This window comes from Glandiceps talaboti, chromosome 4 (genome assembly GCF_964340395.1).
Source record: "Glandiceps talaboti chromosome 4, keGlaTala1.1, whole genome shotgun sequence".
In the NCBI taxonomy this organism is placed as follows: domain Eukaryota; kingdom Metazoa; phylum Hemichordata; class Enteropneusta; family Spengelidae; genus Glandiceps; species Glandiceps talaboti.
Genome location: NC_135552.1, coordinates 6060308 through 6132396, shown reverse-complemented (window position 1 = coordinate 6132396; position 72089 = coordinate 6060308). Strand labels below are relative to the sequence as shown.

General features: G+C 36.5%; 4 protein-coding genes across 6 annotated transcripts in view; 3 read left to right on the top strand and 1 right to left on the bottom strand.

The window, feature by feature from the left end:
* Nucleotides 1-533, top strand: part of LOC144433763 (gamma-aminobutyric acid type B receptor subunit 2-like) — a 23545-nt gene extending 23012 nt beyond the window's left edge. The window contains exon 15 of the mRNA XM_078122126.1: nucleotides 498-533. Within this exon, the coding sequence (XP_077978252.1) occupies nucleotides 498-533 (36 nt within the window). The remainder of the gene's footprint in view (nucleotides 1-497) is intronic.
* A 6986-nt stretch (nucleotides 534-7519) lies between these two features.
* On the top strand, nucleotides 7520-13859 carry LOC144433730 (uncharacterized). Its single transcript, XM_078122085.1, has 2 exons — nucleotides 7520-7643; nucleotides 12048-13859. The coding sequence occupies exon 2, from the start codon at nucleotides 12595-12597 to the stop codon at nucleotides 13681-13683; it is 1089 nt and encodes a 362-aa protein (XP_077978211.1). The 5' UTR covers nucleotides 7520-7643; nucleotides 12048-12594; the 3' UTR covers nucleotides 13684-13859.
* An 11894-nt stretch (nucleotides 13860-25753) lies between these two features.
* On the top strand, nucleotides 25754-30715 carry LOC144433731 (avidin-related protein 4/5-like). 3 transcript variants are annotated; one of them, XM_078122086.1, is made up of 6 exons: nucleotides 25754-25874; nucleotides 27405-27463; nucleotides 27857-27924; nucleotides 28199-28330; nucleotides 28569-28761; nucleotides 29491-30715. In XM_078122086.1, the coding sequence occupies exons 2-6, from the start codon at nucleotides 27435-27437 to the stop codon at nucleotides 29591-29593; spliced, it is 525 nt and encodes a 174-aa protein (XP_077978212.1). In that variant the 5' UTR covers nucleotides 25754-25874; nucleotides 27405-27434; the 3' UTR covers nucleotides 29594-30715. The 3 variants fall into 3 exon arrangements, with proteins under 3 accessions (XP_077978212.1, XP_077978214.1, XP_077978213.1); XM_078122087.1 differs by lacking the exon at nucleotides 25754-25874 and adding an exon at nucleotides 26788-26806; XM_078122088.1 differs by lacking the exons at nucleotides 25754-25874; nucleotides 27857-27924 and adding an exon at nucleotides 26769-26806.
* LOC144433762 (2-hydroxyacylsphingosine 1-beta-galactosyltransferase-like) lies at nucleotides 30587-47351 on the bottom strand. The gene is made up of 9 exons (XM_078122125.1): nucleotides 46629-47351; nucleotides 43276-43316; nucleotides 41884-42784; nucleotides 38147-38366; nucleotides 37623-37842; nucleotides 33259-33426; nucleotides 32174-32226; nucleotides 31407-31530; nucleotides 30587-30617 (listed from the first exon to the last, which is right to left on the bottom strand). Exons 1-9 carry the CDS (start codon nucleotides 47349-47351, stop codon nucleotides 30587-30589), a joined length of 2481 nt encoding a protein of 826 aa, XP_077978251.1.
* Nucleotides 47352-72089: the final 24738 nt, after the last annotated feature.

The window sequence follows — 72089 nt, the reverse complement described above, 5'->3', positions numbered from 1 at the left end:
ATGTATTTTTTCACAATGCTGTTGAGTTTTGTTCACCTAGTGACTACGCTCGCCATAGGCTACGTGCTATCCATGTCTCTTTATGACGTCATAAAATCCCGTGGTCTAGGTGGGACCGGAAATACCCGAAAACTCTCGAAGTAAATCCGAAGGGAAGTGACTGAAAAAGGGTCATTTTAAGGTGTTTGCAGACGCTTTTGAAAAGTTTGAAAACCAGAATGCATTTCACAAACATGTTGTCTAGCAAATTAGCGATAGTGAATGTGAGCATTTTGAATCACCTTTAAGCAAATTGAGGTTACGTGGTACGATAAGGCAATCACTGGAGACTATGTGACCATGCGTTATACATTAGAATAGTTTAATAAAGATATGTAAGTATCTTTAACTCTCACGTCAGTAGAAAATCATAACCTCTGCTTGTGCAAGATCGATAGTTATCAATTTGACATATTGACAATTTTATTCCATTATTTCATTTCTTTGCTTGCTTGCAGAAATTACAAATGTTGGCCGCATTGAAGAGCGAATGAAAACACGTCTCAATTTCACCCTTCTAAGAAAACACACAATAACAACAATCTGTGGAAGAACAAAGTTACCCTTGTGTTGTGTATTGGCAGGGGTCTAGTGCAGTGGCAAACCAATTCAATCATTCATGTATATAACACGTGAAACAGTTGTGTTAATGTTATAACCATAATTGAATACTTGTTAACTGAACAATAATATTTACACGACTATGTGTCTATGTTCAACATTTTTATTCGTCTTCATAAATGTATTCAGTGTACATATTCTGTGCTCAGGTATAACTTAATGATGATAACCTATTTTTATTAAGGCTCTTGAGTGGATTTGTAGATTAACGAATAACGCTCATATATATACCAATATTGAGAAAAGTGCTTCTCTCATACCACCTTAAATACTTATAATAAATAATAATGTTGGTTTTTTATAATAGCACTTTCCCACTCTGCTCAAAGCGCTTCACAATTATTACCACTGGCACGGATCTATAGCGACACAACGTCCCACTCCGTGGTATTCACAATGTAACCTCTATCCTCCCAGGTCCCCAATTATACAGCTGGGTTGACTGAGTCAAAATCATGGTTCAAATCTTGCCCAAGGACTTTAGGCAATCAGAAACAAATGGCAGCGGCATGGCTCGAACCTACAACGTGCAGGGGTAATCGTCAGTTTCTTAGTGTCAGTTATATGTTTTTTTTGCCGTTTCCTCAGTTTCTATAAATCAATAGTATTAACGTTTACAGAAAATATATTTACATATATTTGTCTGAAGTTTCTGCTTGACATTGTGAACCTTTTGGTTTCATGTTTTTTTGTGTGTTGTCTATGACCTGTGACCGGGTAATGTGTTGGCATCCTACGTTTATATAGAGGTGAAAAGTCATGTCATGTGTAGAATGAAAGAATTTACGAACACGTACACTTCCAGTGAAGGTTTTGTACACTAAAAATGCCAGAATTATCAAACAATAATCATTGAAATGTGACTCATCGTTAAAGAATGTGTCGGTTTCGATACGTCATCGATCACTTACAAACTGTTCATAGTTGATACTTGCTGACTCAGAAAGATACGCCTTTATAGGAATTTTCGAATTCTCTTTATCGAAGCATGGATTGGCATTTTGCCACATACAGTAACGGTGGTGACATTACGCACCCACTTTTGTATCCCCACTTTTCAATATCAGAGACTTTGACAACATTAAGACAAATTTAAAGGCGATGTAGCATGTATTGCTCTGCCTGATTGACTTGTCGATTACTACAGCGAAAACCAAAAACCCTGCAGCAAAACGTCGCCTGGCTCGACAAAAATCTCATTGACATTGCTACATTTTACCGTCTGAATAGACAAAAATCTTATCAACAGCGTTTTGTCATTTGTCTGCCGTGACAAACAAATTTACCAATATTGTTACACTTTCTTTGTGTGACCTACCATTATCTTAGGAGATCATCGGCAAATGTATACGTCCCTGATAAACAAACCAAAGTTTGGTGCATTCTTTGATATTTTTTGAGAGCGCGTCAGTTGACTAAAATATGTATTAGCATTCAGTTATTGTCGTGCTAGATGATATAACATGTGGAAATATTAGTTAGATTTGTGTCGAGAAGAATTACAATATCAAAGTGATTTTTTGTCTAGCAATGTTAGCGAGCTTTTTGTCGAGCCAAACGACGTTTTGTTTCAGGGTTTATGATTTTCGTTGTATTTTGTTCTATACTCCCTAAAGGTCATTCTGAAAAGTTCTTGAAAATGTTACGTGACCTCTTGTCTAGAAACTACATTTCTTGTATTACGATATAGACTTGTTCAAGTCTACGGACTATTTTTGATCTTTGTTTAAATACATATTTGAAAAACAAATGTATTCTCTTAATGTTCGCGTGAAATAGTCATCCGAGTGAGTGGCGTGATCGCTTATAGCCCTTGGGTGACAAGTAACGGGGGAAAATTGACCACATTTTCTTCCCAAAATTTGAAATGAATAATAACATTAAAACATTTGAAGATTATTAGACAAAACAAATCTCCAAAGGGACTGGCGCGAGGCTAATTGCGATAGGCAAAGGCAGGGGGTGGGGAGGATCCGGTGACATGATACGGTTTGACACGAGAACATTAGAGCATGACCCCGCTTCATGTACTACATTACTGGTGAATAACTTCCGTTGTTCAACGAATTTTAAGCGTATTTGTAGGTCTTTTCTCAGGATATGTTCCAAATTTGTTGTGAAGCTATAAACCATCATGTCAAACTGCCTGAACAATAACAAAAACGTCCGGCTGTGAAATTATGTTTGTGTGAAGGCAGCAGGCCGGTCCGACAGGAGTATTTGACAAACAGTGTCTACCCTCATGTTATCAAGTGCGAACTTTCTTTTCAGACAATGACCTGTGCCATGACCTTCAGGGTCAATTATCGAAATCAAGCCAATTCTTACATATCGCATACACCTTCTAGAATTCATCTGATGCTAATTTCCTTTAAAACGTTTATTGTAGAACACAGAAAAGCACTTATTTGGTAAAAATCAATATTTTACTTCATAACTCAAATCTACAATACCTAGCGAGACCCCATTGGGGTGTTCACCCCATATCATAAAGTGTAAGATTTCTTTTAAGGCCCTGTTAGTTGAACTTGGTTTTCAGGATCAATTATCAATATCGTGCATATTGCAGACACTGTGGTATTCCAGTGTGATACTTGTAGCATACATCAAAAGATATTAGTGATTTTATCAACTTCTGGTCTCAGTCTCCATTCTTCCTTTTCACATTAACATTCATTTGTGTGTATTCTATGCACATTCAAACTTTCGCTTGGATTCTATGGTTACAATGCTAGTAGCGGACATCCTTAAAGTCATGATTGTAAGTGACAGGAAAAGTAATCTAACAATACCAGACCAGAACTGAAAGTTGGCAAATTAAAAATACCACCAATGGTGTTGTAGCACAACTGTACAGTTTTTAAAAATGTTTATCCATATGGCAGTCCATGCTAACAATAAGTGAATGCTGAATGACTATCCAGTTGCCTATCCAACCATGTTGCTATCTTTATATGCTATCATTTGGCTGTTACTATGGGCGTGGTCTTGTTGTTAGATATATTTGCATACATTTTTGTATGTTTTTGTTCACTTGTGTATGAATTCCTGATATTATCTTTGCAATACACATGGTCATTTGGCTGTTGCTATGGGCGTGGTCTTGTTGCTAGGCATATTTACATACATTTTTTGAATGTTTATTCAATTGTCTATTAATCCCCGTTGTTATCTTTGCAATATACATGATCATTTGGCTGTTGCTATGGACGTGGTCTTGTCGCTGGGCACATTAGCATACATTTTTTGAATGTTCATTCATTTGCCTTTCTATTCCTGTTGTTATCTTTGCAATACACCTGATTATTGGGTTGTTGCTATTGGCGTGGTCTTGTTGCCAGGCATATTTGCATACATTTTTTGCAATGTTTATTCAATTGTCTATTAATCCCTGTTGTTATCTTTGTGAAATACATGACCGTTTGGCTGTTGCTATGGGCATGGTCATGGTTGCTAGGGTATTTGCATACATCCTTTTGAATGTTTACTCAACTGCCTACTAGATGATGTTGTTATTTTACCAAAATATACTGCCATTTGGTTGTTGCTAAGGGCGTGGTCATGGTCGCTATGGCCAATTTTGTCAAAATGTGCAGAATAACACTTTCAGAAACATCTCACCCAGTTTCAGACTCGTTCACCAAGTACTTTTTGAGACATAAATTTTTGACCAAAATCTTCGTCCATACATCCCTAGATGCATTCCCATTAAATTTCAGTCCAATTTGCTCAGTAGTTTTGGAATTATAGATTTTTAACCAAAAATACACATTTTAGCCCTAATTTGCATATCAGTGATGGAATCATCGTGTCATGAACAAATCTTACTTTACACCCCCTTAAGAATGTTCCCACCAAATTTCGCACCAATCTGCCCAGTAGTTTCTGAGTTTAAGTTTTTTGACCAAAAATCACATTTTTGACCCAAATCACACACCTGTGATGCGATCATTTTGATTTGAACAATTTCCCAACTAGACACCAAAGGTAATGGACCCATCAAATATCATGGCAATCGGTTCAGCGGTTTTTGACTTTAAGTTGTTTACACACACACACACACACACACACACACACACACACACACACACACACACACACACACACACACACACACACAGAAGCCGGGCGATCCCTATAGCACTATTGAACAAGTTCAGTTGTGCTAAAAAACTGAATACTAACCAGTACTGTCAGTGTCTGCATGTTGTTCATTTAAGGACTGATTACACGTTCTCTGTGATCGATGGAAAGCACACTGTGAGAGCAATTGACTCACACCCATTTTCTTAGTACAGAGAAAATGTAGCATTTAGTGATAGGCTTGCACGAATGAAATACTGGTGAAATATATTCATAAAGGAGGACGTGAAATTCATATTCGCATTTTAGTGGGTTCTCACCTAAGCGTATACGAAAGACATATGCAGACGAAATATATTGATATGCAAAAACAAACTTAAGCACGAATACACGACAATATTTAACGTCTTCAGCGCAAGTGGACCACGGTGACGTGGAATTGGCCATATTTGTTCACAAATATTTGTTTTTTGTTTATCGTTTACTTTTTCCTTTAAAAATAACTTTTCCCTACAAGGTGACATAGTAATGATTTGAAAAGTTGGTTTAGTTTCCTAAATCAATTTTACCTTCTTCCTTTGCTGTTTTTTTTTTTTTTTTTTTTTTTTTTAAACAGTTTTACTATGACTATCTTGTTAATTACTTATCACGTCAGGACAGTCATTTCCCGCTTTACTTCGAACCGTGAGAAATTTAATTTATTAGGTGAAAACCTACTAGCGTATCCAGAACGAGGTTTTCAATTGCGTCGTTCACTCAGTACTCGCCGTTTCACCACAGTACAGGGTGCAGCGAGCAAGTAATTGATTGATCGATCGAGTTATTGATATTTAATCTGGCTACCCTTATTTTACTGATTTTCGCGAGGGACGCAAATCAACAATTGTTTCGCGTGTTAGTTTAAGTTGATCATTCAGCCGACACGGGGCAAAAGCCTTATTCTAAATGTGCATCTACCCACACGTCGAACTGATACTAACTAAAGAGAAAGTAAGTTTGCACTGAAACTATACAGTGTTACATAGATTCTCACTAAAATGAACGTTACACTGAATAAAAGTATACTTCAGATTGATAAATTTATTCGTTTAAAAAATTACGCATTACTTGTTATTAGCGACAAACTACACCATTGATATGCAAATTAGGGTTCAAAATGAGTTTTTGTCAAAAGCATAAATCTTAAAACTTACTAGGTGGATACGGCTGAAATTTAATTGGGATAATTTCCTCTATGGTTTCGATGAGTAATATGGTCTTCTAGCTTAGTCTTTATCCATGACCGAAACTTAACAAAACAAAAGTAGGTTTGCATTGTAGTGTAATGATTAGAGGCTATATACAGATGTAACAACAAGGCTGGTTAGACAAAGTTGGTGAACATTCAAAACATAGTATTTAATTAGTCTGGAAAATCCATGCCCATAGAAACAGTCATTTATAATGAAGAAATAATTTCAGTTACAATTTAAATCAATGAATGTATCTTTTTATTTGTTTGATCTTTATCATTATATTTCTAAGGGAACGTTTAGGTCGACGTGTCAATTTATGTTTACGTCCACATTTACATATGAGTACCTCATTAAATCGTCGTTCACCGTCTGTATACTGAAACCCCACTGTACGAGTGACACACGATCGATTGAGCTATGAAGAAACAAACCATAATGGCATGTTTTACCTCTTGGGAGTACACTTGTTTTAATACAAAGAGACAGATTCGATGCAATCCCAAATGGAACAAGTTTTGTATTTCAGGAAAAATATTCCTGATAAAATATAGAGTTTTGGAACGTCTCAATCGCAACATGTTCTTCAGCACAAAACAAGTAAAATCATTATTGTCATGTAAACTACATAACAACAGTTTCTGTTTTCGCCACTGCACCGTAAATGGGCTATTCAACAGATAAAGTCACGAGATTCACAAACGCAATGTCGGATATGGCCTACACATATTTTTCGAGGTTTGTTTATTTTGTATTGTTTTTTTTTCTGAAACGTCGAAAGTGGTGAAGGCGAAATAGGTGTGCCCTAAGCTTAGCCATCAGTGGGTGATGATGCTTCAGATAACCTTACTTTCAGAGTCAGAGAAAACTCGAGCTAAAATCAAAAGTTTCCCATATTTTCACAAGTTTCGAGTAGCTTATCTCTTTCCCTAATCTACATAACTAAATGACTTACACTTTATAGAAACCATTAAACAACAATTCCAATGTTAGGGTTAGGTGAAATAACGATATGTGGTGGATATTAAAGGGGCATAAGCTGAGTTTACACGTTTTTGGGGCGAGATTTACGCTGCGTATTTAAAAGTCACTTGTAGTATTTTACTTACTGGAGCAAACGTAACTATCATTTGCCAATGACTTAACTCAAACCTGGAAAGAAGATATGACATAAAAAACGATCCGATGACATATTTTTTTTATACGAATCAAACATGTCGAGGAATCCATACTATTACTAGACAATCAACTGTTCTAAAAAATACAAAAGAAATCGCCAGCTAATGTTGAAAGTGTTGTTTTTGTAGAGACATCTCCCCGTATTATACAGTATATATACAAACTTAATCATTTTACACCACAATGCCACAATACACTACAACACGTACATTTGTATAAGGAAGGAGTTGGTTTCAAAACACCCACTCTCATATGCTTGCTGTTAACATATGGATCAAAGTTGAAGGGTGCAACATTTAACAATCACTTTGCACACGATACTGATTCAATTTCCTCGCACAAACACGTCACGTGGTACTTGTTGATGAAAAGGAGCAAGTGGAGTCGTGATATTCAGTCAGAGCGTACAGCCAAGTCACTGCTGGGGTGTTTTTTCAAACGAGGATAGTTGCAGACATTTGATTGAGAGACGAGAGAGACTAGTAGCTGGTAAGTACATGGATACATTATACGATACCAATGTTTACGAGGACTTTGTGAAAACGAGTCGTTTGCAAAATATTGAATCATAGCTAATTTATTCGGTTCTCTTTGAGTATTTATAATATAATGAGAGAGATCCCCCTGTATGTACTGGGAATGAAGGGTGTGTCTATGGCAAGCCGAGTAGGCCAAAAAGAATTTTTAGAATTAGAATTTTATTTTCCGAATGTTTTGTATTAGTTGTACGATTTTATTTTATATGTCCATTTTTACCTCCCGTAAGAGGGAGGGGTTATGCTATGCTTCTGTGTGTGTGTGTGTGTGTGTGTGTGTGTGTGTGTGTGTGTGTGTGTGTGTGCGCGCGCGCGTACGTGTGTGTGGACAAGATATGTCAAAAAATACTGCATCGATTCTATTTAAATTTGCTACACATTTTTCAAATAGTAATGAAAGGAACTGATTAGATTTTGGTAAACATCCAATGAACATTTAATTAGTTATTTGGCTATATTTTTGGAACGCATACTTCAAATTAAATATAATTGGTACATACGTTAACGATAACAAAGTGCATACAGTTTGTTGATGTAGTGTATAGCTTTAATGAAGAATTTTCATAATTAATGATTTTCGATAATTAAGCTTTATCTTAATTAATTTTCCAATTAAAGGGTATATCATGTATAATAGCTATAGCTCAGAATTTTGCATTGGAACAATGTGTGTAGGACCAAAAATCTATGGTTTTGCTCTTACGGGAGGCATTCAGTTTAAATCTGGTTTTGTATTAGTTGTACGATTTTTACCTCCCGTAAGGGGGTGGGGGTATTGAAATTGCGATGTCTGTCTGTCTGTCCGTCCATCTGTATGTATGTGTGTGTGTGTGTGTGTCTCGCTTTGTCATCATTTTCTTAAAAATGGCTCTCAATTATAATGAAATTTACTACACATCTTTCATATGCTAATGGCAAGAACTGATTAGATTTTGGTAAACATCCAATGAATATTAATTAGTTATTTGCATAATTAATGATTTTGAGTAAATAGGCTATGTCTTTGGAATGCATACTTCAAATTCAATATAATTTGGTTCATACATTAACCATAAAAAGCGCTTATGTCCTATAAGGTTTGTCGATTTAGCTTAAAGATTTTATGAATAACTTGCATAATTAATTAATTTCAATAATTAGGATATATATTTTAAAAATGCATACTTCAATTTCAATATAATTTAGTACATACGTTAACCATAACTACGTGCATATGTCCTATAAAGCTTGTTGAATATAGATTACAGTTTTAATGAATAATTTGCATAATTAATGACATTCAGTAATTGCGCTTTATCTTAAGAATGGAAGCTTCAAATTTCATAGAATTTGGTGCATATACCAATCATAACAATGCGTACATGTTTGTTGACATAGTCTTTACTTTTAATTAGTAAATTGAATAAATAATGATCTTCAGTAATTAAGCTATATCTTTGGGATGCACGTTCAATTCCATATAATTTGGCACATACATCAACCATGACAAAGCACAATCCTCTAAAGCCTGTTGATATAGGTTTCAATTTTATGACTAATTTACATAATTAATTATTTTCGGTAATTAAGCTATTTCTTAAGAATGCAAACTTCTAAATTTCAGATAATTTTTATATGTATTAATGGTCGATGGTAAAGAAGTGCATGTGTCATGTCATTTAAAGCTTGATGTTGTAACTTATAATCTATTTGGTTAATTTGCATAATCAATGTTTTTTAAAATAATTACGCAATGTGTTAACTTGCAAGCTTCAAATTTCATTTATTCATATAATTAATTTCCCAATTAAGTGGTACATCATGTATAATAGCTATCGTTTAGAATTTTGCATTCCAACAATGTGTGTTGGCCCAAAAGTCTATGGTTTTCCTCTTATACGTATGGGAGGCATTCTGTTTAAATCTGGTTTAATTATATTTTTGTGATTTCTAAATGTATATTTTTGACTTATAAATATATTTCAACTTTTAAAAAAAATTCACTTTCAGTTTTGCTATTTCTTTTTGTTTTGTTTCCGGCTTTGCACCACTTGATTTCCATAGTAGGGGTGTGGAGTAACAATGACCGTCGACTTCCGTTAGACCTAACATGCACATTTGATTTGAATACATACAAATGCATACAATAAAACTCCTACTGGCAGATGATAGAGTTCTGAGTGCTCTTCGTCTAAATGTTCAACTCATTGCAATAAACAGTATGTCTTATTCTACCCCAGTCAAAAGAGGGCAAATGATCGAAGTTAGGGACTGGTGAATTTCACTGAAAGGGGCGGGGATCGGTGTATTTTGGATTTTCCAGCGGGCCAGCAAAAGGACTCTGAAACTGGGGCATCTGTAAAAGCCCAAATAGGATGATCCCATGATTATTTTTTTTTTCAAACACGTTGACACTCCTCCCAGAATCTTTCGTATGCTGATACATTGTGTATCACTGCGACTAAGAGAAAAGACTGTTTGACTGTATGACACATCTCCAGTACTTTGCAAGATAGCATTATCAACTCTCTTATGAGGGGGGGGGGGGTGTCGTATAAGGTATATGTTTAGATATATTACCTACCATACCTTTTTTACAGTAAATTTCACGTTAATACTGTTTAGGATAACTGAGTACTTCCCCCCACCCCCATCACCCGGCCGAAGATAATGGCCAGTCCCTCAATACGTGCAATCTGTTGACATGGGTAAAAAAGGCACTAAATAGTAGATTGAACGTTTATCACAATGAGTTGAATGATTGGATGAAAAGCATTTAGAACATAGGAATGTCTAGCATATGCCAGTAGGAGCACCATTGTATGTTGGTGTATATATTCAAATCAACTGTGCACACGGGTGAGTACAGAGACGTGTTAGGGCTACCGGAAGTTGGTCATTTAGTTACTTCACACCCCTACTATGGAAATCGAGTGGTCCAAAGCCGGAAGCGAAGAAACAAACAGAAAGCCGAAATAAAATATTTCCAAAAACATTCTTTTTTAAATTGCAAAAATAAAAATGAAATAAAAAAAAAGTTAAAATATATTTAAAGTATATTTACAAAGTGAAAATTCCTATAGAAAATTAAAAAAACATACTACTAATAGAAAACCAGCAAACTGAATGCCTTTCGTAAGTTTAATGAATTTTCACATCAGTTGATAAATGATCTTTGTTGATACACGTATACTGTAAATTCTTAAATTATATGTACAATGTCGGAATAGACAGCGTTATGTAAAAACATCAATTCAGCCTTAGAATTTTTTTTACGATCCCCAAAGACATCAAACTTTTTCTGAATTAATTTAAAAACTGTCAAAACTGTATATGGCAACCTATTCAATTGGTGTCAATATCAAATCACCAGCTGCCATCCCCCGTCCTCAGTTGCACTCACGTATGATGTGCGCCACCTCAGACGAGGTGGTTGCACATGCAGTAGCACTGTTTCCAATTGAAAGAGACTGTGCACATGGTGCAACGTCTTCTCTTAACAAAAAATAACAGAACCATGTTCATTGGCTGAAATTTGTGAACTTCATTGCTGTCAATGATGATTTGTGAGTGTTACTCAATTCAAACTATGGGAATCTGTCTGCAATCATGTCATTGTATCTGCAGAAAGTTTCTGATAAAGTCACTGGGCCTACAATTACACCATATTTGCAAGCAAAGTGGCAATATTTTCTGACATATATTACCTGGTCAACATGTGCTTCACTTCTTTGTCAAAATTAGAGACAGACAAAACTTTCTGATTGCAAGGATTTCAGACAACATTGTGTTGCGAAATAACAACAAACCAAACGAGTAAATAAACTAGCCTGTGTGTATTCATGTAATATTTGCTAAATTTCGTAACATATTCATGGAATTGTCAGAATTTCAAAAGTATGCTAATAGTTTTTATGAGTAGCCCTATTATTCAGCTAACTGTAATCATGTAATGTATAAGCAAAAGGAAACATTTTGATTTTTGATAAAAGTTAAGTTTGACAAAATAATTGTACATGTAGAACACCTCATTTTATTTTTCCAATCACACATACATATGTAAGATAGACATAACATACGTTACATACATACGGAACATTAATAACATACACACATGACGTACGTAGGTAACATACATACGTGACATACAAAACATACATACGTAGCGTACGTAACATACATTAGCGACATACCTTAAATACATACGCATGTAACATACATAACAAACATTCGTATGTAACATACATACATGCGATACACACATACGATACATATATACATACGATACACACATACATACATACATACATACACACACACACACACACACTCACTCACTCACTCACTCACTCACTCACTTTTCTTTTCTTTCTTGCAGACTTCTGCTGCTTAGGCGTTTAAAGTATTCTAAATGGGCCAGCAACACAACACTCACGTTGCAAACAACTCGGGTGAAAAAATTCAAATTCAACTGACAGACAATGACAATCGCAATACTACTCAAATTCTGAATGACAAGGAATCCGTCTGTATTCCAACTGGCCACGGACGAAATACAATTTCGGTGATAACAAAAGATAGTCAAGGGCATTGGCAAGGTTATGCATCGGCAACGTACACTGATGACTCCGACCGTAGCTTCATCATAGAGAAACAAGAAAACGACATCGAAATATACCGAACCAAGTACGGTGCAATTTGGCAAAAGGAAACCGGTCTCCGTTTGACATAGACGAGGGTATTTATGAAGTTATGTGACGTGACTAAACATTTTACAAGAAGTTAAGATTATTATGGTTTATTTCGAAAATAGTATAATATTTAGCTAACTAATTAGCCAACATAATATAACGGGTTTAGTCTCATCGTTACTAAAGATTCATTAGATAACTAGTATATGATTCTGTATACGTAAGCTTTTAAATATGGCTACCAACGATGATCTATATGTACTTGAAGCAACAGATGGAACAGTGGCGTATGTTGATGCCACCGAAATTGATGATAAACATATTACCGAGGCTTTGGGAAGTGGGAGTGTTCAGGCAGGTGTCAGGCGTTTCGTTGATGAGTCAAAGGTAATGCGAGTTTACAGAAAAATGGGTATCGAAGAATTTGAGATGGTTAAAGAACGCACCGGAATGGTAGAACATAGACGTAATCCAAATACCAATGAGATGTGGATATCTGAATCCATCGACCACACCAAATCATATCAAAACAGAGGTGTTGAGAGGGCCGGTACTACGGAAGTGGCTGCTGAATTCAAAGTTGGTCGTAAAGACTATCAGGTAAAAGTGAAAGACCATACAATACCACAGCCAGGCTCCGGGGCCGTAAATAAAAAACGAATGAAAGCAAACGAACGTCCGTACAACATCTCAAACAAAGAACGTATACCACATCAGTCGTGGGACAACGTTGGATTAAAAGGGAGAGAGAACATAGGTCACTTCAATGATACTGTTATATCAGTGAAGAAGGTGGATGTTCACTCATTAAAAAACACGAACAAGTTCACCAGATGGGTTGGCCACAATAAGCTTGGTATCGGTCTTGCAGCTGTTGGTATCGCCCTAGATGCAGCAAGTATCGCTATTGCTGTGCAGAATGACGATGGAAAGTTTGGTCCTCATACAACCTTGGCTTTATCTGGTACTGTAGGAGGGACAGGTGGATCCATTATTGGTGGGGAGATAGGTGCTGCATTGGGATCAGTATTTCCGGGCGTTGGTACAGCCATTGGTGCCCTTATTGGATCTCTCCTCGGTGGAATCATTGGGTCATATGCTGCTGAGGCATTTGCAGGTATATGGGTTTCACTACGGCATGTAGCTCCTGGACCTGGGCCCCCTCCACTCGCGTTCAGTACAATACCCAGTGGTCCACCACCGTTAGAGTCAAAGAGTGATGTCCATGGATCTAAGCAACTGGAATTCGATTCCAAGGCTAAAGGAGCGATAGGGTTAAATTTTAAATCGAATGTACACGGATACCCAGGCCTTCGTTTTTGATCATGCGACTTGTTTATGAATATTGGCTGATTGTTAATAACGAGTATTGACAGGTTACACATTTAGGTGAAATTTAATTCTTGAATTAATTATTACTGATGGATTGCGGCATCAATTATAATGAGGACAATGATGATATTTTCCAACAGATTCAACAGTTTCTGTATTGTCTTTGGTATGGTGGAAATGTACATTTCGAATGAAATGATTTCTACTTATGTATTCATTGATGTTCTGAATCAGTAAAAGTATAATGGTCTATTAAGTAAAACAACACCTCAGCTTGCTTAATGATCAGCCTGTATATATATATATATAAACACACACAGAAGTAACTGATCGGTTCATCGATGATCTCGCTGCCTTCTCAACAGCTACCGAGAAAGACCTACATGTTTTTCAAAACCAACTCAACAACCGCCACCCGAAAATTAAATTCACCGCAGAAATAAGCTCAACCTACGTTGCATTCCTCGACGTCAATATACACCTAGACTATAATAAATTAGAAACTGATCTCTACAGTAAACCCATCGCTTCCCATCGTTATCTACCGCCTACAAGTTGTCATCCACGGCATACCTTTAAATCCATCGTCTACTCAGGTGCTCTCAGAATCCGTCGCATTTGTAGCAAACCAGAATGGTGCGATAAACGACTTTCAGAATTTCCCATCTTCCTCACGAACAGTGGTTTTTCTGAAAAATGCATCAATTCACAGTTTGCTCGTGCCTCCATCCCTAATCGCACCAAATTGCTACAATACCAACATAAAACTCCAACGAATAGAGTGCCCTGGGTTACAATGTACGACCCTCGCTAACCAGATCTTCAGAAAATCAGTGCCGAAAATCAAATTATACTACAGTCTTCAACTCGTATGCAACAAGTCATGCGACAATTGGCGACATTCTTTATCAAAACCGGTTAAAACACGCAAAGTCATAGCAAGTTACTTGCAATTGGGGTTGCAAACCTTGCAAAACGCCAAGATGCGCCTGCTGCTCAATAATTCAAGACACCAAAGTTTTCACATCGACAGTCACGGGAAAAAGCTATCACATCAAGGATGACGTCAATTGTAAGTCATGTAATGTAATATATGCCATAACCTGCCGTACCTGCAACATACAATACATCGGTCAAACTACTCAACATTTCCACAAACGAATCAATGGACACTGCTCGAACATAAGAACTAAAATATGTTGTACCTCATTTCTGGATGCCAGGACACATCCGACAACGCGTTTACAGCTACAATCATTTGCCATATACCAAAACCAGACATTAATACAATAAAACAAACGGAAAGCATCTGGATACACAGAACAAGATCGATGTACCCACAAGGACTTAATGATTACGAACCAACAGGAATTCCAGACTAGTCTATACCAGTATTATACTGCACTCTCTTTTAGTCACGTGTTTATCAAGTTCTCTTTTGTTTACAACATACATGCGCAGTTACTCTTGGTTTGTCATGTAGTTATTGTAACAGCTGAGCCTGATGAAGGTGTGCAAGTCACATTGAAACGTTGCTTATCGCTTCACATCTTGGGATTGATAGTAAGGCCGACTTTTGAACTGTTTCATCTCTTCTAGTCATTACTTTGGTGTGTATATATATATATATATTATATATATATATATATATATATATATATATATGTGTGTGTGTGTGTGTGTGTGTGTGTGTGTGTGTGTGTGTGAGTGTGTGTGTGTGTGTGTGTGTGTGTGTGTGTGTGTGTAACCTGTCAATACTTGTCTTCTGGCGAACTCTAATGCTATTTCAGCTGTATTTATCCAAGGAGAGGGAAACTGAAACGAGTAATTCAATCTGTATTGATTGTAAAGAGTACAGTCCAACTACAAATTCGACCAGCCAGCTGATTGGAGATATGGACTCCTGATGATTACTAGATAGGCATTAATTGACGGCTATGAAAATGAATGAAAAATACGGATTTGGATTAGTCTTTCTTTATTCACCCTTTGACTGCGAAACTTTAAGATATGTTTGGAAATTTAGACATCAGAGTAAATGTTGTCTATGATCTCTAAATCTAAACAAACAATTTTCAAAATGTGATTTATTTAATGAGGATTTACCGATAACATTACTTTAGGGTCCAAACCTAAAATATCTTTTTTAAGTAAACAGTAAACACCAACTGTGAAAGCAGATCAGCAGTTCTATTTACTCCAGTTAATAAGATGTTTCATGCATCTTTATATTTCAAATTGAAAGTTATAATCAGAAGAGGTATTTTACTATAAAGTATATACTTCATGTTGATAAAAAAAAAATTCATTTTTATTTTCGCTATAAAAAGGAAAAAAATTCAATATTTCAATTCAATTGGATTGATTGGCTATTTCGATAAAATTGTTTTCAGTTAAATAATATTTTACAAGTTGTTTATATTTGATGAATCACTTTGTAACATGAAGTACTTGGTATAGGTAAATATATCTCATTATTGCCTTGTAGTGAATGTCACATGCTATGGATTATTGATGCAAAGAGATCAGAATTTGATAATGTTGGTACTATTCGAGTTTTATATTCTCTAGGTAGCTGAAAAGTCGAAGAGGGGACTTACTTTCACTGTAGAAAGATACGTACACGTACACGAGAAAGTGATGTGTTACAAAACACTTAAAACCTGGCCTTATTCGGGCACTAGGAGACGTCATGCTAACACCACGTGCTGTTATTTAGCAACTATTGTTATACCCTTGCAATTGGCTTTCATCCTTGCGAAATAGTTACTGGATTACATATAGTACAGCCCTCGTGGTTATAGACGTTTACTAGTGTCCTGACAGCCAGGCAGTACGTGTATAGAATGTACTCCAGGTCATATATTGGACCATTTATTTGGACGAAACGTTTTAAAACCATTTTTTAATTGACATTCTTAGCTTTAAGTAGTGTTATCATTGATATATCAGTAAATTTACTGTTTTTGCTTTTCTAATCGTTGGATAAGCTTTCATACAAACTTTACCAGAAAAATCTCTAATACATTGACTACGTAATCATTAAATTGACAATGATATGGGGGTAACGATTGTAGATGGGGAGAGGGGTGGGGGAGATGATTTATCACTATCATAATAATTTAGGAACATTAGGCAATTTTTACATAAAATGTTAAACTAACTTCCAGTAAACAAGTGAATCTTCTAAGCAAAATATAGCTTTGCTATACCATGTGAACCAAAAATCATACATCGTTATCGATTCTTATGTTTTGGTGACACTTGATGCTATAATTTGTACAACTCGGAAACCATTCGAATTTAGTCAGAACCCCGTCTACCTTATATCATCTGTTGTTACACTAAATCTTTACCAAAGACAACAACAACAACAACAACAACAACAACAACAACAACAGCGACGACGACGACGACGACGACGACGACGACGATGACAACAACAAAAACAACAACAACAGCGACAACAAAGCAGATCAACAAATTTCATTTACTCCAGATAAACTTAAATAAGTTTGATGTTTGATTATATTAACTTTTACTTTGAAATGATTAGTAGTCCTGATCATTTTCTTTAAACATTTAAAATTCAATGATAGCGTAGTTACATTTCGCATTTTCAATTTAGATAGTATAATGAATTTTTTCCGTATAATCTTGATAATACTTTTCATCATTCATAATTGTACAATTTAAAGGGTAACAAAGAGGAGTCTCATTTTGTTATAGCTGCTGTGGTTATTGATGCCAAGCGAGTCTTGAAAAGCCAGTTTCACCACTCACCACACGACCTCTCAGAAAATAAAAAAAATGAATTTAATCAAATTAGCCATGAACTGACCTCTGTACATTGGGGTAGTGAAATCTGGGATCAACACACCACGAGCATAGCCATCAGTATCCAATGTTCAACTTTACAGGCGAAATAGAAAGAAATAATAGACAAAGTGATAGCTAAGGAGATTGACCAAAACACTGAATTCCTTATCCCAGTTTTTGCTTCAGTTTAATATGGGTATTTCTTTTATTTTTCGAGACGTCGCGAAATGTAGATATTGGTGAAAATGACTTTTCAGACTCGCAGGACATCTACTGACACGGCTATGACAAAACCTGGCCCAAAATTGTTCCCCTGTTTTTAGCTGAACATAATGTTTGATTTGAAAGTGTTTGGTGAAGCCAGTCTTTTATAATTATTTTTTTAAGTGTTTTTTATCGATTAATATTTCCTTGTGTTTAAACATTTATCAGTATTTACTCTAGTGTGTTATATATCATTTATTGGAATTACTTAGATAACACTCATTTTCAGAAATCTTTCTTTAAAATTCTTCATTACAGCGTTTTCCCATACACATTTTGAACCGTATAAAATCACCGGTAATCTCAATAAACAGGTGTTAATTAGTATTCACTTCCAGAAATCACGCCTGATTTGAATTTTACCGGTTTCACCTCTCCAATTTATGGAGAGGTGAAACCCACCTACTTACTATATTATCAAACCCCCTTTAATATAAAGATTACATGGGATTAACAAAGTCTTTAAACCTGGCGACCACTTGAACTTTCTTTTCTGTTTTGTGTATTTCCAAAAATATAGCACGACGACCAAGCTATCACGAGTCAGACCAAATCCATGGTAGACCTTAAGTCCAATTTTGTATGGGATAAAGTTGACATGTTTTTTTTTTTGTTAGCTTGATATTACACTAGACTTACTACTATATTTGCTGTTTAGTTTTAGTTAGCTTGCATTAAAAATATAGTTCTATCCGAAAAGAGGCCAACAATATATGATGTGGTGGGGACATAACGTTTGCGAAGGAACGTTTAGGTTAACACTTATAGTGTCATTGTTCATTAGGTACTTTTAGGAATTTTTCAACAACAAAAAGGAAATTATTGACTAAAGTGGCACAAGCTGACATTATAAGCTTTCTACTCAAGTGAATAAACGTAAAACAACTCCCTAGTGTGTAATGTTAATGTCGGTACATATCTTACATAATATTATGATCTTGTTCTGGCATTCATTGCTAGAACATTTGACTGTGTAGTAGGGCTTTTCTGATTTTTTGGGGGGATTTTTGATACGTATGATAACTTACGTCCTACACTAAGTAGGAAAAATTACGCCCAAATACGTATAAACCCATCGTGTGGCCCTTTACGAAATCAGTGATGTAAAACAGAATGAAATACTTGAGTTGTGGAAAATCTATTCCAGCGGTTTAGGTCAATTTTACCAAAACATTGACATTCATGGTGATTTAATTGCTAAATATTTGCTTTGTAAAGAAATATATTGTTCCCGACACATCATCCTATAGTGGTATCTCACGAAATCTCTACAAAAGATCTTAACAGGTTGACCAAGAATATACAATTGTTCAATAGCAAACCGATTCCATCTCAATGTAGCCGAAAGCTTAAGCCGTGATGGCTCAAACGATATTTAACACGTACTTTGTGTATGATTAACATTTTTTTGTCATGACATGAGATGTTGAGAGGTTTACACAATTGATCTGCTACTGGTTCCAAGGTGTATCTTGCGCCGTCCCATACCTCATGTCATTCATGCAGCGTGTTGTGCACTCTCTACTAAGGGTGACGCTAAACGTTGTCACTAACCTAGACTGTAAGATACGTCGTGACGTTTCGCCCTCACCGGCCTCCTCTCACACCTGTTAGGGTTTGGCCGATGTTTGAGGGCGCACCGTCACGGCGTACCTTACAGACTATCACTAACCGTACCCTGAATTTATGAGTAATAAAAGCCGTTTCTGTCATCATTGGTAGTTGTTAATCTCTATATTGAAATCACTCGCAATTAAGGATGTCAATATGTATTTCAATCGTTTCTCGATGAATATATGTTATTTCAAATGTTATAAAGAGAAAGTAAGCGTAACATCAACTACATGTACGTGTTCGATTTTGTCTCACGCAATGCATCTCTGAACCGGAAGTCGACAATTTCTAGAGTAAACGTGTTTTTCAAATTGAATAAAGGTCATTTTATAATGAATAAAATCAATCAAGTGGTCAACTTGATGTTCGGTGAACCATAATTATCTGTATGGTCTCTTCTTTCCCGTCCATTGATTTTGTATCCGTTATACATCATTGTGTAATTTGCTGATTTATTTTTAAAATGGTTCGGACATTTTGTGACCTGATTGCTGTGTAAAGTGGGTGGGGCGTAAAGTGACGAGGGTCGACGTCACTGACTGTTAACTAAGCTGTGGGAGTTGTGTGATTGGAAGTCTCGACACAATAAGTTATATTTCGCAAGTCACAAACTTTAGTTGATTTTTTAATTCTGAATCACCAAAAGTTACCCGTTTCGTCCAGTTTGATTACGTCACCAACAACGTATTTTACGAGGGATGTGTCTAAGTTCTAATGCATATAGTTATTACATCATCTCAGTTTTTTCGTTTTTAAATATTTCATATAATCGTGAAAATGGTGGTTTTGGTGGGGGGGGGGAGACTAAAAACCTGGGGAGTTGAACGACGATGTTTATTTGGTCATTTTATTACATACATTCGTGGCGAACTGCAAAGCTTACTTTGTTTTTTATATGTTTATATATAGCTAAATATTTGTGTATAAATGAACATTAGTGCTCATGAATTCATTGCAGAGTGCTAAAAATTAGCAAAACAGAAATGTTGTCAAAGTTGTATGTGACTACCTTCGGTCTCAACTGATACTACAGTACAGCGCCACCAACGAGCTAAAGCCACATGTGTGCGGTACGCAGCTGAAGTCGCGGTTGTTGGGAAAAAAGAGATACTATCACACATAAATTAACAGATTTGAGAACTGATATAATGTTTGAGCGATCAATTTCGAATGTAATAAGACCGTGTATTTGACGAAACACGTCTTAATGGATGTCAAAGGTCACACCTGTCACGAGCATGACGTACTCGTGACAGGCGCAGCGTCGGGTACGAGCACGACGTGCTCGTGGCCGGCGCCTGTCAGCAGACTCGGCCTTTAATTATTGCACTTTTTATCATGTTTCAGTTAATTTTATAATTGATATCCGCAACATGTAGGTGACTAGAACAATTATAGTCACACTTACCACTTAGGTAATTTATGGTTTCCATCATTAAAACAAACACCGACGGAATCTACTATTCGGGTTATTTGGTTTGTTCTTGCGTCTTGAAGTCATAGAAAAAGTTGACCATACACCTATGTTGCATTTGTCATATGTATGTATGAATCAATCAGTCAATCAATGTGTCCTGTGTTTTTCGTTTCTGTAAACCAATAATGCGTAGGACAAATCCATTGCATTACTATTTTTCCTGCTTTAATGGTCCTGTTAGTGCAGAATGAGACACAATTGATGGTTGACTGACCGTTAACTTGCCTGTCACCAAAGGAATCCAAATAACGTACCCATATCTACTTATCTGTATCCATGTTACGAGAACTTTATTTGATATATTTACATGCATAGGAAATGTCTACACAATACTGCTATGGACTATCACTGGGCGACAATGTCGTTTTGTTGTCAATGTTAACATCGCACAACTGAATTAATATATAGGTATCTAGTCCATAGCTGTATTAGGTAGTATTAAAGTGGAATCCCGAACAACAAGTTGATTCGCTGTCGAAACAACAATATACCCCTATCTACTCACCTATTTTCAGGTTAGGAGAGGTCTCTCTCATTCTTTATTTACCTGCACAGGAAGTGTACACAATGCCTCCATTGGAACGTAATTTAGGACACTGATATCGATGTCAAGTATGTTACCGAAATATAACAATTATATATATATATATATATATATATATATATATATATATATATATATATATATATATATATATATATATATATATATATTATGTATATGTGTCTGTCTGTCTGTTTGTCTGTGTGTGTGTGTGTGTGTGTGTGTGTGTGTGTGTGTGTGTGTGTGTGTGTGTGTGTATGTGTGTGTGTGTGGTGTGTGTTGGCTGGGAGATTATCACACTGGGCAAACATTCGATCATGCATATACTGGTAAATATGCATGATCGAATGTTTGCCCAGTGTGATAATCTCCCAGCAGATGAGAGATTAAGCAAATTGTAAATGTAAGTGATATCTCGCCAATTATAAGATAAGGGATGTTTTAAGAGGCCAATAATGGACAAGGTGTCTTTACTTAGACAATAAAGAAAAGAGAGAATTACATACAGCCTAAGACTTTTAGTGGTCTGAGATATAGCTGAGAGCAAAGTAACCAGGGAAAGAAAAAGAAATAGTTTTAAAACTCAATGAGTGAATTGATCAATATCGCACACAAAATAAGTTATATTGCACGACAAAAAGTGATCATTCAATCAATCAATCATTCAACCAAATAATAAATCAATCAATCAATAAATCAACCGATCGATCGATCGATCAATCAGTTACATGCTCGCTGCTCCCTGTGCTCACATGTGCGAACGGTACGTGAAAATGATACATTGTTACTGAAATAGAATGACATAAAATGAAACCAAAATGTTTCTCAGTTTGATCGATGTACGTTCTGGGTTGCTACACTCCTTAGTAAAATCACAATTTCATACAACTTTTTGTACGCGCGACAAGTGTTTTCTGTCAAGTAGTTGTGTCGTTGACGTACCTATACCTAGTAGGCAGTGATGTAGATAATAGCCGGTTACCTACCGGGCACAACGCCCAGCTATAACTTATAAGTATAACCACCTACAACAGTTTAGTTGTGAGACCGGCTAAGGAAAGTACTAAAACGACCATTGAAAAAAATTCTAAGGTCGGAAAATTAAATATGAGTTTCCCAGAAATACTAATAGCAAGTAAAATACCCAAAGTGTAAAAAAGAAGAAGAAATAAATTCATAATTATTTGGAAAACATTTGAGGATTACGCGGTAAAACAAGACTGGCCACGCTATCGCTAGCGAAAGCCTTCGAACTAGTTTCATAGGGACCGGACGTTGAAGGAAGCGCGAAGCGAAGTGTGAGGTCAATGTGACGTCTCATGATGTATGATGCAACAACACGACGTTTACGTAGAGTAGAACTAAATGTTTTCTAAACTTCAGCGGAAAGAAATTTTGTCGATCGGACACTGACTATTTTCAAATTCTTAAAACATCTGAGAAAAATGAAGAGAGGAAGCAAAATGTAGCACTGACAGACAAAATAGACGTACGGTACGTGTACAGGAGGCGAGGCACACAATGTGGTGCAAACTGGACAATGATCGTGCGTGTCACGTATATGGCATCAGATGTAATACATGTAGCTAACCAAATATTCTTGGAATGCAGCCTTTCTTGTAACAAGTATTGGAAATTGTCAGAAACCTGAGAATTTTATGACTGAATATATTTCGATCAATAATTCCCATACTTTCAGTTAAATTTTCTGATGACCCCGAAGCAAGACATGTTTGAAACATTTAGTAAGACATTTGATACTGATAAACGTGTGATATAATTCATAAACAAATCTAACGTTGGCAACTCTTTTATTTCTGTAATGATCATCAAATTTCAAGGACAACTGTCTATGTTGTACACATAGTTCCTATACCTGTCGACTGTTCTCTACGATCTCTAGCTCTGTGCATGTTGTTGAGATGAACGTAACGCGAACTGACAAGACATACAATCATGGAGGCATCATAAATATTTGTTTCATTCAAATTTGAAAGTTGAGAAATCGTATTAAATTCTTTCCAGATTTCTCAAAAATCGTTTCCATATGTTTTGGCACTATCCAGCAATAATCCTCGTCATGTAAATGACATCGGCTGACATCGTAGTCAAACATACGCACGGAGACAGAGCGGAGACCAAACAAGAGTCCGTACTCACCCCATCACGACGTATGCATTTATGCGTTTGTTTTGAAATAGCTGGGGTGGTACTCGTACACATCAGGATAACTCGGAGAAGCACATGTTTGTGATTTTATTGACTGTTTTCTGAGATGGGACATTGGGTTTGGAAATACAAGTTTAATCAATCATAAAACAGCCACAGGTACTCGAATCAATGTGTAGAAAAAAAATGTATTGTATATAAATAAGACTTATTTACATACATATTTTTTTTTTTAAATCATACACATTGATTCGAGTACCTGTGAAAACAGCCATAACAGATACTTTCAAAGAATTAGAACACGGAAGGAAACTATAACGGGAACATCGATGACATTTCTACCAAACTCGAGATCGCACGTAGCTAGCTACTGTACAGTAAGTATCAATCTGATTAAAATCCGATGTAGATGTCGGCTAATCGTGCATTGCTATCTTACCATCGTTATTTAACTTGAATTGACCTTCGTAGTACATGTTTACGTTTTTAGCCTGATCGCCTCCTCTACGATCAGGCTAAAAACGTAAACATCTACTACGAAGGTCAATTCAAGCTAAATAACGATGGTATTAAGATAGCAATACACGATTAGCCGACATCTACATCGGATTTTAATCAGATTGAGTAAGTAAAACATGGAAGTGCAAAGCTTAGTCCGCTCTAAGCCGTGCGATACTTGAGAAGTTAATTTTGAAGTTTTCACGATTATGTTGTCAAAACACGACCTACATGTAATCTGTAAAAAAAATTCTCATCTATCTAAACGATTTTGGTGTGATAACGATCGACCAAATGCCGACGCTAGTGTGTACGTGTGCAACTGTAATCTAGTACCTTGTACAAATGATACAAGTAAGTAAGTTTGTTCGTACCCAAGAATTTCAGTTTAAAATTTCAATGATACAAATTGTCACTGTGTAATAGTGTTTGGATCGTGTTAGAACAGGTCCCTCAAAATACAATTTTTCGGGTTATAATTTGTATGTATAAGTTTATAGAAATACGTGTTTCACCGGCACCCAGACTGGGTGTTTGGCCGTACGTACTCACCGGAAAAAAACGTAGCAGAAACACTGCCACTAGACTTGAAAAAAATATAACAAGGGGACTCTTCGAATTAGGCAAGAACTACATGTAACCAATATGTGTGAACAGCCACTAATATGTTGATAAACTACCTGGGTCGGATTTACCAAATGCTCCTCCCAGATAAACACTGTACGTATTCCGTTGCACATGCGCAAACCTACTTCCGTAGCGCGGGCACATAGCCTGTTTGGACCTTGGCCTTTAACCTTGTCAACGCCATGTGGCAAAATGCCAATCCATGGTTCAATAAATGTGTAACTTTCGTATTAGTCAGGAAGTTGGACAGTGAACAGTTTTTAAGCGATGACGTATCGAAACCGCCACATTCTAAATAACGATGAGTCACAATTCAATGATTAAGCTTATTTCTTGGTAATTATGTCATTCTTAGTGTACAAAACCTTCACTGGAATTGTTCGTAAATTCTTTCATTTCTAAACATGACACGACATTTCACTTCTTTAATTGTAAACATAGGATGCCAACACATTACCCAGTCACAGGTCATAGACAACACAAACAACCATGAAATTAAGAAGTTCGCAGTTTCCAGCAGAAATTTCAGACCAATCGCTAAATCCTTTATATGTCATTATTTTCTCCGTAGAATATAATACAATCAATTTATAGAAACTGAGGAAACGGCACAAAAATATTAACCCATAATTGAAACTTACAAACCCCTTGCCACTGCCAAGACAAAGAATAGTGTGTAAAATTATTTAATATCTTAACAATGTCGGTAGAGAAGTAGTGTATGTAATTCATTTACGCTGGTGTGCGAGTAGAACTTTTCTCAATATTGGTACAGACTTGAGAGATATTCGTTAATCTACAAATCCATTCAAGAGCCATAATAGAAGCATGATATTATCAATATGACATACCTCACAGAACGTTTACTCTAACTACATTTTATAAAGATCTACGAATAAAAATCAATAATAGTTGCATATGCCCTAACATGATTTTTCGTTTCGTTTCGTTTCTTTTCGTTTCGCCGAATACCATAAACCCCGGTTTCCGGATAGTGATTCTATGTCCTTGAGCAAACACGTGGTACGTTTCCAAATTGATATAAATAGTAGCAAGTTGAGTCGCAATATTCAGTCAGAGCGTACAACCAAGTCACTGCTGTGGTGTTTTTTTTTTAAAAAACGAGGGTAGTTGCAGGCATTCCAAATTTCTTGAAATTCATTATAGTCGGTAAGTAAATACATATACATATCATGCGATACAAACGTTTACGTGAGCTTTGTAAAACCAAGTCATTTGCAAGCTGTCTAGACTGTGAGATACGTCGTGACGTTTCGCCCCCACCGGCCTCTTGATGGGGTTGGTCGATGTGTGAGGGAGCCCCGTCACGGTGTACCTTACAGACTGCAAGCTGCTGATCGATTCGGTTCTCTTCGAGTATTATACTTCGATTTACAACATAATTGGACTTATCCCCATGTATGATTGGAAGGGAGGGTGTATGAATGTCCTAACAACTAGGTCAGAATTTTTCTCAATAAGCTATTAGGTAACGGCGAATTTTCAGAAGTCCCTAAAATACCCTAGGAATATTCCTTACTTTGTGTCATATCGTTCTATTATTTATTGTCAAATCATCAGCGAGGGCGCCCCTACTTATTTCCATGTTTCTTACAGTAACATCCTAAAAATAATTGGTTGGCCGTTTGTTAAAAATAAAAGAAAACTATATTTAAAAACGTACGTAGATGTACGTTGGTGATACTTTCATTTCAAATATTGTACTTTAACATTCTGAATGACTTAGAAATGAGAATTAAAGTGTGAGGGAAACTCCGAAACACTTTTTTTTTTTAGAGTTACCAAATTTCGATAATTTCCTTGTGGGATAGCCATCGTACAATCAGTGACGTTGTGATTTCTTTCTAATCCTGCCGTAGCGGGCGTCATTTTTCATTACTTCACCAGATTGAAGAAATAATGAGAAACATAGAATTAAGTATGACTGCCTCGTTGATCTACTAGTTGTTCTACATTCTATGTAAGGCTCCATCAATTTGTTTGTCATCCTTGAATTTCCCCAAAGCCTACCAGGGAGACAGGCAAAAAAAAAAATAAACACGGAAAACACACCACGAAATGCTAACGTGTTATGTGAAATCGTAAGTCTTACTTGTCTGTGGTGAAATTCACTTTTATGTGGATCCATTTTCTATTTGTACCTAAATCATGCTACTACACTCAGTTGAAATGTAAATGTCAAAGTCCAAAGTTTGTTTGTCTGTAACAACTATTTAGATATATGTGTAGTTATTCTGAAGATATTTGAACGGTCTTTCCATAGTATAAAATATATACCCTTTCGCGGAAATGTTCAGGAAAACGGATGTGTTTGTTTCGAATAAAAATACCGACCAACCTACCCGCAAGCAGACGGCAAACAAAAAATGTAGCTGATGGTGCCTAACATGCAAATTTAGAAGAAGAACAATCCATTCTTCTTTAATGTGTGGTTCTCCAATAGCTTTTGTGTTTGATTTTAATGACATTTTGCGTCTTGCGACCTGACTTTCTATCACACGATGAAAAAAAATGCAGGGTCACCTATGTAAACATAAATACAAATGTATATAGCTTGCATGTTGATAGGAATCTCAGCCCACCAAACAACGGACTAGCACAGCAGCTTTCCTTTTGGTGTTTGACTCACTTATTTACTCTGAGTAATGTTAATATGTATCTTTGCCCGTCTATCTACAGGTCATCCTCCAAATATATAAATAGGACAAAATGGCTGGACCCGAAGTTGCATGCAAGAGGTAGGCATTTGATTTGTATATGTTTATATGTATTTGTAAATGAATAGGTGTGTGTGTGTGGGGGGGGGGGGGGTTTATTTGTATGTATGTATGTATGTATGTATGTATGTATGTATGTATGTATGTATGCATGTGTGTATGTATGTATGTATGTATGTATGTATGTATGTATGTATGTATGTATGTATGTATGTGTGTGTTTGCTTATGTATGTATGTATGTATGTATGTATGTATGTATGTATGTATGTATGTATGTATGTATGTATTTGTTCACCGTGTCCCAAAGACAATCAAAGCAATACACAATTAACGAAATGAATTCAACAACTTTGCATAAAGATACACTCTTTAGCGTCTTCATCACGCTAATTTATCTACTCATCATTTTCAGCGGCTTGTGGAAGACAGAAGTAATTCTTATCTTGTCATTGGTATGGATGGGAAACGTGGACATGAAACGTGAGGTTGTTTAAAAAAATAAATTACCGTTTCCTTACATGACGTTAAAAGTGCAACAGTTACTTTAACATATGACATTACCATTATGTTTAAAACTTGTTGTGTAGCTGCAAACGTTTATAATTTTTTTTTTCAACTTCACATTCAACTCCATCTCCATGTTTATTTAATACTTCCGTTCGTCGTTATAATGTAGTGGATGAATGCTTTCTTTACAATTATTTACGTATGTAAGTACTAAACAATTAGTAACTGTAATGACACTCTTTTGCAGCCTTGAATCGCGAAGACCCTACTTGTTCAGTGGCTGGTTACTGGAAGAATGAACTTGGGTCAATCATGAAATTGATAGTGGCACAAGACGGTTCGTTGTCCGGTTATTACAACACTTCTGTTGGCCACCCAGGTAAAAGACCGTTCTTACTTTTTTGTGAAAACGATGTATATTTTTAGGTTTTTATAACCGCGAAAGATTTTCTATAATCACATTGCGTTTCTTTAAGAGAAATGAAGTAGTGATAATTTGTGCAATCTGCAGAATATTGTCTTGATGCCTTTCTTCGAGAACCGGCATTGAGGACATGTTGACAGGATTCCAAAATTCTATTTTCGGGATATACTACCACTAATATTTACTACCACAGGAGCTGAGACGCAACCAATTCATGGATTCACAGACCCTAGCGGCAGCACAATAGGGTTTACTGTGTCCTGGAGAAATGGAGAATCCCAAACTAGCTGGACAGGTGAATACTTCTGCGAACCAGATGAGATTATCCAAACCATGTGGATCCTTACCGAAGCCGGAAAACAGCAAGACTACTGGGGAGCTAACCTGTAAGTTTAAAACAGAGGCATATTAATGCTATATTTTCAATCATAACCCATGGCCATATCTATCTATCTATCTATCTATCTATCTATCTATCTATCTATCTATCTATCTATCTATCTATCTATCTATCTATCTATCTATCTATCTATCTATCTGTCTGTCTGTCTGTCTGTCTGTCTGTCTGTCTGTCTGTCTGTCTGTCTGTCTGTCTGTCTGTCTGTCTATCTATCTATCCCGCCCTCCTTCCTCACTGTCTACTTACTTACTTACTTACTTACTTACTTACTTACTTACTTACTGACTGACTGACTGACTGACTGACTCACTGACTGACTCACTGACTGACTGACTCACTTACTTGCTTGTTAATTGCTTCCTTACTCAACTCCGCTATATGTTTGTTATAAAGTCATTGATTTTATTCACTTCACCTTCGTACCAAATCAGTGAATCAAAGAATTCGTATGGCGTCAAAATTCAACCCAATGTATGTTGTATCAATGTGCTGATTATGAATGTAGGTCGAGTATTACAATGTTCCAAAAGAACGGAGCTGTTCTACAATTTAAAAAAGTTCTCCTTGCGGGCTTTCTCAAAGCATGTGATACATACTTGATATCATAAATACTGGAGTATATAGATCAGTAAGTCGCCATGGTTATGGAGAAATGCAAAAATCTACCCGTTATATCTGCATAATACTAACATTTTTCGTGTCTTTCTTGTTTCAGAATCGGTCAAGATGATTTCCGTAGAATCCGTGAACTCGAGTTAAAGCGTGATGATACGTTGAGGTTTGGTTTTCTTTCCTTGGAACACTTGTTGCACAAATGATTTCAACAGTTGTGATAAACTTGACTGCTAAGGGATCGACTGACTTATCATCGAGGGACATCAATTTGTTCGCATCTTTTATAATAGTTCTAAGAACTTTGATAGCAGACGTAGGCAATAGCTTTGACATGCAAAGATATTCCCGTCATCAATTACAACCATCACACACCGCAGTAACATAAAATCGCTGTTACTGAAATATTAATAAGGAGTTCTTTCTACTATATTATGAAACAATCATGTGTATTCTGGAAGTAGTCAACAAGTGTATATGCCTGTTACAGTTCGTAAAACAAAGTTGACATAAAATTGCTTAACATTCAGTATTTCACATAGCTATTTAATTGCGAGCAAAAGATAAAATCGCGTGTGAATGGGTTATTACAGAATCTTTGAAATTCTTACGGCAAGAAATTGTTTGTTTCCGATAACATCACTGACCCTTGTGTTATCCTAAAATATTTTTACATTCAACTAGGGGTGAAAATAGTGAGAATTGCTAAACTGTATTCCAATTCTATGTAAATTTAAAAATTAGTTTGTTCAAAAATGGAAAATCGTGAGAACGCATTTGTAAATATTCTTGCCAAAGTGGGTTGGTCATTACTTTTTTTAAATCCCATTCTAGACCTAGAGAAACTAGTTCGTTTGATATCTAAGTTGTATTTAGAGTCTGAAGTACAGTCAGTCTGTATATACAATGTGTTGTGTTCAATCTACTTCACACAATTTGTCTGTATTTACTTCTTTTACACCGCATTAAACTATCATGACGAAGGATTATGTTGTCTTAGGGTCGAAACAATTTCTATTTAAAAAACAAAGAAAATAAAACCAAATTCCAGCATACCAACCCTATTTCTGAAGTCATGTTATTTGAAAAAAAAACACTTTTTTTTTGCCTAAGACAGATTGAATTGCACTTTTTAAGTTTAAGCTTTATTAGGGAAATTCATGAATATTGGATTTCGATCTTGAAAACAGCACAACCATTTAACATGCGATATTCACACTTAAAGCTGCACTGAAGGTAAAGGAATATTTAGAGATTTCAAAAGATATATGTATATGTTTAGAAAATGTAACAATGAAAGTAAAAATAAAACCGCTTAATCAGCTGAACAGCTTTCCTTGTCGAAATAGTTTCATCTGAAGCATTATTTGCGATAGCTTGCATCGTGCCCCCTCTTGATCCCCTCCCTTTCCTCCCGTAGTTCTACCAGTGATTACTTCTAAATAACAATAAACTAGACAAGTCCCACTCTGAGACCAGTCCCATCTCTAGTCTTAGATCAGTCCTAGTTCCAATCTGAGACCGGCACCAACTGTAGTTCTACTTTGGAATTATGGATTCGATCTTAATTTTGAACGGGAACCAACATACTTGCCATCTGTCCAACATTGTGAGTCGATAGGCACCGCATGCAAAAATGGTTTTAGAAATACTGAAAAATATTTATATATTCAAATAGTTCTCAACAGTCAAGCTGATTACTAGCACAGTATGAGAAATGCAAACGACTATTTGTATACGGGATAGTTCTCCGTACGTAGCTACCGAAGACAACTATGGACTGAATACCTACATATTTATTCAAAAGAGCGCTAAAAGTAATGACTAAAACAGTCCTGATAAATGCATTCAATCAACGTTTCCAATGAATATTCTTTCACAAGGATACAGGGGCGAGGTAGGTTACCCTGACAAATATCTCTAAACACACACATACACACATACAAATATTAACCTTTACGACAAAGCGACATTCTTGCCCAATGATAGTTCATAGAGGCATTGTATATATACACTTACCGTGCATCAAACCTCTCGTAACATGAGAACGGGTGTGAATATAGGGGTATATTATTTGGTTTCATTTGGTGACAATCAAGTCGACGGTCAATAAACCAACGAAATACTTGCGTCTTCTTCTGCACTAATAGGATCAAAATAAAGCAGAAAAAACAGATATCCAATGAATTTCTCTTCTGTGTTATTCGTTTAGAGAAACTAGAAATGAAGGATACGCAGTTTTATTCATTTTCATTCACTCACTCACTCACTCACTCACTCACTCACTCACTCACCCACCCACCCACCCACCCACGCACGCACGCACGCACGCACTCACTCACTCACTCACTCACTCACTCACTCACTCACTCACTCACTCACTCACTCATTCATTCATTCATTCATACATACCATTGCGGCCTCTATCCTTATTTGTTTACTCACAATGATGCCAGAGCTACTTTTAGTTTACTTCACGAATTTTATTCTCCTCTAGGTAAACTGTAAACTAAACACATGGATTCTACTTACTACAAATAACAGTTGTGAAATCCGTTGTATCACTTGAAAATTAATCTTGGTTATCAGTAACCACAGTGATAATGTTCAACGATCGCTAGTATCAATAAAGTCAATAATAAATATATACCTACATTTGGGGTGAAGATGTCGCGAAGCTGGACAACTGATCAAGATGGCTTTTATTGTTATTTACAACGTGGTTTACTCTACTGATAACGAATGAACAGAACTAGAGACTAGAAGGTGCTGTAGTTAATTCTTACTGGACTCGATAATATCAGCAGTTACACCTCTCTGTAAATGCATATCTCTGTAACTAAAAAAATAACAATACATGTGAACTTAGGTAGCAATTAGTGTTTAGTCTAATGATCGCAATTATTACATATCCCTGTCAGTGGCAATAAGTAGTACGAGTTTGTGGATTGGTCTCTCAATTACCGAAATAGCAGTGGTATGCAAGTTGTACCCTCCGTACCAAACCATCTTCTCCAGGATAAATATCAGTCGCTCTACCCAGGCGTCAAAGACTACATGGTATGTTGTGTTCCTTGACGATGACTATATCACCTACTTGCAGATTGTATTTGGATGCACTCCACGTTGGCCGTGGTTGTAATGTATGGAGAAACTCTTTCCTCCATCGATCCCAAAATTCATTAGCCAGGTGTTGCACTCTTCTCAATCGGCGTTTGCAGTACATATCACCCTTCTGGAAGTTGGCTGGTTGGGGAGAAGTACCTTGAATTGGTCTTCATTGTCAATAAGTGATTTGGAGCACCAGCCTCAGACAGTTGGTCAGTGGTGATTCGTCGTGTATGGTATTTGCTACATCTGAATGTACACATACATACATACATACATACATACATACATACATACACACATACATACATACATACATAAAAATATTTAAAATAATGTACAGTTTATATGAATACACCACACACTAATAGTCTGTACATTTTTGCTACATCATGTTTTTCTGCAGGTTCACGCTAACCATGCACCCATCATAATATCAATATCGACGGTGTTAAATTAGTCACAAAAATGCATTGACCAGTCACTATGGCTAAAAGCATATATAGAATTCAACACATAACAGATGCTAAAAACTCATTTAATAAACTAATTTCTAAATAAATGTGTACAATCAAATACAATTCACGAGTATATGAAATACCATATTTCTCATTATCAAATCATATTTATCAACTGATGATGAGAAATAACTAATTATTCAGATTTTTCCTTCGCTACATTTCTACAACAAATTTGACAACATAGTCCTAACAATTTCTTTAAAACATAGAACATCACTCCAAAGGTAAGTAATAAAACTAACATAACATCTAAAAGAAAATACTGGAATGTGTTGAGTTGAAAGGAAGCAGGACGGAGATGTTGTCCACCATGTTTCATAACATGTTCAATCCAGAAGGCGGCTGTCTCGGAGGGCGTCATTGGTGAATCTCTATGAATTGCAGATAGTCTCATCGCATTCTCTTTGTAGCTAAAATAAGAACAAGTGAAAGGTGAAATTAGATCATTTATTCTTTTGATTGCAGTATAAAATCTACACTAGCTGCACCGGAAGTGTTTATTATCACAACTGATAGGTCAGTGTGCCATATGCATCTATGTATGTATGTATGTATGTATGTATGTATGTATATGTGTGTGTGTATGTATGTATGTATGTATGTGTGTATGTGTGTGTGTGTTTGTATGTATGTATGTATGTATGTATGTATGTATGTATGTATGTATGTATGCTTGTGGATGTGTGTGTATGTGTGCGTGCGTGCGTGTGTGTGTGTGTGTGTGTGTGTGTGTGTCGATCTGTGGATGTAAACGAATTAAAGTCTAAACTGCCAGACTGATTGCCTTGGCATTTGGTGGGGGACATTACTTACGGTGTGCAGATGAACAAATGTTCAAATTAAAATGATCGCATTAGATATATGGGTTTTGTGTCAAAACATGTTATTTTTGGTTAAAACTTAAACTCAACAGGTATTGAACAGATTAGTCTGAAATTTGGTGAATACATCTCTAGTAATGTTTTTGCTTATCAATTTGTTAAAGTCATACTGGGAACATGTGGGGGGTTTTTTGGTAAAAATCAACACTTCCAAAACTTGACAGACTGTTCTGAAATATAGTGATGTTACTCGTACTGCTCAGTATGAAAGCCTGCTAGTGTTGTCTACAAAAGCAACAAAATAAAAATATTCTGTGCGCTTGAGATAATATGTTGTTCACTCAAGATAATGTCATTATCTCGCAATAATATGTTGTTCTCTCGAGATATGTCGTGCTCTCAAGATAATGTCATGTGCTCGAGATAATATGTCGAGCAGTCGAGATATTATCTCAAGCGCAAGAGATATTATCTCGAATGCACAACATATTTTCTCGTTGTCACGAGAAGCTATCTCGAGATACTTTCTCGTTATATAAACTGCCATAACGAGGCATTCACGTTCACTGAAGGCCAATTTGTACGACTGTTTTCACCAGCTTTCGTTGACTTTGTTCAAAACTCTATGTTGACACTACAAAACAAGTCTACGAAAGCCAGTGAAAACGGTGGTTCAAACTGGCAAACAAGTAGAATGAGTAGCAGGTTATAAATTAGTACATGTAAATCGCATATCACAGTTAAGCCAGTGGCATACATACATACATACACACATACATACATACATACATACATACATACATTCATACATACATACATACATATATACACACATACATACATACATACATACATACATACATACATACATACATACATACATACATACATCTTGAGATACATACAAATATCTTGAGATAAATAGATAACTTTTCGGTTTCCGAAAGAAAAACAATTATATCAAGATGTCGAGATAGTTTCTCAAGATAACGAGAAAATATCTCATGCACTCAAGATATGTCTTATTATCTCGATCGAGTGGATGACATATATCTCGAGCACACGAATTATCAAAATCTACTGGGCTAACTTGACTAAGCCCAAGTGCAAGTTACATACTTTTATTGATGTCATGAAATCGTTAAATCTATTATCGGATAATTCACACTAAGGTCTAAATGGCCGTATTGGGGTTCACCTTCTTGTCAATGGTGCCAAGGGTAACATGTTAGAGATTTCTTGAACACACTATTTTAGCACACCTGAACTGTATTTATTCCTGCTAGGCTCATACATGCTCATGAGGCAATATCCCTGATATAATGTATTGTCTGCCTGTCTGCATGTCTGTCTGTCTGTCTGTCTGTCTGTCTGTCTGTCTGTCTGTCTGTCTCTGTCTGTCTGTCTGTCTGTCTAGCTGTGAGCGACTTAAAGTCACAAACCACTGGCAAGATTAATTTGATATTTGGTAGAAATGTTGATTTCAGTCTCTAGTTAGGGTATTGTTGAAAATAAAATATACATATCCGCCTAGCAACAAGACCACGCCCATAACAACAGCCAAATGATGTTTCATTTTGCTAAAGTAATGTAAACAGAAATGGTAGGCAAGTGAATAAACATACAAAACACAATATTTAAATATGTCTAGCAACAAGATCACGCCCCTACCAACAACCAAATGCATGTATAATTTAGGAAGATAACTTTGTTGGACAAGCAAGTAAATAACATTCAAATAAGCTTGCAGATATGCCTAGCAACAAGACCAATAGCAACAAGCCAATAGCAACAATCAAATAATAGTGCATATTGAATGGTATCAAATATGGATTGGCATGTTGATAAACATTTGTTTTGGAATTTAACAAATGTTACAGTTGTGGCATAACACCACCATAGGTGCTATTTCTTTTAAATGTTTCATTAGGCACAATATTTTAATGTCGTAATTTAGTAGCAGTGTACACGATGAATTAAACAAAATTGATTTTGGGTGCCTAACCAAAATAACCCTCTCGATGTTGGTAACGATATCAACCTATTTCTGTACTACTCATAGATAATATCGTCCATTGATCAATTTGTGTCTAATTATTGGTTTATTAACAAGGAATACATTGTGGTTGTCTGATTGAAAAATAACACTCTGGTTACACACAACTAGTGTTGTATTTACTTGGTCACAAATTCAAAACCGAGCTTTCGCGCAAGATTTACACTTCCCACTACACAAACATTAAAAATAAACACACAATGGCGTTGTAGCATAACTGTTGACCATACACTTTAATTTCTATAAAGATTATTTGGTTTTTGCTAATATTTCCATACATTTTTGGTATAATTTCCTCCATGCCTAGCCATCCATGGTGTTATATCTGCAATGTACATCATCATTCAATGTTGCTATGGGCGTGGTCTTGTTGCTAGACATATGTACATACAATTTTACAATGCTTATTCATTTACCTCCCAGTTTCACCTGTGTTATTTTGGCATTATACGCCATTGTTTAACATTTGCTATGGGTGTGGTCTTGTTACTAAGGGCATTTAGATATTTTAAAGTGACTACCCTAGCCTGTTGTTATAATTGTAAAAAAGAAACACTATCATGTGACTGTTGCTAAGGGCGGGGTCATGGTTGCTAGGGCCAATTAAGTAAGTATGACACACTCACAATTTGCAGACTAACACTTTTAGAATCATAAGCAAATTTCATCCCCAGCAGTTTGAGAAGTTATATTCAATACCAAAATTACTTGCATCATCTATAAGACAGCCAGACAAGCTAGATACATTGAACCAACCTGGAGTTCAATATTAGGCAGAGCATATTTCCAAGCACCATCAAGGTAAGATTGATTCGAGAGCAATTCACATACATTTGTTACATTATGTTAAGTACCCCATAAATGTACACTCCTACTGCTCCTGAGATATTTCACCACAAAAATCATGAGTTTTTAGGGCTAATGTGCATATCACAAATGGGATCACCATGTAATTAATATGACTTGATCTGCACATACCCAGAAGCATCTCTGTGAAATTTCAGCCAAGACAGCCAAGTACGTTTGGAATTACAGATTTTGGACCAAAACGACACATTGTATCCCATATTTGTATATCAGGGATCATCATGTCATGAACAATACCCAATCTACACAGGTGTAACAACTCTCCCACCAATTTTCAGACCAATCTGCCCAGTAGTTTTTGAGTTTAAACTTTTTGACCAAAATCACATTTCTTGACACAAATCACACACCAGTGGTAACATCGTTTTGATGAGAACAATTTTCCAACTAGACACCCGCCAAACAGCATTGCAACCTGTCCAGCGGCTTTTGACTTTAAGTTGTTTCACACACACTTTTCAATGCCTATACTACTACTGTATCCTATCAGGTCAGTTGTGTTAATAATATTGACCGCTAAATAACAAATACATTGTCTTTTAACAAGGATTGACCAATTTCTAGTCAATGTAACTTTCGTTATTTGTTGAGAAAATGTGTCAGTTGTAGCTTGTGCAGGTTTATGGTATATTACATCCAGTTGCAACATACACACAGCTAATTGCAATAACCTCATGTAATGTAGCTTAAAATAAACATAATGAAATGTAACTTCAAATCAGATCATTCAATCTCTTTTACAATGGACAGGATTCTCGCATTACATGGGAATTTATTCGTCAAAATTACCAAGATATTGAAATATATACCAGAGTATAAAAGGTTTTACAAAACGTCGGATATGAATCAAATTATGTATTACCTTTTGTCCTGTATTATAGTTGACACTGCATTATAAATCTTATCCTGTGATAATGTCTTGACATCTAATGTAACACACATCCCTTTATCAACTAGTCGTGCCAGGTTATCGTAATTATCACCATATATGGGCATTCCTACCATAGGAACACCATGATAAATGGCTTCATATACCCCATTCATACCACCATGTCCTATGAAGGCTTTCGTTTTGGGGTGTCCTGTAGAATTAGAAATTACCAGAGAGATACTTCATCTCTATCATCTACGATTAAGTAAATTTAGCGTCAGCCATTTCGTTTAATTAGACCTCAATCAATATCACGAAATCATAATTATTACATTTGCCATTATGATAAAAAGCAATTAAAGACGAAACAGAACATCAAGTGTATGGAAATGAACACGAAGGTTTACTCGAAAGCCTTTTTGAAGGTTCCATGGACATCATGTCATTTATATTTCAAATATATGATTATCAACTTGGTACTTGTTGTCTAAGAAAATCAATTCTTTCAATCATACCTAATAGATCATTTTGAGGCAACCACTTTGCAAGCTTGGTATTTGATCCAACTCCAGGTGGGGGAGGACCATCATATCGCATAATAACTTTCTGGGAAAGTCTTGCGAATGCTCTCACAAACATTTCAGCCACGTCCATGCTAGATGCCAAGTTTGCCACAGATCCCAATGCAAATACAACAATTCCATGTTCAGCTGATTCAACGTAATCACCAAATTCCTAATTAAAGAAAGAGATTCAATTAAGATGATATACATTCATTCTCACAGCTATAACCATTTGTCAGACCTACTGTTCACCTTTTTTCTACTCCGCTTCAGGTGATAACACAATTTCATGTTTACCCACTTCTTATGAATGGCTTCCAATGAAATTTAGTTTGAGCATAGACGTTGAACTTGTTTCTCTCCAACCTTACGCTATGCTTTGAGTTTGTAACAGGTTGGAAACGACGACGTCATCAGTGGAAATAGGCATGATAAAATAATTGTAAATGGTATGGCATGCAATAATAATCTTGGAGATTTTTCTCGATGTTAGTTTTCGAAATTCAAATTTCGATGGATCAGAGAGGGTATTGTTATCACCTTGACATGTTGAAATAACAGTAGATAGGAAATTGAACTGTTTAGTCCTTGAATTTCAAAAATCTCCAGGGAGGGAGGGAACTCCCTGCCGTACCCACCACCCACTTGGCTCCTTCAAACTTCAAATCAACCGTTTAACGCCAATTTTACCAGCAACTTTGAATTTAACTTCGTATGTAAACAGAGTGGTACGTCTGTGTGACCCTGCCTACCATTAGGCTGACTGTAGTGACAAGTAGGATTAATTCAAAGGTGGGGCCAATGGCAGGGGAGCGAACAAATCCCAACATGACGGCACAGTCTCGTGAGGAGTACGATGCCCAGAGCTTTATCTGGTCAAGGCAGCAATAGCGAGTGACCTGCACTGGAAAACTGTTAGTGTTATTCAAATTTTCAGTTAACAGCTGATTTGGTTATATTCATCAGGTTGCTTATATGAATCCAGCGCAATTTATTTTTGCATATTACTGTAATGTGCAGGACACTCAGACAATTGCTAAGGGTGTGTGCTTGTGTGTCATGAGTGTACAACAGTTCGTCGAATTCAGTGTGATTTAGATGTTTGGTTGAGCATCGATGTTTTACAGTAGAATGTCCGCGAAGACAAGCTCCCCATTTTTAATTGTAGCGATTGCGTCATTTTTACACCAGGTATTTACAAAAGCATTAGTACGCGTGGACATTTTATAATGAGTATACTCGTTTAATATGCTGTTTCTCAAGCGCGATTTGAAGAATTTAATGACATCAATGTTTGAAGCGTTGGTTTCGTTATTAAATGACTTTTCTTCTCGTTATGTGAATGGTGATTTTAGCGGTAGTGAAAATGTAACTGAGTAGTGCATGCGTATCTTTATCTATACAATCTTTTTGGAATGGTGGGCCGAGAATAAACTACCAGTGGAAGTTCTTTTCAACTTTTCCAACGAGGTTATGCCAAATTCTGCGAACAAGTTTGAAAAGAGGCGTTAAACGTGTACATTCGAGAAAGATGTGAAGAAGTTCATCTTTATTTCCGCAAAAAGTGCAATTCAAAGAGGTGGTGATACCTAGGTGATGCATAAAATGTGCCAGTGGCATAAGCTCCGTGTAGTATGCACCATTTCAGTTAACAGAAGAAGAAGGAGAAGAACAAGAACAAGAACAAGAATAAAGATAACAATATGGGCCCAAGTGCGTAGGCTTTGGCCCATCAATAAAAGTCATTAAAACATTCGTGGTTGCGTACCAGAACCCTGTGGGGAAGATTTGAATTTTAGAACTGATTTGTTATCGGACGTAAGAACTTGATAACCCCGGATTCGCAGTTAACCTGATAATTCTCATATAGCCATGATCACTCAAAGGTTAGAATAGTTTGAAATTGAAAGTTGACATTTTGAAGTCATTAACATTACAGATTATAATCATACATTAAAAAGGAACACAAATTGACGAGCATATTACACCCTGTACGTCACGGATTGACACATTTAGTTGGATACCTAAGACCACTTGAAAGACCTGATGTACTCTTAATCCATTATCGCTAACAGTTTACATGGCATGTTTATGTCTAATTAGCCAAGTCTATATTTGATAAAACCTATCTCTGTCTCCATTTTATCTCCGTCTAATCTACTTGATAATTCTCAATGAGTCCTGGGCAACTGAAACATTTCACAAAACCCGGCAAAGTATGCAATTAAGAGTGTGTCTATGGGAAGGAGTCATTTTGGAAAACTTGGTTTTTCTAGAAATTACTTTGGCTTAGGTACGTGATTGGATACGGAGCGGGAGAAAGGCCTGTCAGATCGAGAAATCCAGTGGTCAATATCAGAACGCTCCCCCAGTTAAAAGTCACCGACCCCTTAATAATAACGCTATTGTCAGATATTACACATTACAGGTGTCTATTCAATTACACAAATTCGCCCAGTATTTGAAGATTTCTGAAAGGAATGTTATAAATTAACTGTACATATAATTATAAAACAAAAAAAAATTAATATGTACTAAAGCTGTTTTCATCATGAACTAGTGAGTGGAATGAACACAATTATTATCCATGCAGTATTTTTAATGTAAGCTGTGGAGCAATGCAATAATGGTTAAACAGTGTGTTCATCACGTGGCACTAAACTGAACATTTCGATCGACTATTCGCTAAAGTTTACAGAGTTGAACTTGGTGGTACCAATTATGGTCAAGGTTATCTGATATGATATGTCCATCCTCCTTTATAACAAGAATTTAATGATAGACAAGTTAATATCAAACTTTGACGAGGTGATTTGGCAGCTGGCACCGTGACATATATACACACATTTTCTTTTATCAGTGGCCATCGTCTCTTAAAAATACCGGAATTGAGATGTATTGAATTCTTTTGCTAAATTTGCAGAATAAGTTAATTTAATGACTGTGGCAGCCTGTCTACAGCATCGGGACAACACCTTCCTCCAACTCCCAGGACAATTGCCCATGTGGGACAACTGCCCCAACGGTCACTGTCACGTAGATGAATGTTTACTTCAATCTCAGTGTCGTATACAAGCAACAGTGTACCCTACAATGTATGTGCATGTCTACATCACTAACAAAAAACTAGTTTTACTGCCATGGTTAATCACAGTGAGTACTTGCGAGGTCACAGACCTGTGTTAAAACAATTTACCTCTGTATTTCAAAAACATGGTTCAAATGCTAAAAGGGACATTCCAGAATCAATGGTTTAAATAAATTAATCTCACCATTGCTACTACATTGAATGATTTAAAAGTATTGGTTATTTCCCAAACAATTACCACCACAGTATATTTGTGTGAAGGCACTACATTATATCAGTACAAGTGTTAGGATCGCACCAATAATTGGGCGTTTATATTTTTTAATTAAAACCAACGCATTATGAAGTAGCCACCTCCAAAATAATTAGTAGTTAAAGAATTATTTCATAGTTTTGGTAAAGAATAAAACTTCACAACTATTTGATATTATATATACATACATTCTTTGTAAACTGACAGCATGGATTCGTTTGTGCACAAAGCCTTTTGCAAGTACTACACTTCGAAGAGTGCATAGGGGTTAAACATACATTTTGAATATTGTTATCAAGCTTAGTAAACAAAATACTTAAAGAAATCGAGATGAAGAGAGATTTTTACCTTATCAAGTGTAGATGCTGGCTTTGCAAGAAGCCCACCGATGTACTTAATGCTTGGCATCAAGGGACGCGGGAACTCAAGGGCGAAATCAGAACAATACAGAGCCACTTCAGAAGTTTGTAGCAGTTCATGTAACGTTGCATCCGGTCTGATATCATATTTGGCTTTTAAGTTCTCGTATGGCGCCAAAAGCAAGAATTTGAAAAGGAAGTAAGACACCACATAGTGTTGAAGGTTTTTAAGCCGCTGTAAAAAGTTCATCTTGTCAGGTAGACCTGAATACATAGCTGTAACATAGGATGGAATATGATGGAGTGAACTATCCATCATTGGGTAAAACCGCTGTGTTGAAAAAGACACAAATGGCAGGCCTAGCCTTTGAACAATCAGAATATGACACATGTTGACGCTATTGGCTATTATAATGTCATATTTTGCTGATCTTAATTGCTTGAACATGTCGTCGTCCTGTAGAAGCATATCACAGTCACTTGACAATCTTTGGACGATACCCAGTATATCCCACATGGTAGTTGTTCCATTCAAGGAACCGCCAGTTAATATCCTAAGTGCTTCCTTAATATATTCATCAGTAAAACTGCCCTGGTACTTCATAAACGAAAATTTTGAGTGGTCAGACTCGATTTGCTTCGCTTGTATTACACTCATTCCATGATTGACGAGCATGGTGGCGTTGTGTCCTCTATCAACCATCGTTTGCCCTACATTTGACATTATCATGTAGTGGCTCCCTAGTGGATAACCTGGGAGTATCAGAAGTTTGCTGCATGACGATGTATGTACCAGTGACATCCATAATAAGAGAAATTTGAAAACTGAAACGTGTGTCATTGTCATTCCGCCAAAACCGGTGAACCACATTTCACAGCAGAGACACGTACTATTAAAGTATCACACTAATTCAGCTAGTACAAATATATCAATATATGCTCTATCCTAGAAGATAAGATAACTAAAGGGTGGTCTCTGAACCTGATGTTCGTAGTGACTCCTTTATATGCAAATTAAATTAATTCGACGTCGTATCGACAAATATACTTCATGTCATAGGCCATCACCCCATTCTTAGCCAATCAGCAGACTGCTATCGATGGTGTCCAAAACCGCCCCTGCCCGCCCTTGGAATATTCATGAGATTATCACTACTGTGTTGTCGCCGGCAAAGTCATTTCATTGAATACAAGGTGTCAATCGGGATAACAAAAGGGCGATTAAAAGTGATCACTGACGCGACGGGCAAACGTGTGGCATTGCGGGCTAAAATAGCATTTCCACCAAATCTTTACAAGCCACGATAAGTAAAAATCACGGAACGAAGTGGTACTATATGAATGTCGAAATATCCCCTTGCCCGGTGCGCAAATCTCTTACCGCAACGTAGCAAGGCCACATTCAAAACCCGTTATCTTCAGCTATTGTCAATACACAGAAAATTACGTTGTTCAAAATCGTGTGAGAAGGAAAAATCATGATTTGTAGGACTATACAGTCAGATATATTAATCTGTAACATCAACATTAGTCAGGGTTTCAGTATTTGTGTAAACATGGTTGCCTACAGTACCGTAGCCTGTGGGCGGGGGGGGGGGGCAGCTGCCCCTCTACGATTATGGAAATAAGAAAGGAAAAAAGCTACTTTTTGAATACATAGCGATGTTATCAAAATCGTTATTTACGTGAAGATTCCTAGCACACGCGATTTAAATTGACTAAAGTCAAAAGTGACTGTACACTGACTCCTCGCTAATATGTATCTTATATCTCTATTGTACGCTGGATAAAAATGTGTCCAGTTAAATTTTTTTAACTTTTTGCAGCAAATTAAAATTCTTTGTGTGGGAAATTTAAAGTTCAAAAGAAGTGCGCACATGCACTGTGCATTTTCCGCGATTAACAGTAGTCTTGAAAGTCTCCTTCATTTAAAGATAGCAAGTCGCAATAATGTCAGAGTGAAACTCAAAAAAAGGACGGAAAAAGTCATTCAACGTGAGGTCGCCTGCTTTGCTGCATGCGTTAACTCCGAAGATGCGGTCGATCTCATTTACATCTTGTTCCTTACAATAAAACATTTACTGATAAACCGCCAGATCTCTTTTTGGAATATTTGATGGCTCTAAAAAACTAATAAACCAGGTACGCAGTTTAAGATCCACTCTTTGAAGATCCACTTTCAATTGTGTTCGACGTTATCTTTGGTTAAAATGTTGTTTGATATAATTATCTCATGCACTGACACTAGCGTTATTCCTTAATTCATTTTGAAGCGACAATTTGATATGGAAAGAATGGTCCTGAATTTGTAAACATAGCTGTACCTTCGACATCAAAATCCAAACTTCGATTTCCATTATAATGATAATGACAAGGAGAATTCACTAAGTTCACCTTGGGTTCCGACGTAAAGGAGGCCATGAAAGTTTTCGGAGTTGGGTAAAGAAAAGGATTATTTTGTTGTGTTACTTATTTGAGAAAGTACTTTCAGTTTTTTTATATTTGAAATGCCCTTGCCTCCGACTTGTTGAACAAAGCTGGCACCGTGACATATATACACACATTTTCTTTTATCAGTGGCCATCGTCTCTTAAAAATACCGGAATTGAGATGTATTGAATTCTTTTGCTAAATTTGCAGAATAAGTTAATTTAATGACTGTGGCAGCCTGTCTACAGCATCGGGACAACACCTTCCTCCAACTCCCAGGACAATTGCCCATGTGGGACAACTGCCCCAACGGTCACTGTCACGTAGATGAATGTTTACTTCAATCTGTCGTATACAAGCAACAGTGTACCCTACAATGTATGTGCATGTCTACATCACTAACAAAAAACTAGTTTTACTGCCATGGTTAATCACAGTGAGTACTTGCGAGGTCACAGACCTGTGTTAAAACAATTTACCTCTGTATTTCAAAAACATGGTTCAAATGCTAAAAGGGACATTCCAGAATCAATGGTTTAAATAAATTAATCTCACCATTGCTACTACATTGAATGATTTAAAAGTATTGGTTATTTCCCAAACAATTACCACCACAGTATATTTGTGTGAAGGCACTACATTATATCAGTACAAGTGTTAGGATCGCACCAATAATTGGGCGTTTATATTTTTTAATTAAAACCAACGCATTATGAAGTAGCCACCTCCAAAATAATTAGTAGTTAAAGAATTATTTCATAGTTTTGGTAAAGAATAAAACTTCACAACTATTTGATATTATACATACATTCTTTGTAAACTGACAGCATGGATTCGTTTGTGCACAAAGCCTTTTGCAAGTACTACACTTCGAAGAGTGCATAGGGGTTAAACATACATTTTGAATATTGTTATCAAGCTTAGTAAACAAAAGTTTGTAATCAGCTAACGAATATTTTTTGATAACTCGTTAGGTGATTACAAACTTGTAATCACCGTCGAACACAACTCAACAGCCTTACAAGAGAACGTTCCTTAAAAAAATTCAGAACTTTTAGCGCGAGAGCCCAAGTCGTTAATAGCACCCCTTTCACGATAAGGTTGAGAAGAACTATGATTGTTTAAAAGATTACCTATGTCACGTGCTGAAACAAACGTCAATCATGACGTAATTCAAAGACTGTAAGTCACATGAGTCATGTCAGAATCATTGTAGCACTGAACTTTAGCATGCAAACAACGAATCCACAAATCTTTAAATTACACAAATTGTAAACGTCAACAAGTTAACATTCCTTCACGACAAACCCTTTAGTACATGAGCTGGAGGGTTGGTCGGTGGACTAGATCTGTTTACACAACTGTATGGGTCAATGGAGGTCAAATTTGGTCAATTCATAAAATATACAACACATATATTTTTTCCATTCAGTCTAGTTAACCTGATAATTCTCATATAGCCATGATCACTCAAAGGTTAGAATAGTTTGAAATTGAAAGTTGACATTTTGAAGTCATTAACATTACAGATTATAATCATACATTAAAAAGGAACACAAATTGACGAGCATATTACACCCTGTACGTCACGGACAACACCTTCCTCCAACTCCCAGGACAATTGCCCATGTGGGACAACTGCCCCAACGGTCACTGCCACGTAGATGAATGTTTACTTCAATCTGTCGTATACAAGCAACAGTGTACCCTACAATGTATGTGCATGTCTACATCACTAACAAAAAATAGTTTTACTGCCATGGTTAATCACAGTGAGTACTTGCGAGGTCACAGACCTGTGTTAAAACAATTTACCTCTGTATTTCAAAAACATGGTTCAAATGCTAAAAGGGACATTCCAGAATCAATGGTTTAAATAAATTAATCTCACCATTGCTACTACATTGAATGATTTAAAAGTATTGGTTATTTCCCAAACAATTACCACCACAGTATATTTGTGTGAAGGCACTACATTATATCAGTACAAGTGTTAGGATCGCACCAATAATTGGGCGTTTTTATTTTTTAATTAAAACCAACGCATTATGAAGTAGCCACCTCCAAAATAATTAGTAGTTAAAGAATTATTTCATAATTTTGGTAAAGAATAAAACTTCACAACTATTTGATATTATACATACATTCTTTGTAAACTGACAGCATGGATTCGTTTGTGCACAAAGCCTTTTGCAAGTACTACACTTCGAAGAGTGCATAGTGGTTAAACATACATTTTGAATATTGTTATCAAGCTTAGTAAACAAAATACTTAAAGAAATCGAGATGAAGAGAGATTTTTACCTTATCAAGTGTAGATGCTGGCTTTGCAAGAAGCCCACCGATGTACTTAATGCTTGGCATCAAGGGACGCGGGAACTCAAGGGCGAAATCAGAACAATACAGAGCCACTTCAGAAGTTTGTAGCAGTTCATGTAACGTTGCATCCGGTCTGATATCATATTTGGCTTTTAAGTTCTCGTATGGCGCCAAAAGCAAGAATTTGAAAAGGAAGTAAGACACCACATAGTGTTGAAGGTTTTTAAGCCGCTGTAAAAAGTTCATCTTGTCAGGTAGACCTGAATACATAGCTGTAACATAGGATGGATAGGATGGAATATGATGGAGTGAACTATCCATCATTGGGTAAAACCGCTGTGTTGAAAAAGACACAAATGGCAGGCCTAGCTTTTGAACAATCAGAATATGACACATGTTGACGCTATTGGCTATTATAATGTCATATTTTGCTGATCTTAATTGCTTGAACATGTCGTCGTCCTGTAGAAGCATATCACAATCACTTGACAATCTTTGGACGATACCCAGTATATCCCACATGGTAGTTGTTCCATTCAAGGAACCGCCAGTTAATATCCTAAGTGCTTCCTTAATATATTCATCAGTAAAACTGCCCTGGTACTTCATAAACGAAAATTTTGAGTGGTCAGACTCGATTTGCTTCGCTTGTATTACACTCATTCCATGATTGACGAGCATGGTGGCGTTGTGTCCTCTATCAACCATCGTTTGCCCTACATTTGACATTATCATGTAGTGGCTCCCTAGTGGATAACCTGGGAGTATCAGAAGTTTGCTGCATGACGATGTATGTACCAGTGACATCCATAATAAGAGAAATTTGAAAACTGAAACGTGTGTCATTGTCATTCCGCCAAAACCGGTGAACCACATTTCACAGCAGAGACACGTACTATTAAAGTATCACACTAATTCAGCTAGTACAAATATATCAATATATGCTCTATCCTAGAAGATAAGATAACTAAAGGGTGGTCTCTGAACCTGATGTTCGTAGTGACTCCTTTATATGCAAATTAAATTAATTCGACATCGTATCGACAAATATACTTCATGTCATAGGCCATCACCCCATTCTTAGCCAATCAGCAGACTGCTATCGATGGTGTCCAAAACCGCCCCTGCCCGTCCTTGGAATATTCATGAGATTATCACTACTGTGTTGTCGCCGGCAAAGTCATTTCATTGAATACAAGGTGTCAATCGGGATAACATTAACAAAAGGGCGATTAAAAGTGATCACTGACGCGACGGGCAAACGTGTGGCATTGCGGGCTAAAATAGCATTTCCACCAAATCTTTACAAGCCACGATAAGTAAAAATCACGGAACGAAGTGGTACTATATGAATGTCGAAATATCCCCTTGCCCGGTGCGCAAATCTCTTACCGCAACGTAGCAAGGCCACATTCAAAACCCGTTATCTTCAGCTATTGTCAATACACAGAAAATTACGTTGTTCAAAATCGTGTGAGAAGGAAAAATCATGATTTGTAGGACTATACAGTCAGATATATTAATCTGTAACATCAACATTAGTCAGGGTTTCAGTATTTGTGTAAACATGGTTGCCTACATCACTACTGTGTTGTCGCCGGCAAAGTCATTTCATTGAATACAAGGTGTCAATTCGGGATAACAAAAGGGCGATTAAAAGTGATCACTGACGCGACGGGCAAACGTGTGGCATTGCGGGCTAAAATAGCATTTCCACCAAATCTTTACAAGCCACGATAAGTAAAAATCACGGAACGAAGTGGTACTATATGAATGTCGAAATATCCCCTTGCCCGGTGCGCAAATCTCTTACCGCAACGTAGCAAGGCCACATTCAAAACCCGTTATCTTCAGCTATTGTCAATACACAGAAAATTACGTTGTTCAAAATCGTGTGAGAAGGAAAAATCATGATTTGTAGGACTATACAGTCAGATATATTAATCTGTAACATCAACATTAGTCAGGGTTTCAGTATTTGTGTAAACATGGTTGCCTACAGTACCGTAGCCTGTGGGCGGGGGGGGGGGCAGCTGCCCCTCTACGATTATGGAAATAAGAAAGGAAAAAAGCTACTTTTTGAATACATAGCGATGTTATCAAAATCGTTATTTACGTGAAGATTCCTAGCACACGCGATTTAAATTGACTAAAGTCAAAAGTGACTGTACACTGACTCCTCGCTAATATGTATCTTATATCTCTATTGTACGCTGGATAAAAATGTGTCCAGTTAAAATTTTTTAACTTTTTGCAGCAAATTAAAATTCTTTGTGTGGGAAATTTAAAGTTCAAAAGAAGTGCGCACATGCACTGTGCATTTTCCGCGATTAACAGTAGTCTTGAAAGTCTCCTTCATTTAAAGATAGCAAGTCGCAATAATGTCAGAGTGAAACTCAAAAAAAGGACGGAAAAAGTCATTCAACGTGAGGTCGCCTGCTTTGCTGCATGCGTTAACTCCGAAGATGCGGTCGATCTCATTTACATCTTGTTCCTTACAATAAAACATTTACTGATAAACCGCCAGATCTCTTTTTGGAATATTTGATGGCTCTAAAAAACTAATAAACCAGGTACGCAGTTTAAATCCACTCTTTGAAGATCCACTTTCAATTGTGTTCGACGTTATCTTTGGTTAAAATGTTGTTTGATATAATTATCTCATGCACTGACACTAGCGTTATTCCTTAATTCATTTTGAAGCGACAATTTGATATGGAAAGAATGGTCCTGAATTTGTAAACATAGCTGTACCTTCGACATCAAAATCCAAACTTCGATTTCCATTATAATGATAATGACAAGGAGAATTCACTAAGTTCACCTTGGGTTCCGACGTAAAGGAGGCCATAAAAGTTTTCGGAGTTGGGTAAAGAAAAGGATTATTTTGTTGTGTTACTTATTTGAGAAAGTACTTTCAGTTTTTTTATATTTGAAATGCCCTTGCCTCCGACTTGTTGAACAAAGATGATATTCAATTTTGGAAACATGTTGATCAGCAAACCTCAGAAAGGTGTCCTGTTAGTATATCGGACGGGTGCCACTCGCGTACCCCTGGGCATTTTGTTATATCGCGACAAAACCGAAATACCATGTATTGCTATGGGTAAACACATGTTTTGGTAGGCTTAATACTTACTGCCTATAAAACCATGTCAAAGTTACTTAAAAGTCATATTTACATGTTACACACTGTATATTATGAATAGTCAGTCAATTACAAATATTTTGTCAAAGGTTTTGGATATTTAAATATAATTAGGCCAAAGGTCAACAAAATGACGCCATTTTCAGCTGTTCTGACTTAGTATAGGTATTGACTGTGTTTTCTGCGTATTGTGTGGGTACATCCATGTATCATCTATATTTTAGGTAGGCCACCTGTCATAATGCTATGAATCATACAATCAACGTGCTACATGTGAATTAAACACACTGCCCATTAGAGGGTAGGTAACGTAAGTTTATGTAGTAATGGGGATTCTATTTGACATCTATGACAGTGATAAGTGTTAATTAATTTTCGCCTGTCCATTGAAATCTGAGACTGAGAGAAAATTGCGGAATAGATTCGATCTCCATAATCTGTTTGTGAACACGTAAGATAATTGTTGTATACTGCTTGACACATGTCGTTTTCGGTATGGGTTATATAAAGTTAACGTTACGTTAATGATTAAAATACAAATGTACTGCATGAGCTGGGACTAGAACTAAATATCACGAGTTTGGCACGTTCTCAACTGCATAGCAAACGTACTACATCGTATCAACAAATTCTTCACAGTACATAATGGAGACTACCAGAATCAATGTAGAATAAAGACACTATTCCAGTGAAGATGGAACATCGGAATACAATGACAGAGTCCGGCAGGATTTCAATGTATTCCAGCACAATTCAATGTGCAATACTCTACTGGATACCGTGTACCTATACAGGAAATTGATTGAGTTCGTATATATAGTGGATACCACTCCAATAGCATAATGGAAGTGTATTCTACATGGCTTTCAAGAGGTTGATTTGGCTGATACTGTGCGTAGGGATTTCGTTTTTGATATTGTAGCATTTTTACAACTGAACTGATGGTTCAGTAGTGCTATAGGCATGGCAAAATGTTTGTCTGTCTTTCTGCCTGTCTGTGTTTGTGAACAACTTAAAGTCAAACACTGCTGGGCGGATTGCCATGATATTTGATGGGTGTATTACTTTGCAATTGGATGATTAGTTGGGAAATTGTTAAAATCAAAATGATCTCACCACCAGTGTGTGATTTGGGTCAATAAACTTAAACTCAAAAAATACAGGGCAGATCGGTCTGAAATTTGATGGGAAAGTTCTTAGTGGTGTTAGATTACAAATTGTTCATAACATGATGATCCCTTCAGTGATATGCAAATTAGGTATAACAATGTTGTATTTTTACCTTCCGTAAGGAAGGTTATAATATAATGATGAAGTATGTGTGTCTGTGCGTGTGTGTGCGTGTGTCTGTATCACCATTTCCGAAAAAACGGCTGCATCAATTCAAAGGAAATTTCATAGACATGTTCCTCAGGGTAATGGCAAGAACTGATACTGAAACTTGTATCTGAAGACGATGCGGAAGTGCTACAGAAAGACTTGGAAACCTTAATTGATTGGTCTAGTGACTGGCAAATGCTATTCAACGTGAGCAAGTGTAAGGTCATGCATGTGGGTTACAATAATCCCAACTATCCGTACACCATGAATGGTAGTAGATTGTCATCTGTAGAGTCTGAAACAGATCTAGGGGTTTTGATTCACAACTCACTGAAACCGAAACTGTATATCGCAGGGAAGGTAAATAAAGCAAATCGAGTACTTGGTATGGTAAAAAGAACATTCACCTGCAAATTGAAGGATATTCTATTGCCACTCTATAAATCGCTAGTTCGTCCACACCTTGACTATGCTTCCCCAGTGTGGTCCCCTCATGCGAATAGGGATATTGTGTTTTTGGAAAAAGTGCAGCGTCGGTTCACCAGGATGATTCCGCAGCTTGGTGGCTTGAATTATGAGGACAGGTTACGCGTATTGAAACTGACAACTTTAGAAACCAGACGGATCAGAGCAGATTTGCTGGCAGTGTATAAACTTTTCCATGGGCATACTCTCGTTGAGCCAGTTGTGTTTTTCAACGTATCTACTTCGACAACAAGAGGACACAGTTTGAAATTATTTAAGGACAGATCCAGATTGGATATTCGTAAATATTTTTTCAGTCAACGTGTCGTAGACATTTGGAACAGTTTACCAGAAAGGGTTATTGCTAATTCATCAGTTAATCATTTTAAACCTTGTATTGATAACCACCTCAGAACAGTAAGGGGTCTTTAAAAGCCTCAATGGCTTCCTACCCCACGTAAATTCACGGTAAATAATAATCCGATGAATATTAATGACCAATTTGAGTGATTAATCGATCGAACGAGTATAAAGTTGGCGTCAGATTCAGATTCAGATACAGGTAGCGTTATCTTATGAACACAATATTTTTAGCGTCAGATGGCCTAAGATCCGAATCTGAATCTGACGCCAACTTTATACTCGTGCTCTACAGTCTGGACATTCGTCACGCATGCGCAGAAAATATAAACACATTGTGCTACATGGTGGACTGTCAATACGGTAGATGCCATACCAAAAACACAATTTGCTGTATCTAACGTTTACACTAGTCTCAAAAAAGTTACGTGGATTATTCCAATTATGCCCGAGAGAGATAAAGCTCACAATTGTATTGGTATATTGGTATTACATGCAGCACGAAAACTCCTCAAAGCCATATTATGTGACCACGTTTCACAATCTACGGTAAGAACCATTGGATGATTGGGTTGGGTGCATCCTCATCTTTTTTCAACATATATTTTCGCCGTGTTAGTATCGTTTCCAACATTCAGATTATAATAAATGTATTGAAATGATATCAAACAACAGGTAAGACTAATAATTCATGTTAAGATGTACACTGTTGTAATTTGTATGCACGTGTATACTATTATGATAATGTTTGCATGTATATGTATTTGTACAGTGACATTAAATGTTACCTATGTACATTTGCTTAAATAAAAAGTCTTATTCTCCAAATTTACCATCTGTTGAATAAAAATTATCAATTTATTTGATTTATATAAATATAATACAGTGTATAAAATATTTACAGTATATCAAAATTATAAATATTTACATTGTACCTTGGTATACGTAGCTGGTTTTTAAGTGAAGAGCTGTAGTATCTATGTACAACTGATTAAAGTTACAGACACTATATATGTTTATAATGTAGATATATATATATGATTGGTAAAAATCACACTCTCACCATAAGTAAACATTTTGTGCAATTCAATATTTCACTATAGTTAATGAGCCATAATGCTGATTATCACTCAGTGACCCATACAAAACCATTGGCAATTCCTCAATATGAGACGTACTACATTGTAACTGACAAAACTAACGAGCCATAGCGATTATGGTTGTCTCTTTAAGAGCTGGAATGAGAATGTGTATCTACAAAAATTATTCTATTATTTACAAACATAAATAAATATGAACGACCATTTCGTATGTATATGAGTGCAGTGTTGTTTGTGTGTGTGAGTTGGATGAGGTAATATAGAAGGTGTGATTGGTTTGTTTGGGAAGAATTGACCTTTAGATAGACAGGGCCTACTTCTTGACCAATGTCCCTCACATGTAGCAAAGGACTTAGAAATGTAACTGCATCGTGGACACCAAAGTTGAGTTGTCCAGTACATGTATGTGATGAATGCATTTGTGTTATGTAATCATCATGTATTGCATTACCATTCAGTATGCAGTGTATTAACATCTGAAGAAATGCTGGACTGAGAGATTGGTCAGGAATGTGGGAAGAAGAATGCCTGATTTGTGAGATAAAGTTTGATGAGAAGAGAATGGCAATCAGTGTACATGCATTACTTCCTGTCAGTGTAGGGTTATAGTGCATGTTAGACTGGCAGAGATCCAAAGGGAGTGTCCATATATTTACATGTTTGTGAGAAGAAGCAGGAATGGTTAGTTTTGTTAGATAGATGAACTGTGTGGGCATGTGATTCTGCATGCATTGTATTCTTGTTTTCATTGACTGTGGACCTGTTTGTGGATGGTTGTCTCCTGTGTGTGGTGGGTTGTCCCCTGTGTGTTGTGGGTTGTCTCCTGTGTGTGATGGGTTGATCTCTGTGTGTGGTGGGTTGTCCCCTGTGTGTGGTGGGTTTGTTTCTCTGTGTGGTGCTTTGTCTTTGTTTTGTGTTTCTTTATGCTGGACAAGCGATTGTTGGATGTCTCTGTGAGAGTCTGTAGTGTTCATTTCCTTTTCTGTGTTAGCTTCTGTAATGTTTGCGTATGTTGGCATGACTATTGGAGAGTAGTTCTTAATTTCATTTTGTAATGTGTTTGTGAATGTGCATGACTGATAGAAGTTACTGTCTGCTGTATTTGTATGTTGTTCATAGTCATTTTTGTCAGAATCTTGGCTTATGCCATCATGAGAAACATCTGGATCCTCATTCGATTTTCCTAGTATTGTCTTATTTAATGCGGTTGCCAATAATTCAACTTCTTGAAGGAGTGGAGTACACGTGAGGCAACCATTTCCGTGTATATAAGTATTGAAACAGACTTGGTGATAACAATGCCCACATGGAAGTAGTACTATCTCTGCTTTTGAGGATACTTTCGGTTGCTGACAGTTAATATAGTCACACCTGAAAGGCAGTTTGAGAAATAAATGTAATTACCATAAGTTAAAAAGTAAAGACAAATTGAATATTGTACTAAATGTATGTGCAGATTCAAAGTTAAATTATTCAGAACTAAACCATAGAAAGTCAAATTGAATTACAGGATAACATTGTGCATGATTTTATGTACCATGTCAGATAAGCTGTCAAGGTACAGTTCTTTATTAGCAATGTTCATTTCTCTGTTACATTGTAAAATGGCAATTTTAAGGTTCACAATAAGTCATTAATATGTAAATTCTTACTTACTGTAAACTCTGATTTGGTTCACTGTCAGGTTGTTTGGAGAGGAAATGGTAGCCCAATGGAAGACACCTGTTGTCGATGACATTATCAAATGTTGGTAAGTGGTATCTCGAATACACACCATTCACTGGTAACTGGAAATAACATAAAATCAAAAATAGAGAAAAAACAGAATGACTCAAAAATACTTCAGTAGGAATTTTTTTTAAAAATGTATGTATTTAACAGTGATAAAATATATGATGAATTATGCATTATCAATTCACAGGATACACAGGACAATGTTGAATTTTTACTATCCCATCACCACTATTAACATCTACAGAGATACGAAAAATTCATAATTATCCTTACTTTCAGTGTTTTGCCTTGATTTGAAGCCACTTGCTGAAATAATGATACTATAAACCTGGCGGTCCTTCCTGCCAATACCCACATATTACCAATAGAATCACCCTTCTTTGTTGGGTTGTATCTCAACAACTTCTCTACTGGTGAAGGTTCCTGCAGATTGATATTTTTGGCTGCCTTTCTAATGTCATCTGCAACTGTACTATATCTGGTGTGAGCAGCCAGTAGGCTGTGGAATATCTCTATTTTCTTCTCAGTCATGATGGGTAAGTGCATTAGCCGAACATGGTGATAATCAGGGAAGCTGTTCATCTGAAACAACATGTCACTCAACCAAGACAAAGTAGCACGATTATAATGATGTCTATGAAAACATATAAAAGAAATGATAACATATCTCATGCTTTGAAAGTAAAGACCAGTATCACCAGAGCGGAAAATGACAGAATAGAGGAAGAATGCAAGAGGTACAAGGGTATCCAACAAATACAACAGAGATGTGTATTCTATGTCTTTGCAAGGGCCAAACTGGTCAAGTATGGCTTCACGAACAAGGGTCCATCCAAGGTATGCAGTTGTAATTACCAGGGACACCCTGTGTGGCTTTGGACGATTGGCCAGTTTGCCCCTGAAGACATCAGAATACAACTTCTCAAAGAAAAAATGATAGAGAATAACTGTGGTCTCAGCAAAATTAAGATAAATATGAAATGAACCTAATTCAGGAACTAAACCAACAAGTGGTGACAAGTCAGATGAACGAGCTACCAACCGCTTTAAATTCAACCATGTTGGCCAATCACCTGTCGCGGGCATTGTGAACTGCTTTAAATAGTCTGCTAGCTCAGGTGTGCAGTCAAATATGTTATCGACTATTGACACATAGTCTGTGTACTTTTTCAGGGTCTGTTCTTGACAATCAATAAGAAGTGACGTGTTTAGGGTGTCGTAGTCATGTTGATCACACTGTGAATATACTCTGTAAATGCAACAGGTAAACAAGTCAGTACTACCAATAATGCACCTAATTTAGCAAAAATATGGCATAATATAATCGTCATCATCACATGATTAATCTGAGTACTATGATTGGACCCATACATTAAATTATGTGAATCTACCATAGTTAATATATGTTATCACTAGGCTAGCATTTGGTATGTTTGTCAAGACATACCCCAGTGACATCACAACACCAAGGTGTAATTCACATTTAACTTTTTAAACATCCAATTAAACTTCTAATATTTTGTAAGAACTTTGAAATACATTGTACAATGGGATTCAAAGTCCTATGGAACTAAACCTACTTCATCCTCCACCCCATTCTATAAGTCACACATTGAATGAGATGACATCTGTGTCACAACTGTTTTACAGACGACTGTTGACCAATACAGTTGATCTAACTAGTGTATGTAAGAATCATGAAGGTCTTTAAAAGATAGTGAACCTTGGCTCACTTGTAGTATGAATGTATTATACACAAATGATGCAAATACATCACTAGAATCTCACCTTAATTCTTTGATACTTTTCATGGCTCTGCTGATGTCAATGGTGTGATAATGTTGTGGTAGGTTTTCATAAAAGGAATAGATCAACATTGAAGCCATGAAGTGGGCAAAGTCCTCTTGTAAAATCTTGGGATTAGCACCACCTCTGACAAGCTGACCAGCAAGATCGATTTCAGAATGTGTTTTTTGTGGCCTTCTAATTGCATCAATAGGTGGCAGGTCAAACATACTAGTAGCCATATTGATGACACTTGAGGCTTTGTTAGTCCGGTCTGGTAGTCTCGGTGTCCTTATGACTGTATAATCATCGATTATTAACATTCCAAATTTTTCCTTCTGTCAATGTAAAAGATCAAAAAAATGTTTTGTTGATTATATTTCATAAAATAGGAACAAAGATAATGCTGACTTTACTATAGCTTTTAGGTTTTGTATGACCTCTCAAAAAGACAGCTATAAACTGGACAAGTGTGGCTCAAAAGAGGCCTCAGTCTGAAAGGCCAGCTATTGGTCTGCTTTTGTGACTACTCACTACCCCACTTGTGAATGTCCATGAGATGTGTTAAAAACTTGAACTCCCTAAGATACATCAGTAATAAATTATGGCAAAGTGTAGAAAATACTCTAGAAAATTTGAATTTACCTCCAAGATATTTGATATTTGCCACTATTTGGTTGTGACCACTGGCTATCCTGTTTTTAGTTCTGCGTATTGTCCTTGGATTCAGTCCAAATCCAAAAACTGGACCTAATGCCAGTGCTGTACTTGATGTACCATGTTGCGCCATGTGCTGACCAACTACCATAGGAATTTCATTTGTAACTTGTGACCTAAACACAAGAAATATCAGATAGTTGTTGAATATTAATCAAGAATTGTACTAACATGACTTCTTTTTTTTAAATATAGGTAGAAAGTGTAAAGAAGATGTTGAAGTCCTACAGTTACCTGAAATAGCAAAGTGTATGCAACAACGAAGATGTCCGTTGGTGTTGTAATACCTCCCTGGACACACTGTGTTGCTTGTCGGTAGAGATCGACTTGTGTATCATATGATAGAGTCCTGGCGCATGTTGCTCTGAAAATGACAACATACGGTTGTAGTCCATCAAAGGTGTTGGATTCTCTTGAACTTTCAGGGACTGTTGAAGTTTGCCAACAAGGCTTGAAAAAGAGAGAATGATACATTGACCACATCAATTTAATATACTCTGTTCATGGACATTGACTAGCTACATGAAATTTAAAAGATGAAAGATTATACAGTTTGGTCATTAGGGGTGCTATGACAGATTTTTTCAGAATTCAAGTAGTTGCATCTTACATGTTTGAACTCGTTCTGTACCACCACCATTTCACTGTAAAACTCAATAGTATTCTAGGCAAGATATTTTTTTGTATATATTGATATGTTATTTTTACAAACTGTTATATCTTCTTTCGCTGATAAGTAGTCAATCTGACAATGTATGCCATGATATAGAAAATCACAATGTAAAAAAAAATGAAATAAAAAAAAAATGAAAAAAGTTTTCAATTTTGCAATTAGTATGTAGAATGTTTAAATTAATGATGTATGCATGGAGTCTGAGTATTGATATATTTTAACAGAAATTGCTACCTCGCACTGTTACATCCTCACCTTGCAAAGTTATTTCATCCGGAGAGTTTGTTTCTCCAGAGTCTCTTGGTAGATGATCATCATCGTTGTCGTCGATAGAATTAACTGTCTCCTAGAAAGATATCAAGGTAAAATTGTAATATTCAGTGTATCTTGTGAACACTTTTTGAAGGTGTCTATTGTTTTTTTAAAAATGGAGAAATATTACTTGAACGTTCTAATATGATAAATTACTTCTTAAAAATTAAATTTAACATTTTTAATATTCAAGTTGCTAAAATAATTATTTTATTTGAATATATTACTATTTATTTATTTATAAATTTATTTATTTATGTATTTATTTATTTATAAATATTTATGCTGTATAGAATAAAAAATATTTAAAATTCGATAAATTTGTTCAGTAGAATCTTGACTTGTGTGCACTGTGTGACTTGTAAAATTGGATATTGTTATCAGACTTACCTTTCGTTTCTGAGGAGGAACATAAAGTGGATGGTTTAGAAATGGAGATTCCAAGCTGTCTACCATCTTTCTACATTTTCTGCAAATTTGTGTACCACCTATCTCAGTATGACAAAGCTCTTTAAAAAATGTCAACAAACGTGTAGGACATGGTTGGAGTGACCCGGAGTGTGGCCATGGTGATGGTGGTGATGGACAGACACACTTTGACGTTCTTCTTAATAAATCGTAGTGATGTCTACAAAGAAAAGTATTTCTCCCACCTCCAACAGCCAATGACATTGATTTACCAGCTCTAATAAATTTGTCTGGATTTTCAATGGAGCAATTAACTTTTGACCGTGTTTTCGACCGCAAACCGCAAACACGATCCATCGCTTTCGTTTTTTTAGCTCCGCTGTCAGCGAAAGCTGAAAGCGTAGCTTTAGGTATAGGTTGTATAGAGTATAGAGAGTAGAGTGAATCATAGGTGTCCGTCAAACTTTTATATTTTCATTATTTTCTCCGGAAGTGACAGTCAGTATTCTTAGATATTTGGTGTGCATGTTCCCTGGGGGGGGGGGGGGGGGGGCTATTCAGATTTGTTCATGCCAAGTTGATCTGTGCCATTTTCAATTTTTTATGATTTTTTTTCATAAAATGTCATTTTCATCATCTCCGTGAAAACTTATTGTCAGATTGCTTTGATATCTGGTGTGTTGATGCGCAGGGGGTAGCTTACTCAGGTTTGTAAATTTCAAGTCAGCACATCTTCATTTTTATTTTTTATGATTTTTTTTTTGTAATTTGAAAAAAAAATGAATATGTTAATGAGGATAATGACCGACGCCATATTGGAAATCATTCGACGAGACTTTAAGTAAACTGCCACTTTTCAAAAGACACTATTGACGTCAAACAAGCAATGTAATATGTGCTATAGTCATAATTCTACGCATTGGGCGCCCAAATGCATGAAGTGACAAGCGTTTATTCGAAACAGGGTTGTAAACTTCAAATCCAAATTCTGCACCCTTCTACATAATCAGCCAGTCCGCAACGTCCTTATTTGCATACTCTATCCTGATTCGACCAGAAGCTGAAGCTGACCTCATTTGACCGGACGATTTTCCACAGCAAGCAACAACACAAGACGTTCTTGGTACTCACTAAAATCTCACTTCAGACCCACTATAAAAATGTGATGTTTTCAGATAACATGTAACTTGTGATTAATTCTATATTGTCGTGCAATTTGGAATGACAGTGAACAACTTGCGTAAGGAAGGCATGCGGTTGAAGTTATGCAAGAGCAGTCTAACTGCGGACTGTGAATCAACCAAATTTTGTTTATTGGCCGACAGTTCACATGTAAAGTTAAACGACATGAACGTGTCTTGCCATTTCCAAAATGCAAATATTTGGCAAGTAAAAATAATTATAATAATCACAACTTTAATTTGGCTTCAGACTTTGCATTATGTTTTGCGTATCTTTCCCCGTTTTACATGTAAATCCGAAAAGGTTCTCTCGTCATGTCATCAGTGATCATACCGCGAGGGGCTGCTTTGAGTACGAGCGAAGTGAGGCATGTTGAGGTATTTTGTTGAGAATTATAAATATTGCGAAATGTCAAGTACAAGTTTTAAATACAATGGAATGATGAAAAAAAATGGCCGAGTCTGCTGACAGGCGCCGCGCCGGTCACAAGAAACACTGTAAATTCCATCTTTCTTAGTTTCCGTACGGCGACAACCCCAGATACCCGGATGCACGAGGGACTAACCCGGAAGCAAGTCGTTGTCAGCCATAAGTTACAGTGGTAACATCGTCCGAGAAATCGCTGCGTTCAGAGTGTCATTATTCACAGAATTGTTGTTTTCGAGTGAAAACGCGTCTTGAATTGTATAAATCTAACAAATGAAGACATGTCAAGTTATATTTTGAAAGTTTTATCGCTAGTTTGAGATGATTTTCTCACGTACTATCGAGGCTTACTTGGACTTGGACCTTACTCCAGTTCATCGGGAAGTTTAGCCAGTCCGATAATTCTTTCTGGTTTAGTTTACAACACTTTTGATCACGCAGATTTTGTTGTTGTGATGAAAAGAAATTTAAAAAAAAAAGATCACTTCAACCATTTCGTTGTGTTTTCTTTATGAAAGGTAATAGTCCTGCTTGCATACGGAGGAATTCGGGACTCGATTCTGACAATTGTCCCTCCCCCTCAAGTCAGTAATACAGACTCGTGCACCGTCATGGAAGCAGGACTAGAAAGGTAATAGAACATGAACGAGTGTTACCACTGTAACGTATGGCTGCCAGAATGACTCTCTTTCTGGTACTTGGCGGGGATTGTCGCCGTCCGGAAACTAAGATGGCGATTAATACATTTCTTCCCTATATATATCTACTCAACTTGTACAAGTTGAATGTTGTTGACTTGGTAAATTTGTTAGAAAATTGAAATTCAAATTGCCTCAAAATTATTTTAGATCCCTAGTTTATTTCATTCATCATTAAAATTTCCCAGGGTTAAAGCTGTAAGACAATGGAAATATTTATAGCCAACCTCAAAATCATCTTTTTTTTTCTTTTTCTTGTGTACATTTCCCAGTCATTTTTTTCTGAGATTTTGTGCAATTTTTCATAACAGTAGATTTTTGTTATAAAATGGTGACTATGGTATAAAAGTACAATACATTACCAACTTCTGTGTAAAATGTGTTTTACAGTGAGACATCATATGAACCACTAACCACTTTATTGCATCGCTAAAACAAAACTGCATAGTGAAGAGCTGAAGAACTGAACCACTTCTACGTGTCACCAAAATAAAAAATTAAATTAAAAAAAAACAGCGGAGCTATTCTGACCGATAGGTCGCTTGTTCAGTCTTCCCGCCAGGTGGCGCCAACAAATATATCAGACGATATCTGACTACCCGCGCCTAGGCCTATGTCATGTATACGGCGTAGTGGGACGTTAGTAGTACACTATTTCTAACTACGGTTCTGTTTTTATTTACTTATTTTTCTTGCCTAATGTGCAATATATATATAATCTTTTATAAACGATACATATTCTTTATTAATGTAGAAAATGTACAGATTTGTATGGAGAAAAAAACAGACAATGAAACGTCAACTGCGTCACGATCACGGCGTATGACCTATTTATTATTGTTTAGGCCAAGTTATTTTATTTGCATAAGGTCAAAAGTCATATGAACATGTCACTCATCCGTTTTCTCTAAACACTTCCTCGATTTGTGGTGTTGAGTAACAAACATTCATTGGCCAAAGATTGAAAAAGACCCATACCAAACTAACAGATGCTTATGCTGTATCATTGCATCGTCAGATTTTATGTTGCAGGGCTTCATTTACGTGTTTCCGCGCAAGGAACACTCAGTGAGTGTACTAACGTTAGCCCCTGCTGTTTTCTCTTAGCCCAGGCCGTTTCGTGAGCTTTTACTTGCAAGTTCATCAGCTGTTGGGAAACAGCTTTTGAAGGGTAAAATTAATTGTATGGTGAATGTTTTATAATGGCTATATTTTATTGCGATTGGAGTGCTCTGTTTTGAAGAGTATATAATGACATAGTTCGTCTTGAATTTTCATTTCCATTACTTTACGCATTAGTTTGGGACAGGCAATATTTCAATCACGTCAATCGCTTTCTACTCCGTAGAATCACGTTGAAATATCGCGCCATTTGCAACTTGAAATGTGCGCATGCGTGACGAATGTCCAGACTGTGGCTCTACACTACTGAGAAAGACTCTGTTTTTAGGGGTTCCATGCCAACCTTATTTTGTGTTTCCCTTGGATCTGCACTCTGCATTGGCTGCACAAACATGAGAAAAAAGAAGACCGAGGCAGTCAGATGGCCTCAGATCCGAATCTGAATCTGACGCCAACTTTATACTCGTGCGCTACACTACTGAGAAAGACTCTGTTTTCAGGGATTTCGTGCCAACCTTATTTTGTGTTTTCCTTGGATCTGCACTCTGCATTGGCTGCACAAACATGAGAAAAAAGAAGACCGAGGCAGTCAGATGGCCTCAGATCCGAATCTGAATCTGACGCCAACTTTATACTCGTGCGCTACACTACTGAGAAAGACTCTGTTTTCAGGGATTTCGTGCCAACCTTATTTTGTGTTTTCCTTGGATCTGCACTCTGTATTGGCTGCACAAACACGAGAAAAAAGAAGACCAAGGCAGGGTATTTAAGTGATTCAAACTCGCCAGAAAACAATTTTTTTCTTGGCCTTAAAATAGGTTTACAATGAGGGCGGAGTTCACTAACAGGTGAATATTTATCATCGTTTCAATTTCGTCAAATATGGATTTATCGTTTTCAAATTTCACACACTGATGTGCAGATGAATAAAGAGAAATCATGTTTTTTTAGATTTTCGATTAGAAGTTTTGGAAGTATTATATTGACCTCGAACCGTCTCCTTTTTACCGTGTTCTTTTCCGATTTCTCTCGATAACAAACTACCGCTGTTTGATGCAAGGCTTGTACATAATCATTTATCTAGCTCTGATTCTCAGGATATAAATACACTCTCACATATTTATCAAGTGTAATAATCTATAATTTATACCCAAATGAGTGTGGTCAAAATATGGAAAATAGACCAAGCCTCGCCTAGCCTACGAAGAAAATTTCGCAACAATGTATCAATAATGGTGATGTATACATTGACCTCTATATAATTAGTGTACAGTGAGGGCGCGCCACTCAACAAAATCTTGAGAATGTGTAAACTCGTGGGAGAAAAGGAAGTTCAACACGCACATGCCATATCCCAGGTATTTAGGGGATCACGAAAGCCGAGTGAAGTCGAGGATGGCAAGTTTTCTTGTGCTGAGAATAGGAGGCGTGGCGGGCATTTGAACAACATTTTTGACAACTAACTTTCATTGGGACTTGCCGAATCACAGATATAGAGCTAAATTTCTTGCATAAATCCTAATTATGGAAGGCATTCAATTTAAATCTGGTTGGGCAAAAACCTGTAATTCCAACACTACTGAGCAAATTGGGCTGAAATTTGGTTGGTATTTTCTTCAGGGTGTTTATATTATGAACTGTTAATAACATGATTATCCCATCAGTGGTATGGAAATTAGGGCTAAAATGTGTCTTTTAGGTCAAAAATCAATAATCCCAAATCTACGGGCAGAATGGGCTGAAATGTAATGGGGATGCATCTGGGCATGTGTAGATGTAGTTGTATTCACAACGTGATGATACCATCGGCGATATGCAAATAGGTCTTAAAATGTCAATTTTGGACAAAAACCTACATTTTGAAACTGCATTGTGACTAGGGGTTGAAATTTGGTGGGGATGTTCCTGCATGTTTTATTCTGCAGTTATTGTTGAAAACACAATTGGCCCCAGCTACCAGCTAAGCCCTTAGCTACAGTGAAATGATGATGTATATTACAAATATAACAACCGGGATTGTTATTGTAAGTGAGTACAGATTTAAAATATGTATGCAATTATGCTTAACAACAGGATCACGTCGATATCAACAGATAAATGATGATTTATATTGCAAAGATGAAAAGTGGGAAGGGTAGGCAAGTCACTGAAGATTCATAAAATGTATGCAAATATACCTAGCATCAAGACCATGCCCATAGCAACAACTAAATACAGTAGTGCTACTGTTTTAAAAATATTTACCCACATGCTGATCCATGCTATGTAAAGGTGTCGATTTGCTGAATAATTATCCAGTTGCCTATCCAGTCATGTTGTTATATTTGCGATATACGCGATCGTTTGGCTGTTGCTGTGGGAATAGTCGTGTTTCTAGGTATATTTGCATACACTTTTGAATGTTTATTCATTTGTCTATCATCCCTGTTGTCATCTTTGGAATATATGTGATCATTTGGCTGTTGCCATGGGCGTGGTCTTGTTGGCATATTTGCATACACTTTTTGGATGTCTGTGCACTTATCTAAGCATCCCTGTTATCGTTGTGAAGTACACCACCATTTGGCTGTTGCTATGGGCGTGAAAATTGTTACTAGGTAAGTGTGCATACAATTTACTCACTTGCCTACCAGATGATGTTATTTGGCCAAAATATACCGCCTTCTTTTGGTTGTTTCTTAGAGCGTGGTCGTGGTTGCTAGGGCCAATTGTATCAAAATATTTTAAAGAGAATTTGCAGAATGACACTTCTAGAAACATCTAACTAAAATTTCAGTCTCATTTATCAAGTACTTTTTGAGATATAAGTTTTTGATCAAAATTCACATTTTACACCTAAGTTGCATATCGCTGATGAGATCATAATGTTCTAAATAGAACATCATCTACACATGCCCAGATGCATGGGTCTCACCAAATTTCAGACCAATCTGCCCAGTGGTTTTTGAGTTTAAGTTTTTTGACAAGAAATCCCAAATCACATACCTGTGATGCGATCATTTTGCTTTGAACAATTTCCCAACTAGATACCAAAAGTAATGTCCCACCAAATACCAAGGCAGTCGGTCTGGCGGTTTTTGAGTTTAATACAAGTTGTTTATACACAGACACACACACACACTTTTCCATGGGTATTGCACGTTAAAGAAGTCATGTATGCATACAATTTGCAAGGTCACCGCTGAACCACAAATGAACCCTAGCTGGCCAGCAGGTATGGACATTGCACCTGTTAATTTTGTCATTAATCACCAGTCCTGTATCTCTACAGAAATGTCATTTTGTCCCTTTCCGGGGTATCTTATCAGTATTACATCTTCTAAAGTGTGTATGTGTTACACAAGATACATTTTTTCCCTGTACAAATATCAAAATTAGATGAAGATAATGTAGAATGATCCATACGATTTATGGAGAAAACAAACCTACATGAGATTGGTAACTTTTATGGCAACCCAGAAAATGTTTCAAATCTAGCTGAAATTTATGACAGTGGTCAATTTTAATTTACCAATTTATCCCATCCCTAGAGTAAATATGGATCACTCACAAAAGGCAATATAAACATGGTAAAGCTTTGAGTGAAAACTTGAAGTTTGAGTAAATCTTTGCCTATATATTCAACTGTAGAGCCCATGATTTAACTTGCTCACAAAAGTAAACTGTTGAATTTTGTTTCAGTACTAGACTTGCTCCTGATATGCCACCTTGAAGTGGAAACATGAGAGTAACTAACTGTATGTATGCCTTAGGTATCATGATGTCACTCTCACAATATTAGACTAAATGTTGTTTGAAAAATTCTTCACTACATGTCATTAACCATGTGTATATATGCGTAGTGAGTGAGCGTACACAATTTACACTTATATTATGGACAACATTTAGTGTTGTCAACTGAATCTCACTGGTTAAACCATTCTTCACAATACATATATAATTTTACAATAGAGGCCAGTTAACCTAAAACAGAATATCGTTTGGCTCAACAAAAAGATTACTAGGCTACATGTTAACATCAGGGAGGACGACAATTGTACTAACAGTGCTACCTTTCATCATCTAGCAAAATAAAACTCGTCTCAGTATTGCTTCATTTCTTTTGCATAAGTTACCAATGCCTTAGACTGTCAACAACATCTTGTAACAATATATACTTTTTTGTAGCTGGTAATGGTCTGCTAATATCTAAGAAATGTACCAGGTAGTAATGTTAGTAGGAGTTTTGTTGTGACTGTAGACAGTAACATGTAGCAATATGGATAAGGTATTTGTCAAGCAGGACATGTTCTGTTTCAGGATAACTAGCTCCCATTGAACATAGTTGTATTAGAACAGTCCCTGGTATATTACATACAGAGTATCCCTAGCATGAGGTATTAGTTTTGTCTCAAAATCATTACAGGGTAGGCTGTCGTTCATATAGTCCTGTTCTTTTTAGATCACACTCTGCCAGATACACAGCTGACAACAATTGTACCCATTATAATTGCTGAATATCCAAAGGGAGGGGGTCCGTTCCTGCAATGTTCCTCTAATAGTCCGGGTAATCCCTTTCCAAAAGTTGTGCTTTTCATTTTGCTTTTGATTAGCTTTTTCATTCCAAGTCTTGGTTAAATTTTTAAACTCATGAGTTCTTAATTTGCCTCTTCTACACCAACTTCAGTAAAGAGAACAATTGGTTAAAAGTAAGACAATCTTTTAAGGTTATTTTAATTCTGTTAAAGTGTTAACGGACATTCATAAGAATACAAATATGTTTAAGATGTGTTCAACAATTTATTCTGACTTGTGTAACTGTTTACTGGTAGTCGTGATTCTGCTGCAGTCTTGAGCTTCCCTCATGTGATGCTTGACCCTTCAAAATGTTGATAATAAAAAGGTGTGTCATTTATAAATTGATAGTACATGTATTTGGAGCCAGTACGGATATCGCAATATACAAACTATATTGACACTAAATGAGTGGTAAGGAGGGGAAAGGTGCTATTCCCTTCAGATTATTGAAGTTTTGAAATATTCATGTTAAAAATGGGATTACTCAGTTTTATAATATCGGTTCGTTTCGTTGTATTTTTTTTTAATTTTCGCTCATAATTTACAGCATGTCAAGAAATAGATGGTGTATTGTAGTTATGTAGAGTCATAATTTATGTAATATATTCAATAATTATTTCACATCAGTCACAGCTGACATTGGGTTGCCCATGACAGATGTTAATATTACGTATGATGATCACCCTAGTGTCAAAGCTATACAGGCAAACACAAACAGCACTGTATTTAAATTCAGGCCATCAACACCTGCAGATATAGCAAACCTTTTGACTAATCTAGACACAGGTAAATCAGCTGGTCATGACCGCATACCAGCTAAAGCCAGTCAGGCAGCTGCTAACACTCTATGTTTTCCATTGTGCTCGTTAGTCAATAGATGCATTATATCCAATTCAGTGCCTGATGCATGGAAAAGAGCGGAGATTTCTCCAATCTACAAGACAAATGATTCGCACAAGAAGGAGAATTACAGACCAGTCTCCATTCTACCGGTTTTCAGTTCTTTTATCTAATCAGTAGAATTCATATTTTGATAATATTTTCACGAATTACTAAGTTATCAGCTTTCCGCAAAAACCACAGCTGTGAGTCTTCCCTATTGCGGCTAATAGAGGAGTTTAAATATGAACTAGACAACAAAAACAATGTAGGGATCATTTTAATGGATCTATCAAAGGCGTTCGACTCCATTCCACATGGTCTACTTTGTGCAAAACTATCAGCGTATGGCTTAGAAAGGGGGTCAGTTTAGTTGATTAACCTTACCTATCTAACCGCAGTCAAAGGGTTAAACTCCATGGTCATTTTTTCTGATGGAGCGAAGCTCATCAAAGGCATTCCATAAGGATCAGTACTGGGACCGACCTTGTTCAATATCTTTCTTAATGATATATTTTACTACATTTTATCCCGCAAAATGAATTATGATGCTGACGATAATCAGATATTTTATTCAGACAAAGATATTACTGACCTTATGCAAAAGTTAACTTCTGATCTATCTACAGCTACACAGTGGTTTAGTAATAATCTGATGAAGATCAATCCTGAGAAATCACAGTTTATGCTTATGGGTAATGAAAGCACCGGTGAAAGTAACATTAACGTCTCCAATGTTAACATTTCTAGTAGTGAAAACGTAGATCTTTTGGGGGTTAATATTGACAACAAATTAAATTTTGATAAGCATATATCCTCCATCTGTACTACAGTAAACAAACACTTGGCAGTCATTAGACGGCTGAAGAAATTTATCCCGACTGACAGTAAATTACTTTTATATAACAGCCTTATCTCTCCACTTTTGAATTATTGTAGTAGTATATGGGGTGACTGCAGTAAAAGAAATCTTGATAAGCTAGAGAAATCATGAATCACAAGTTACTCCGTCTTGTCGTCTATGACTACAGTAGCATAGCAGTTATGACAGGCTCCTTAAGAACCAAAACCTTGTCAGCCTTTCAGAACAAAGAAACAACAATGTAGCTAAATTAGTTTTTAAAGCATTAAGTAAATAGGTACCGCCCCTATTTACATCACTGACATGCTCACTCCTAGCGCTACTACTCATAATTTAAGGGGGGGGATAACATGTTAAAAATTCGATTTCATACCACCAAATACGGCTTGCACTCTTTCTCGTATCAGGCACCAGTAGTTTGGAACAAACTGAGTAATGATTTAAGGATGGCTGATAATCTAGCGTATTTTAAACGTAAAAATAAGCAAGGCAATGTCATATCCTTCCTGTATACGGAAAGAAAAAATGACACAGTGACCCAATATTATGAGGTATGACCCTTTCTATTTGTGTCAGAATGAACTTAACTTGTGAGTTAAATTTAACAAAAGAAATTAATTCCATCTATTAGTCACATCAGTATTTGAGAGGAGAATATGCCTGTCTTCGCAGACTTATTGCATGGTGTCGACAACTATTGAATTAATATATTTTGATATTATGTATAGTACATCGGTGGTAGTAATAAGATGTAGCAGCTTGTCAATTGTGGGGCGCCAAGATAACAAAATAATGCAGTGTTAGATGATCAAATGGATAATTAAGTGTTATTCCCTACTGAATATTTCTCTTTGTTGAGCCAAGAAAAATACGAGTGATCTAAGTGGGCTTTCTCCCTGCTTGTCTAGCAACTCGTAGTGACAAAACCCTTAGGTCACCAGTATTTTCCTGGATTACGTATTATATCGGAGAATAACATATTTATACCAGCGCTAGTAATATCAAAGAAAGATTAGGGAAAGTAATGACAATTTTGAATGTTTTGACTAATATTTCGACACACAGCAGAACCAGTGACGTCATGTGACATAGACGCACGTTGTCATGACGTAGTAAGACCAGGGTTTACATTTTGTTCAACTCGACTTCCCTAATTTCAAGTTTTAAAAGTAACTCTAATTATAAAATCTGACCCCCTTTTCTTCGGCCCCATAAATCAATAATATTGATGCCATTATGACATGTTGTATTATGTTTTTCATGAAATTGGCGATACCATAGTTGAAAATCGAAAATCCATAATTATTTATGATTTTGTGTCGATAAATCATACATGGAGCTGAGTGGAAACTATACAGAGCTATTACTATATATAATATTGCAACAGTTTGCGTGCACTTAGCATAGAAAACACTTAATATATGGATAGGCTTTGTTTGCATATTGTCTGTGTGGTATATCACACTTGGAACGTGTTCAGCCGCCAGTTTCAGGATTGCGAAATACCTACGCAGTGACGTAATTCCTAAAGAGGTTTGATTTACTATTGTATTCAAATATGAGACATGCCATTGTTCACATTACATGTACAAATGTAACTCAACTAATTTTTAAAAATAGCACCAGTGGTTTTGTAGCACAACTGCGTTTATCCACATTCAATCCACCCTTGGTGTTGCTTCAATATTTTCAATGAAATAATTTCCACTCACAAGACCTTCAATGATTGTGATGATCCAATTCCTCCTAGAGTCCTACTCAAAGACAACGTGGGTATGGCGGCATCGCTATTCTCTGGAGTCTCAACCTTGATAAAATAATTACAACTCATCATGATGGTTCAACCAATATTTGTGTCATTGCAATAGACTGTGATATACCAATCTGTCTAATTAATGTATGCCCTCAAGAAATTCAACTGATGGTGAAAATAAATACAACGCCTCCCTCGATGAATTAAGTGAAATCATTGAGAAATTCTCTCCACATCATTGGCGACCTTAACTCATCTGGCCATCGTACTCCCAAGACACCACGTGATGAAAAATTCCAGCGTTTTTGTATACAACAGAGACTCCTGATCCCAGAAAACTATCCTGTTAAAGCGACCTTCAGGCACGAAAACAAGACAGACAAATCCCAAATTGATTACATATTGGAACAAAACACCAGTAACCATCTATGTGCTGGAAACATCTCAATCTATGATGAAACATTTAATAACATATCTGATCATGTTCCTGTTACTGCTACACTAAATATCGATCAGATATAACAAATGACCGTAATACAAACAACCAAGGTAGAATACCAACTTATAACCTTCCAAAGAGAATTCGATGGGACAAAGTTAACACTGAAACGTACTGTGAAAAGCTAAGTCTTTATTTACCCAACCCAAGAACAATATTCAATAGTTTATTCGACATCAAAAGTTATACAGACACATTTATCTCGGCCCTAAATTCAGCTGCAAACGAATCAAATAATAATCCAGTCCCAAGAAAGAAAGCCCACAGGAAGAATGGTATTAAGGTTTGGAATCCAAATATTGCACAAGCCATGAAAAATGCAAGATCTGCAGCCACTGAGTGGATCAAAGCTGGAAGACCAACCAGTCCAACTAACCCGTTAACTGTCCAAAGACGTCTAACACACACAATCCTTAGAAGATCAATCAGAATAGCGTATGCCATTAAAAGAGACACTTTTTACAATAACATAATAGAATACTGATGACGAGAAAACATTCTACAAACTTATTAAGATCCAAAGAAAAATCCCAAACCACCAGAATTAATAATCTAACTGCTAATGGTAGTACATTTCCTGAAGACGATATAGTCAATGGTTTCAGAACTCATTTTTCGAATTTGGCAACTTCAAAGAACTCTCCCTACTTCAATAATGAGTACAAGAATTTAGTTGATAGTGATATGAATCTGCTGGAATTAGTAAAGAAGAACCAACCCAATGAATCACTTCACTTAACAGAAAATGAACTAATAACCCACATAAAGTCATTATCCGACAATAAAAGTCATGACGTCCATGTTATCCTAGCTGAGCATCTTAAAGCAGACCCTGTTACAACTACCAAACATCTTCTGCCACTGATTAATGCAATTCTAGACAGATCATATATTCTACCAGCCCTAAAAGCTAGATCTATTACACCAATCCCCAAAAGTACTCAGAACCAGACACTTGCCGAGAATTACCGTGGAATAATATGTCTACCTATACCTGGCAAAATCATTGAAAAGGCACTATTATCCAGACTGCAACAATCCTTCAAAACACAGCAGAACAAACTCCAGTATGGTTTCACAGAAGGCACTTCTACAGCCAATGCATCCCTTGTAGTGTCAGAAGTCATGAATAAAGCAAACGGCGCCCAATATATAAGGAACCCCTCCTGTTTTTTAACTTTAGATGCCAGAAAAGCATTCGACGTAGTATGGCACAATTCCCTCTTTCGAAAACTCTATCTGTCCAACAATCATCAAGTAGAACACAATGTCAAACAACTTTATTATAATGCTACCTCATGTGTAAAGTGGGATAGTCAACTTTCACCAGACTTTCCAATCTTGCAAGGTGTTAGACAAGGAGGAATACTTTCTGCTCACCTTTATATAGTATTTATCAATGGCCTACTCCACCAGATCACCAGTAAAGGGATTGGCAGCCACATA

Bases quoted from the DNA above. Each gene is read 5' to 3' on its own strand.
- LOC144433730 (XM_078122085.1), top strand. From the start codon at position 12,595: ATGGCTACCAACGATGATCTATATGTACTTGAAGCAACAGATGGAACA.
- LOC144433762 (XM_078122125.1), bottom strand. From the start codon at position 47,351: ATGGTTGATAGAGGACACAACGCCACCATGCTCGTCAATCATGGAATG. The intron at 43,317-46,628 runs GTAAAAATCTCT...TATTGACAATAG, and splicing joins CAGCATCTACACTTGATAAG to CTGAAGATAACGGGTTTTGA. The intron at 37,843-38,146 runs GTATGATTGAAA...CTAATTCTACAG, and splicing joins GCCTCAAAATGATCTATTAG to GACACCCCAAAACGAAAGCC.
- LOC144433731 (XM_078122086.1), top strand. From the start codon at position 27,435: ATGGCTGGACCCGAAGTTGCATGCAAGAG. The intron at 27,464-27,856 runs GTAGGCATTTGA...CATCATTTTCAG, and splicing joins CCCGAAGTTGCATGCAAGAG to CGGCTTGTGGAAGACAGAAG. The intron at 28,331-28,568 runs GTAAAAGACCGT...TTACTACCACAG, and splicing joins CACTTCTGTTGGCCACCCAG to GAGCTGAGACGCAACCAATT.